Below are 69,557 nucleotides of genomic sequence, written 5' to 3' on the forward strand. Positions count from 1 at the left end.
CTGCTTGATAAAAGTAAATACGTGTGGACTGGGAAAAGGTATCCACGTGGAAAGGATTTTTTAATTAACCTTGTTGCGACCAACCGAGAGGGTTGGATAAAGAAGAGTTGCCAACTCATTCCTCCTCACCTAAGATCATACCAAAATTGGGGTCCTGTCACGGTTGTAACAGATTGGGGATCTTGTCTGGGAATTTAACAAATTGGGGACATCATTCGGAGACCGGTTGTAATACTGTTTCCAGCAAATTGAGGACACGTTATCACAAATCCAATGTAATCTTGCCAAACTAGATAAATAGCAGCCATCGGAAAGATCTGGTAAAAAGTGGGAACCAAAACTAATGCAAAAGTAGCTTCTGGTAATCTCAAACTGTGAATCGTGGCCCTGCGCATACCTCTGGTGTTGCAGACACAAATCTACCTCCAGTCAACTGCAGCTGGAGGATCATCAATTCGGTGAAAGATGCTCTCTGGTCTGCCCGAAACTTGCTGGCCTTCCAGAGCAAAGAGTTGTCCTTGACTGAGTATTGCAAACTGGCACATTCCAAGGTCCAGGACCAGCTGCTGAGGAACGCACTAAAGCTTGGGGCAGCAGCCACAGAGGCGCAATGGGGAAAGGTCGCTGTCTAAGGCCTTTCAACCATAATACACTGAGGGGCTGGAAAATTTGTGGAACCGCCTCGGGCTGTATGCCTGACATTGAATGTACTTTGCGAATACAGAAGTATTGAAAATGTATTGAGGTGCCTCAGAGAGGAACATACTGTATGAAGGAAAGTTGAATTCTGTTGCACTTTCTATAATTTTTGAATTTGAAATGTTTTGCCCAAGGCTGCGTGTCTGACATGGAATGTATATTGAAAATACCAAGAGAAATATAATTGTATAGAGGCACCTAGGAATGGAACATACTGTATTGAGACAAGTCGAATTTTATGGTACTTTCTGTAATTTTCAAGTTGAAATATTTTATCATTTACTCTCACAAATTTTATGAATAAAGTACATTTTCCTCCAAATCCGGTGGAAAGGCGATCCAAATCCTCTCGCAAGCCAAGTTCCCCAGTATCGAGGCACTAATCGCTCAAAACCAGCTCCGCTGACAGGCTGTCTTGCCTTCTATGTTGCTAGAATAGTCTAATTCTAGTATAACACAAACATCACGATATTACTGAGGCAGTCTGGGCTCCAGGTAACAGAATAATCACTCCTGTATGACTAGGGTAGTCTAGTACATGTTACAGATGCCAATGCTGTCTGGATAGTCTCATGTGTCTTATAGGCAAATACTGGGCAACCTTCTGCGTTACTAAGCAGCCCAGATGTCTCACAGATACAATGAATATTACTTTGTAATTGTCAGCACAGTAACAGGACAGCGCATGTGTTAGGTTTTCAGTTCCACTTAGGCATGTTTGGCCTAGCCGAAAACCAGTGTACCTCATCGGAATTAAGACTGTTGAATTCAAGTGCCACATTATCCCACAACTCCAATCCACAGCGAAATGTGCCATTACTGCAGTCTACTGAGTCACGCCATCATATATTACATTTGATTCATTTTGACATAAAACCTTATTTGTTGACTTGTACTGCACAGTGAACACTATTGCAACAAGCAGATGGTTTCCTATTGAGCCAGTTGTTGCACTACGCATTCAAATCAAGAACAATCAAGTGCAACCTTGTTCAGCCAAGTGGCATCCAGCTCCCATTAGATCTTAAAAATCTATTAACACCAGAAGTTGTCTATCATCACGACTTGTCCTTTGGCATCAGTGAGCTGTCATTAATGCCAAGAAATCTGTTTGCCATCACAGTGTAAATAAAAATGATAACAAGTGCATGTGACAGGCTGCTCCTGACAGAGGATCCCTGGAAGGTAACCCTATATTTATGATTCTGTTTTGTTGAAACCAAAAATCCATGACACACATCCTCTATCAACCAGCCTTTCAGAATGCAAAACATTGTTCAACACAGTCTTAACTATTCCTTTCAGACTTAATAACTAAATTAAGTATGAAGACACAAGCAAACCAGTAATTCAAGCTTTGTGGGTGGAAAATAATTGTGCAAATAGTCCATTAGGGTGAGCTGCAAAAGCCTCCAGAGGGGCAGGTCTAGTCTCTAAATGAGCTGCTTGTAGTTTGAACTTTGGAGCATGGGGACCGATCGTCTGTGCTAACACAGCCACCAGAAATGTCCAGTCTTTAGACAAGGAAAAGGTTTTTAAAGCTACAAGACACATCAGCTGTTTGTACAATGGGCATCTGTATAATGAAGGAGCGCCAAGTTCTTCCTCAGCAACCAGCAACCAGCAACAGCACACTTTGGAAGTATCAGAAGAGGAACATGTTGTTCCTGACAAAATGTCTGAGATTCATGGGGTGATAGATATGTTGGCAAATCTCCTAACAGTCAGAAGAACTGAGCAATTGAGGAATATTTTCTCTCCTTTCCTATTTTTCCACACCCTTGTAACGTCGGTACCAGTGTGGACATACAACATTCTAGACGTCTCTCCCCGCCCCCAAACCCACATGCAGAATTATTTAACTTGATGGTGGTCTTGACCATCAGTCAGCCTTCTGAGACTTATTCACATCAAAATGTAGGCAGGAATTCTTACAAAAAAAGGGAGCAGTCAAAGGTGCCGGGATGTGTTCAATGCAAGATTTGATTTGCTCTCCTGACCACATCCCAAACCTGGGCTAGAAAGGTTAAAGTGTGCATTAGTACTTTAAAAAATTAAAACTACTGTGAATGCACACACTTATTTTAAAAGTGTTATCATTGTACCAACAGCAGCCACAACATAATAAAGTTTCAGTAAGGTGACAAGTTCAAATTTCTGGCATGACTGATGATATCATTGGGGCCTCCCTTGAGATGAATTTGTCACTCTTGTGCATGTCACCTTTGGGATGACCATGAAATTGGGTCATAAAATACCCAGAGTGACACTCGGACAGGCTTACATGTTGTACGGGCTCCTCCAAAGTAACTGAGCAGTTTAATACATTTGGCAGACCATTACAGTACTGTTTGGACTATATGATATGTCTCACCGATTGGACCGTCTGGTACTTGTCACAGATATCGCCAGCATTACTGGGTTAGGTCAGTACATTACACTGAATCTCCATTGAGGTGCCATCTGATAACTCGCTCAGCTAACCCCAATGCAGCTAGCTGTGAACACAGAGTCTGTTTGCTCCAATAGGGTGTGAAATTAACAGAGTCTGTGTTAATGTCTGTGGGAAAAATAACACTACCTGTTTCAAGGAGGATCTTGGAATTGACAAGGTGGGGAGTAGGACAGAGAAATGAACCTGGAAGGAGAAATAGTGAAAAAAGTGTAAAAATGACACATTTTATGATCGATGTGAAACCAAATTCAACATCCAAAAACCAGATTCATATCATTAATTTGACCCTTCTTCATTGCAGCATTATTTATTGTAACGGAATCTTTCAGCAAAGAATGGACAGTGTGAGATTAAAACTAATGTGTAGCAAAAGCGGACAATTTATACAATACTAAAGCTCAACAATTCATGTTACAGTTACTTTTATTTTTCTAAATCTTGGTGTCAATGTCATGTATTTTAATTGAAATTTGTGAGCCACTATGAAGATTGTGGAGTTTAATTTGTTGTTATGATCAGCAGGCCAGCCAACCTCACATATAAAATTAAGCCAATGTTGTGTTATTAACGTAATAAATTTTTAGACTTATGAAGTAAGTCGTGTTTCCTTTTTGCACCACAGTTTGAAGTCTTAAGATAAAGCTTTGAAAGCTGGCTATATAAAGGCAAATTAAATCCACAGAGTGAGTAACCCAATAGTGTAGAGGCTGATGATTTGAAATTCTGTATCATTAGACAACTTGCCTGTCGTGTGTTTCTGCTTTAGAGAAATGTTTGTTCAGAAATATTGCGAAAATTAACTTAATTGGAAGATTATAACGACAGCCATTTCTTATTCGTCTATTCATATTAACTCGTATGTAGAATAACTGAAATTGAAAAGGAACTGAGTGGCTAGTGAGAAAATAGACTTGCCTTACCCTCCAAATACTGAAAGGCACTTCTAATAAAGTGTATGTTTTAAAAATCTTTGCTAGGCGATGTTTGCTATCCACCCAATTAAAGTTCATATTTTAGTAATACTATCCCCTCTTCACAAATGTCTGAACTTAAGACATTTAATAGACAATAGAACGGGCAATTGATTAAGTAGCTTAATCAACCTGTTTTTTTTTGTCCCTTTTTGTTGGGGTTGACTTCTGTTTCCCCATAGTGTGCGCTCTGCGCCATGTGTGGCTGCTTCATGTTCTGGTCTGCGTCCGTGGGGATAGCTCAAAATTTCCTCCTTTGTTAAACTCACACAGGCACCATGTGACATCGAGTAAAATACCAATGTTTCGATTTGACTGTGCAGCCGCGAAATCTCATCAAAATGGTCCAGCAAGCAGCCAAAAAAAAAAAGTCTCTTTTCGCGCTTGTAGCGAATATCAATCAATTGTGCAGAGGCAGTAATGTTCAGACCAGTGAATGCACTCGAGGTGGTCACTTCCTAAATCTACCCCTTCACCACTTATTTTAGTTGAAATTCGCAGCGGCAGGAATCTTGGCTCCTGGAAAGTTCTGGAGGGTGGCACACATATAGGGAGCTCACACAATGTCACTTTTGGTCCTGAGCAGCGTTCGGCGATGGCAGTCGTACAATATTGATATCACACTGCCAATGTGCTATTGAATACAATCTTGAGAAAACTAGCTCAATAACCACGTAACTTGAGAAAATCTATCGAGGGCCGTCCCGGGGGGCTATCTGTGTCTGATGAATGATCAAAGGGTGATGATTGGCAAGTTTCTACACCTTTCTAATCTCCCGGGCCGTTTCTAGGATTTAACGAACGGACAGAAAAGTTCTTTCTGAGTTGACATTAACCCGATAGCTGAAGGCTAACTTGTAGAATCATCATACACACAAAAAAAAAATCAAAAATTACAGTGCCGCGGAGTCCAAATAAAAGTCGTTCCCTGTTGCATATTTTTTAAGGTGGAAGTGTGCAGTGCTGACGTATATCTCAGTCTGATCGGCTTTCAATGTTTACCTGGATCCCAAAGCTGTTTTGGTACCGCGGCCGATTCGGGAACCGGGAGACAGCCGCTGCAGTCGAAGGGAAGGAAAATGTCCAGAATCTCAGTCAAACCAGAATTTCTTTCATGTGAACTTGAAAAAAGAATCTCATTGGGAACATTCGGGATGAGAGCAATGGATGGAAATGGGCAGAATCTCATGGACAAGTTAGGCTACATAGCTCAACGTGCATACACCTAAGTTTCTCAAATGTATAACAATATATTATAGTTTAAAATCACCAGGCGTGTTTCAAATATTCTCTGCATGTTAATCGATGGTATTTTCATTAAATAGTTTCCACTTTCTCTTGGGCAAAAATTAAATATTTGGAATCTTTACATTTATCTGTGGTATATAAATAAGACGTCGGTAACCATAGCCCTAACTATGAACAGAATAACTGTTAACTGTGCTCCCCTCCACAGATGCTGCCAGACCTGCTGAGTTTTTCCAGGTATTTTTGTTTTTATGATGAACGGAATGATGCTGACTCCTGTCACAGCCCAGGACCCAACAAACACAAGTAGGCGCAAAGTGTTACGATATGAGAACTTAATATTCACCTCCAGTATTATCCGCCTCCAACAGAACGAAAGCCAAATGGTTTGAAAGACGCAAACAAAAGCCGTTTACTGATGGTAAAAGGGTCTGGACAGAGTAGATAGAGAGAATCTGTTCCCGCTGGTAAACGGATGGAGAACCAGAGGGCACAGTTTTAAAGTTTTAAAGCAAAAGGAGCAAGTGTGAGGTGAGAAAAAAACTTTTTCACGCAGCGAGTAGTTAGGGTTTGGGAATGCACTGCCTGGAAGTGCGGTGGGGGCAGGTTAGATTGAGGTATTCAAGAGGGCATTGGATGAATATCTAAATAGAAACAGTGTGCAGGGTTACGGGGGTGGGGGGAAGGCAGGAGAATGGCACTAAAGTTAAAACGCTCGGAGAGCCGGTGCGGACACGATGGGCCGAATGGCCTCCTTCTACACCGTAACAACTCTGCGATTCTGTGCCAGCCAGTGATGGGGGACAAGCTGGCCGCTCGGCCCAGTGCAGGAATTCCTCCCCGGTTGAGTTTGAACGGAATTCGGGGAAGCTCAGCCCCTTACCTGTGTAACATTTCCCTGAGGCACGTCAGCTTCGTCCCCATCCGATAAAAAAGGATGAGATAACATGGACATTATTAAACCACACGGCTCCCATAGCACCTGGGGAAGTGCCCTTGGCATCAGTACCTCGACAATAAAACCACAATCATAATATTCATTCAATACAAATCCATGCAGCTCAATGAGCTGAATTGCACAAACTAAGAAACGCAGGTAGAAATACTGCTCGCTAGATTCTCAGGGGAAAAAAGTCAACAGTTTGTGTTTCTTTCACAAAATGGGAGTGTTTTTCGTTCGAAAAGGAACGTTTCATTTTTATTAACTTCGACCGGTGGCGCTGGAACTATATCAATTATTAAACGAATGTCTTTTTTATAATTACTTCAGTTCCTAAGCATTTAACATGTTTGACTGAAGTGTGAACACTTTCACTGTCGAATCCCCTTTACATAAAGCGGGGGTGGGAGGACAGCACATCCAAGTTACTTCTCTACAACATGACCAGGACTAGTGCCTCATGGGCTCTCGGTAGGTCATGTACATCGCATTGGACCACACACAACAACAACAACAACAACTCAGACTCTTCTTAACACACCTAAAGCTGATCTGGTCACTAACCCCTTTCAGCCGCCCGAATGAGCAGCAGCTGATTCTACACACTAACCCCAACAGAACGGGTAACTCGCCCCATCATCAGATTGGTAATAGATCCAGCAGTCTGAGTTAACTCTTTAACTTTTTTTTTTAAAAAAAAGCTGTTCCAAATTAAATACAAACAGCAGATCTGAAATGTCTTGGGGGGTTTCTGAGCAATCGCCCTTCAAATGTTCTCCTTGCCAAGGGTCGGGTTTGGAATTTGGAATTTCTCTCTCTCTCTCTCCAATTCAATCCATTATTTGCCCCTATCTGGCGCGATGTGGCTCTGTGTCCTGAGCTCTCTCCGGCCGTCTCTCTCTGGCACCTATCACCAGGGTGCCCTGGGCTACGTGCACACAGAAGCCCAGCAGCCGTGGGTGTCAGCCGATTCTGCAGAATGAGCCATTCGGATTGCAACCTGAGACCTGACTGGATTTGGAAACGGTCACAAATAAAAATAAAAACTTCGAAAACGCTCAAACCATAAAAACTGAGGTTTGGGCAGATATCAAAATGTGTGCATTAAAATTGTACGTTCCGCATGTAAAATTTCTCGCGTATACCGTAAGCACTGTATGTCGATGTGTAATAGTTTGCTGTTGGAGCTGCATAAATCAACTGTTGGAAGTTTAAAACGGGAAAATTTGCCTTGCCGTAACTGGCCAGTATTCCCAAATCTTAAAGGCAGAGGCTGAAACCGATGTGTCAACACTGGTATCTCCAGTTTAATACGGACAATTCCGAGGTTCACAATCATAATCAAGTCTGTGGAAGATACAGAAATCATTACACAGGCGTACGAAATGCTTTAATATTCACCGCGTGCCGACCAGATATTTTAACCATTTTCAACAACAATTGAAAAACCATGGGTCACGAAATGTTGCAAATGCACAGTTTAATTTTCCAAAATGTGAGTGTGCGGGAAGTTTTTTTTAAAAAATCATATTTAAACCAATGGGGGGGCGGGGAGGCGATTATATATCTTCAAATTCGTGGGAGTTCCTGTTTCAGCGCGTGGAACATTTTAAATATATGAAGGTTCACTAAAATGTTTACATTTTAGCCATCTTTCCAGTGCAGTATCTTAAAGTCACTTTCGAGAACACGGCCAGCCCGCGCCAATCTCGGCGGAGAGCAAGATTTAACCCTAGATGTACTTTCCAAAAGTTGGTCTCATTTTGCTCCTGGAAGTTGTCCTACAAAAGATCACATTATGTGGGAATTTCACTAAATCTGATCTATGCGTCGCGGTTGGGTGTAAATATTTTCTACACTGTAATCAGCTTCCAAGTTTTACTGGAAAAAAAACAATACATACATCGCGTTTCTATCTTGGTTTACTCGCTTTGGGAGAAATGGAAGTCCTTTGGATTTTCTCAATCAGCCTATGATTTTATTAATATTGAAATGTGACTTTTTCCGCCGGTTTGGTAGAAAGTATTCCATCTTCGGGAATCACCGTCACATTGGAACAGACAAGCCACGGAATAACATTCAGCGAGGGAGAGGGCTTCGCTTCTTGGGCTATTCTTTCGTGCGACTTTCAAAAACACCATGAAACTGTGAAGCTTATCTCTAAAAGGAAGTGAACGCAGGGCTTCGTGTTAAATGTTTTATTTGTATTGACAAACCCTTTGGCGTATAGACACAGAACAGTCAGCGGCAGGTTGTAGCTTGGCGCTACACTCAACTGTGGCAACATCATCGGCCTCAAAAAGATAAGACTTCTATTGTCTGAACTGAAAGCTTTGAGGGGTGGGGGTGGGGGTGCACTAAACTGATGTTCAGCCCGGCTTGTGTTAAATCTACGACACCTACAGGGCAAATAATGTCGGAGCAACATCCTGGAATATATTGTTTCACGTGAGGAACACAGGCGCCCTTTTAACCCATTGGCCAAAGCCGGCTCAAATATGCTCAAAGCTTCAAATCATATGGCTTTGTGTGCGATAGGGAACGGTCATGAAATAAATCTTTGCAGTGTCTTATCGATTTATTGGCTGGTTATGTTCTAATGTAAAAAAAAACTATCCGCACAGCGGTTAAAAAAAAGATTCACAAACGTTTATTTAAGTCCGTGTCTGTTACTCGGATATAAAATCAGAAAATGCTGGTTTTTATTTCAGATTTCCAGCATCCGCAGTATTTTTCTTTTATCTTTGTTGCTCGGATAGTTGGGGAGCCGGTGCGCTAATAAAAAAAATAAAGCTGAAGTGAGACACGTTGTCTGTAGATGCACATTGTGTGCGGGTATGAAATGTATGCGATGGGACCGGCCGCCTTACTAACGCGCATGGAAAGGGAAAAGTGTGCATTTGTAATTCAGAAAAATATATCATTTTGATAAATGGAAAATCCCAATACGTTATTTGGATGTGTGGGAAATTCATTAATTCACTTAAAGGGAAACTTGAGCAGAAATAATTGCGGATCTAATTGAGGAGATTAAAAAAAAATCAGTGTATCTAATTCAGAAAAATAGGCTCATGTACTACTGCTATAATATTGAGTATGGCTGAAAAGAAGACATACTTTGTCGAAGCTATTCATCTTGCACTCATCAGGGCAATTCACAAGAATACCAAATTGTATTGGTGGTTCTCTGTCTGTTATCAGTTAATTCTCCATGGCGTTGCCTCTACCAGAGCCCACTTGCCAACCAATCAGCACTCTCTTCTCAAGCAGTATAAATTGTTGTTTCCTTTACAATTTGGTATTCTTGCAAATTGTCCCGCTTCAACAGCATGTGTCTTTTTTCAGCAATACTCCAGTTCTGTACTACCAAATAATTATTTATTATAATATTACTATTGCCTGTGAGTGGTTGAGGTGAATAGTGCAAATGCATTTAAGGGAAAGCTGGATAAACATGTGTTGTGATCCAGCAGTTGGTAAAGCTGAGTTATTTAAAAATTCCAGAGGGAAACTTTAAACAACTGTCATAACCTATATTTTAAGTGGTATGTTTGAAATGCAGTTCTAAATTCAGGAATCAGACCACCAGTTCTCAAGAGGCTTTTATATCAAACTAAATGAAACATTTTATTAAGTTACAACACATTAAACACATACACGTGGCTACAAATTATGACTATAATAACTTTTAACAAATTCCCAAACTAATCTCCATTAAGGCAATAGCAACCCATAGACTTTCAGCAGACACCAGGCAAAGCATTTTCACCTTACACATTCAAAATGAGGTTCCTTTCACTTTGGTTCCTGTGGAGACAGTTGTAGGCTTACAGCTGCTTTGATCTTACATTGCCTCTGCCCTGCACACACATAACGGCTGTCTATTATACCCAACACAGCTCATTGAATGTAAATTCTCATTGTATAACCAGCCCCTTTGAACTCCACCTCGTCTAACAATAAAACCCCTTTCATAGTACCAATTTTATTAGCAATATAAACATATTGCTTGGTCTCTGCAAGCTAGGTGCCAGATTTCACCCAATTTCTTGAATGCTCTATTCAATGCACTCAATGCACTCTACCTCTCCTACATCTTAAAACTATTATACATCAAAGCATCCAGACTAGCTGACTTTAATCCAATTAAGACACACCCACAGACTAAACCTCCATTTTAAAAGAAAAGTATTTTTCAGTATTATTATATGCATTAAAAGCTTCATGACACATGAAAGAGAAATAAATAGAAGGATATTCTAGAAGGGTTAGATGAAGAGGGGTGGGAGGAGGCTCATGGGGGGCATAGACACCAGCATGGATTGTTGGGCTGAATGGCCTATTCCTGTGCTGTAAGTACTTTTATCATGTAACTACTTGGTATATATAGTTGAAGAAGTTGAACAAGATTTGTTGCCCATTTAGGTGAATGAAATGCAGTTTGGGTTGCTTTTCATATGCACATGTGGACATGTTGATCTTAATTAAAATATATACGTAATTTTAATTTGAGAAACCCATGTGAGAAATATGTGGTTGCTTAGAATTTGGAGCTATTGGAAATTCATATACATGAATGTTAACTTAATATAAGAAATCTATATGTGTAGTAGATGCATTAAAAATCAAGACAAGTTAATTAAGTGTACCCTTATATTACATATTTGCATTGATGCAGAACAGTCTCAGATACACAACAATGCGAATTAGGCAATATAACTTGGGAATACAAACAAAAATTGCTTGAAATAATCAGCAGGTCTGGCAGAATCAATGGGGAAACAAACAGAGTTAACATCTGAACTGTTCATAAGAACTGGAAAGAGTTGGACATGTAACAGTTTTTAAGCCAAGTACAGAGACACAGTAAAGGCAGAGAGAAGATTTTCTCTTTTTATTTCTGATTTTCCGCATCTGTAGCATTTTGCTTCTATATAAGTGTATTGTAACAAGAATTGTGATATCTCTAGTAGGCTGCCTCCCAGTAATTCTGAGCTTTACATGGTCGGTTCCTCCATCAGCGCAAATTTGATGTTAGACTTGAAAGTGTGCCCAATGTCAACATCCATTTTGCCAGTATCAAGTATCCTTCCAATTTTGTTAGAATATGCCTGACATTAAATAGGTGTAAATGAGCAGAAATTGACACAAACGGTTGGTGCCAAAGGAATGTGCTGAAATCACACTACATTTTTCTTCTTTAAGTAGAAAAAGTTTAAGTTTCGAATCTTGTAACAATCATTTATGCACAATAGGCACAGCATGTTCAGGAACCTGCAGTCTGGGAGGCTTCTCAATTTTTCAACATAACTTACACTTGTGCCATATAACTTAAAAGAAATAGCAAATACAGAGCAGGTTTCAGTGAGGAGCATTCCTTTATAAAAACATAAGAAATTGCAACAAAACAATTGGATCAGACCTTCAAACAACTGAAGGATGCTTGCATTTCAGACTTGAGGGCATAGCCACTTTTGTAGTGCACAGGGCCTTGATGTGCACAGATTGGGTGCTACATTTAAGTATTATTCTTCAAAAAGTCATTCATCAGCTGTGAAGAGCTTTGCAGTCTGAGCTGAGGATGTAAAAGACACCAGATAAATGAAAGTTCTTTCTTACCTGCCTAGTTTGCCCTTCATTGTGCTTCACTCCTATCACAGAAAGCAATGAAAATCCAGTACATAACATTGCAAGTGCTGCTCATGAACTGTACTGAAGAAGTTAGAGACAATGTTACAAATGATTTGTCCAATTTCACCATCAGCATATCTCCATAGGTTTAAACACTAACTTGGCTTATACCGCTTCATTGTCAAATTTAAAATAATACAGGAATTATTTTATCAGAACCCCAAAAAGTTGCACATCAGAGAATTTCATTAAGGGAACATAAAAGGTTCTATAGAATCTTTCAATAGAAATATGGTGAACAAGGTCATAAACATTGACCCAAGGAATGAAAAGTTTGAGGATCAGAAGCAAAAGATTTATTTGATAGGGAATTAGTTTTGAATAACACAAAAGGCATATTCGAACTTAAAGTAAAACCAGATGGATTGGAGTAGCTGTGATATCATCCCTTTCTGTTGCTATTTTTTAGTTACTTTAAGGGTGGCATGCCTATACTTCATGTTCAGATTTATAAAATCATACTGGCATATAGCTGAGCCTATTTCCTTCACTGTGCCCATCTCAATTTCCAATTCAACTCAGTGGGCTCATGGCATTCCAGTGTGAGTAGAAACAGTCATTCATAACGAGCCAAAAATATCTTGTACAAAAGCCATTTTAAGTATTAAATAGGGCAATCACATTCTAAAATATATCTGTAATCATAATTCTGAAATGCTTGACTAGTGATTGCAAAAAACTAACAGAAGAAGAAACCTATTCATCCTTTTAATGAGTTCCTGTCACTTTGAGGAAAAAAGCACAAGGGACAAATCAAAACAATATCAAGGCATCATGTCAAAACAATTTAGTGGAAATTTTGAATTTGACTATATGTACAGTGAAAGTATTGGAAACTCACTGGAACTATTACTGCCATTAAAACAAATTGAATCATTTGGAGTTTTAAAATTTTTATAATTTTCCAAATTCTTTCCTGCTCATTCAGAGTTGTATACTAAGTGTTTAATTTTCTGTTGATAGCTTAAAATATTAAACAGGAAAATGAAAAAAAATGGAAATTAAGAACCTTTTGTAACAAACATATAGGGAATTTGAATGTCTATGTTTAATTGTTATCAGGCTTTATACATTACTGAAACTTCTAACTTCCCGATACAGCAAGTTCAACAGCAAGGAAAGCATATTAAGCACCACCCTACCTTAAGCAGATGGAATATAGTGGCTGGTAGTCAGTAATATTCTGATTTCTTCTTGAGGAAATTTCTACATGATGCCTGACATTATGCTTATGTGCTTGCAAAGATGCAGCATCATTCCAAGTTTGGGAGAAAACCAGGGTGTCCGTTGTTTGCAGCCTGCTTCACTCAGCTACACACTGTACTGGTCAAAGTTCACCAATCCAAGGGGTGTCAGATTGACTCCAGTAAGTGAATTGGCCGCGTGATCTGCAATGATTTCTGGGACAATATGAGAGCTCCCTTTGTTAAAATAGTGACAAAAGAGTCCTCCAATTAGTTTTTCTGCAGTTTAGGTTGTCGAACTGTAAAATTCATGCCCATTTACACTGTTATAACCATCTCCCTGCTCTTTTGTGAGTCTATAATTTTGGTATTAAGAAAAGAATGAAGTTTTAAAAATGTGAACATGGAGAGTCGGTACATGGACATCATGCCCCTGCCATCTCAACTACAGAAGCAATAAATGTAAAAGTATTTTTAATGGCCTTAGTAGATGTGGATTACTATATTTGTGCTGTAATAGAGGTCTTTTATAAACTAGTGCTGAATTCAGTCATTATGAGCATCAATTTTAGCACAAAATCTTACCGTAAAGAGGGCATTAGCAATCTACACAGTGCATGTTTTTCCAATGAAAAATTTCAATACAGAAATGTACTTAATGCTTTTCCCTTTTACCATTCTAGTGTATCAATTTGCTTCCAAAGATAAGGTTCCCAAAATTCTAAACATTATTCCAAATGTAGCTACATGCGGTCAAATGAATCTGTTCCAATTTATAATCTGATGCCCTTGACATGTATTCAAGTACTTGATTAGCCTTTATGATATTAGCTTCTTATTGATTAGATGTTTTCAATTAATGGTAAACAATCTCTCCAAATGGATTTCCTTTGTCAGTTTGGTAAGGAATGTCCATGCATCCAACTCTGATTGTTTGCTGTTGCCTTCTGTGACCAGTGGGCATCAGGTAAAATTGTTGGTTGATTTTGCTGATTTTACTGTTCTGATTTAATTTGATATTTTAGTAAATTTTCTTTTTAAAGAAAAACAACCAGAGTTGGACATCTCAACCGGACAATATTTTAGTGCGATTGCCTCTGTAAGGAGAGGCACTTGATTTTGTTCGTGTGGGGCTAGGCTCAGTTGGTCCTCCACCCAAACTATCACAAAATAGAAACCACACAACCAACTGTTCATATATATCCCACTTCCGAGCAGGAGGTTTTACCATTTTTAACAAACAAGCGGCGCCAATGGAAGATCCTATATTAGAACTGTTCATCAGTACAGCTGGCTAATTCGGGGGGAAGATATTATACGGACTCCTTCCCAATGTTCCCATTTGTGTCAATGAGGCGTCCATGTTCTGTGGTAGAAGGGTCTGGCACATAAAGGGTTAACGTGGGACTGAGTACAGTACCACCCATACAGTGATGTAACAGAACATATCACCTGCACCTAGGAGTCAATGTAGTGTTGGATAGAGCCATGTGTGGAAACAAGCATGGAGACAGCTCCTGGTTTGGACCTTACTGTACCTAGATATATAGTTTCTAATAGTTAATAAATACTTATGCTTGAACTACCTAAGACTATGAATACCTTAATAAGACCTACTGAACTATGCACAACACCTTGCAACATGGAAAGATAACTTAAAACCTCGCAGAGGCAGCAGAAGAAAATTAAAATCCTGGAAAACTGAAGGAAAAATCAAAGAAACATTCTGACCTGAAGAAAAGCTCAAGAATCAAAGGCGCAGAAGGAAATCGCCAGAGACCAGCTCCAAAGAAAGGCTTGGAAGCTGAAGGCAGAAATTAAATTCTTCACTGCAGCAGAAGACTCCATTGTATCCTGTGGCAGTCCAGCTTCAATACTGAGAGTGTACAGAGTCAGCAGGCCTAGCAGGGTGAGCCAAAACATTAAAATTCCTGGGCAAGACAAGTCCTGAAAAAAGTTAAATATTGCAGCGGTCAGAAATTGCAGTCTGAGAAAACCGATTCCTGAGTCGACACTTGAACACATGGTGACCGAGCTCGCTCCAATCAAAGAGAAAAAGTTAATTAAAAATTATTCACGATTGAGCAGGCAGCTTTAAAAACCCAACCAAAGTCAGGATTAGAAGCTTCCAAGACCCAAGGACATTGCACTAAAACCAGGACAAAAACCAAACAATGGTCGACATACTTTCCAGGGACCTTCCGACAAAACAGGGTGTCGGTCTGATTGAGGAGCTTGATGCATGCTCCTAATTGAGAAGGAGATACCTGCCAGCGACTGCAAGTAAACTCCAACAGATTTGCCAGAAACAAATGCAAGGTGACATCCGCGTTACTGCCAACAAGGGTGGCCACAACAGAGACCAAGCAGTGGTACCATGAAAGCTTGGTTCGAGCAACAAAAGCACTTTACTGTCATTGGTGATCTCCTGGGATGAGTGGCTGGTCATCCCAGTTTCTCTTCAGCTGGAGATCCTCCAAAAAAAAAACACCAGGGCCACCTTGGCATCACCAAGTGCAGGGCACAGGCCCAATCTGCCATCTGGTGGCCAGGCAGTTCAAGCGCAATGAAGGACACGAAAGTGAACTGTCAGGTGTGTGCGCTACACCAACAGGACCAAAGGGAACCCTTAATCCCCATACAGTTCTCTACCATTTCATGGGAGAGGCTGGGCAATGATTTATTTGTTGATCATTGGTTAATGGCGTGGATTACTTTTCCAGATGGGTTGAAGTGAAGCAACTCTACATGACAACCACAGATGCAGTAGTTAAAGCACTGAAATTTTCAAATGTGTACTTCACCCAATTTGCCATCGCATCTAGCTTCCACCACCATACCAGCTACCCCAAGATACCCACAGTCAAATAGGGAGGCTGGTAAAAGGATCCGCACTATAAAAGCCCTCCTAAAATAGAACGAAGGCTTCCAAACAGCACTGTTAACCTACAGGTCCACCCCGTTATAATGTGGCCTAGACCCACCCAAACTCCTGATGGGCAAAAAACTCCTCACACCACTCCTTCCTGCCAAAGAAACTAATACCAGGGTCGGTAGCCAAGGATTACAAGGACATCCAAGACAGTCCTACAGGCAGAAGCAGGCTTCCGCCTACAACAAAAGATACCACACCAGGCACTCTCCAGAACTACAAAAGGACGACTTGGTCTGGATTAAAGACCTTGAGAAAAAGGGCACCAGCATCCAGGAAGACGACGACCAACCCTGGCCATACCTGGTTGGCACCCCAGAGGTTACAGTCAGAAGAAACAGGAGGAACCTCCTCCTCATTCCTCAAAAGTCCCTGGACTGTACAGTGGAGAAGCATGGAGGAAGAGATCCAGATGCCAGACCATCTCCAATTCACCTGCAGCGACTGAGCCTATCACTCCTCTGATGGTAGTGAAAACAAGATATGGAAGGGTTATAAGGCCTCCAGACCACCTGAACCTATGAACTCAGAGACCTGAGGAGTGGAGGGGCAGATGGAGTAGTAGTAATGATGTAAATACGTGGGGTAAACTGGGATAACTTGTAAATACATTGGATAAAATCTTGGCGGGAAGGTGTAATATAAGGGTCTGGTACATAAAGGGTTAACGTGGGACTGAGTACAATACTGCCCACACAATGATGTAATTGAAGAAATGACCTGCACCTAAGAGTCAGTATAGTGTTGGACAGAGCTGTGTGTAGAAGCAAGCATGGAGACAGCTCCTAGCTTGCACCTTAACTGTATCTATGTATAGCTTCTAGTGGTTAATAAGTACTTACTGTTGAACTACCTAAGACTACGAGTACCTGAATAAGACCTGCTGAGCTATGTCCAACATCTTACAACATTGTCCATCTTTATGTTCAGTGCCAGAGTCTGCAAACTTCCATCACTATGTGAGGGGGCTACTTTTATATCATTAGTTTAGCTTTTCCTACTTCTGTTTCTTTTCCTCGTTTGGTAGCAAGGTTAAGTAGTTCAGGAAGCGTGCTCATGGTTCTGGCCAACACTGCAATCCACAGATTCAGGAGTTCGGATGGGGCTAGATCGCATTAGGATTGCTAATTGGGAATTTTTTGACTCCTTCCCCATGTTTAAAGCTATAGTTTATGTCCAGCTGACCCTTGGGCACAACATTTATTATTGTCCAACAGCTTCTACATGCTTGGATTCCAGTCACTGGATGCTTTCTGTGACCAATGGGCACCGCGTGAAATTTCTGTTTAATTTTCCCCAGTTTTAATATTTTGGTCTGATACTGTTATTTTTGTTCAATTTTTTTCTAACTCTGTTTTTATCACTGTTGCCTTTTAAGGGGAGGCATTTGAAGTATTGTGATAGAGTTGGGCTATGACTAATCACAGCGTCCAATCGTTACATGTAAAATACATGTAACTACACATATTTTGCCATCATCTTCCAGTGTGACATTTCTCAGCATGGGATGTCAACATCTTTTGAGGGGAAGAGTTCCTCCCGATCTTTAGTTTTTCTTTCTAGAACTGCCAAGAAACTTCAGTTCATGTTCTCCTGACTGCTCATTTTGGTGCCTAGTGGAACCTATGCTTAATTCCAATGTAAATAACTATGATTTTATTTTCATTATTTCAATGGTTTTAAACTTTTCACAAAGCTTTCCTTCTCTTCGGTGAAATAGGGGACAGGGCATGGGGTCTTTTTGATTTTGGACCTGTTAAAATCTGGCATCCATAGGTCCAGGAGGTGTAATATCACTCTGCAACATTCTCCCAACTGCTTTGCAATGTTTACAATATTAGTTTGTGCCCAAGTAAACATTGAGCACTAATACTGAACATGGGCAAGAGAACCAGAGGCAGCATGAAGTGATATTATTTTATGCAGCGATCTGTGATCTTGAATGCACTGTTTGAAAGGGCAATGAAAGCAGGCACAACAATAGCTCTCAAAATGAAATTGGATAGATACTTGAAAGGAAAAGATGTGCAGGGCTATGGGGAAAGAGCAGGGGAGTGAGGCTTATTGAGTGAGAACCGATCTTTCAAAGAGCCGGCACAGGCACAATGGGCTGACTGCCTTGTGTACTGTCTGACTCTATGATGCTCCCTGACTACTACGTAATATGCTCTGTATAGATTCCCCTGGTCCTACCATTTGATTTAATTTTGGGTGTTTTGCTACTTAGAGTTATTTTTTTATAAAATATCAGTCCTTGACTTTTTAATAGCGTTTGCCTGATGATATCATGTCGGTGTCAATCCAATGGACTGCTCACACAGTGCAAAATGCAATGCATACGAGTGTTAGATTAATGTCTATGTTATTTTTACTCAATGTGTTTTGGAGTCATGAATAATTCTTAAGGGTTTTATCTTTCTATAAGATTTACCTACAGGTTTTTTTTTATTCATTCATGGGATGCAGGTGTCGCTGGCTAGGCCAGCATTTATTGTTCCTCCCTAATTGTCCTTGAGATGGTGGTGGTGAGCTGCCTTCTTGAACCGCTGCAGTACATGTGGTGTAGGAGGGAGTTCCAGGATTTTGACCCAGCGACAGTGAAGGAACGGCAATATATTTCCAAGTCAGGATGGTGAGTGTCTTGATGGGGAACTTCCAGGTGGTGGTCTTCCCATGAGTCTGCTGCCCTTGTCCCTCTAGATGGTAGCAGTTGTGGGTTTGGAAGATGCTGTCTAAGGAGCCTTGGTGAGTTCCTGCAGTGTATCTTGTAGATGGTACACACTGCTGCCAATGTGTGTTGGTAGTGGAGAAATGGGGTGCCAATCAAGCAGGCTGCTTTGTCCTGGATGGTGTCAAGCTTCTTGAATATTGTTGGAGCTGCACTCATCCAGGCAAGTGAAGAGAATTCCATCACACTCCTGACTTGTGCTTTGTAGACGGTGGACAGGCTTTGGGGAGTCAGGAGGTGAGTTATTTGCTGCAGGATTCCTAGCCTCTGACTTGCTCTTGTAGCCACAGTATTTATATGGCTAGCCCAGTTCAGTTTCTAGTCAATGGTAACCCCTAGGATGTTGATAATAGGGGATTCAGCAATGGTAATGCCATTGAATGTCAAGGGGTGATGGTTAGATTCTCTCTTGTTGGAGATGTTCATTGCCTACCACTTGTGTGGCATGAATGTTATTTACCACTTGTCAGCCCAAGCCTGAATATTTTCCAGTCTTGCTGCATTTGGACATTAACTGCTTCAGTCCCTGAGGAGTCGTGAATGGTGCTGAACATTGTGCAATCATCAGCAAACATCCCCACTTCTGACCTTATGATGGAAGGAAGTTCATTTGTGAAACAGTTGAAGATGGTTGGGCCGAGGACACTACCCTGAGGAACTCCTGCAGTGATGTCATACAACTGAGGTGATTGACCTCCAACAACCACAACCATCTTCCTTTGTTCTAGGTATGAACCAGCGGAGAATATTCCCTTGGTTCCCATTGACTCCAGTTTTGCTAAGGCTCCCTGATGCCACAATCAGTTAAACGCTGCCTTGGTGTCAAGGGCAGTGGCTCTCAACCCACCTAAACTCTGGAGTTTAGCTCTGTTGTCGATGTTTTAACCAAGGTTGTAATGAGGTCAGGAGCTGAATAACCCTGGCAGAAACCAAACTGAGCATCAGCGAGCAGGTTATTGCTAAACAAGTGCCGCTTGATAGCACTGTTGGTGACCCCTTCCATTGCTTTACTGATGATCGAAATTGGCCGGGTTGGATTAGTCCTGTTTTTTGTGTACAGGACACACCTGGGCAATTTTCCACATTGCCATGTAGGTGCCAGTGTTGTAGCTGTACTGGAACAACTTGGCTAGGGACGCGGCAAGTTCTGGAGCACAAGTCTTCAAGTACTATTGTAGGAATAGTATCAGGGTCCATCGTCTTTGCAGTACCCAGTGCCTTCAGCTATTTCTTGATATCACGTGGAGTGAATCGAATTGGCTGAAGACTGGCATCTGTGATGCTGGAACCTCGGGAGGAGGCCAAGATGAATGATCCACTTGGAACTTCTAGCTGAAGATTGTTGCAAATGCTTCCGCCTTATCTTTTGCACTGATGTGCTGGCCTCTCCCATCATTAACGATGGGGATATTTATGGAGCATCCTCTTCCAGTGAGTTGTTTAATTGTCTACCACCATTCACGACTGGATGTGTCAGGACTGCAGAGTTTAGATCTGATCCGTTGGTTGTGGAATCACTTGGCTCTGTCTATCTATCTGCAGTATTGTATGCAGTTTTGGTTTCCTTACCTAAGATAGGGTATACCTGCCATAGAGGGAGTGCAGCGAAGGTTCACCAGACTGATTCCTGGATGGCAGGATTGTTGTATGAAGAGAGATTTGGTCAACTAGGCCTGTATACACTGGAGTTCAGAAGAATGAGAGATCTCATTGAAACATATAAAATTCTGATATGGCTGGAGAGACTGGGTGCAAGGATGATGTTTCCTCTGGCTGGGGAGGTCTAAAACAAGGGGTCACAATCTCAGGGTATGGGGTAGGCCATTCAGGGCTGAGATTAGGAGAAATTTCTTCACTCAGAGGGTGGTGAAGCTGTGGAATTCTCTACACAGAAGGCTGTAGAGGCCAAGTCACTGAATATATTTAAGAAGGGTATAGATTTCTAGACTCTAAAGATGTCACGGGGTGTGGGGTGAGAGTGGGAGTACGGCATCGAGATAGAGGATCAGCCATGATCATATTGAATGGCAGAGCAAGCTTGAAGGGCCGAATAACCTACTCCTGCTCCTATTTTCTATGTTTCTATTGCTTGCTGCTTATGATGTTTGGCACGCAAATAGTCCTGTGTTGTAGCTTCACCAGGTTGAAACCTAATTTTTAGGTATGCCTGGTGCTGCTCCTGGCATTCCTTCCTGCACTCTTCGTTGAACCAGGGTTGATCTTCTGGCTTGGTGGCAATAGTATAGAGGGGGATATGCCGGGCCCTGAGTTTACTGATTGTGGCTGAGATTATGGTTGAGTACAATTCTGCAGCCAATAGCCCACAGTGCCTCATGGATGCCCAGTTTTGAGTTGCTAGATCTGTTCAAAATTTATCCCTTTTAGTTTGCTGGTAGTGCAACGCAACACGATGGAGGGTATCCTCAATGTGAAGATGGGACTTCGTCACCACAAGGACTGTGCGGCGGTCACTCCTACCGATACTGTCATGGATAAATGCATCTGCGGCAGGCAGGCTGGTGAGGATGAGGTCAAGTATGTTTTTCCCCCTTGTTGGTTCCCTTACCAGCTGCTGCAGACCCAGTCTTGCGACTATGTCATTTAGGACTCGGCCAGCTCGGTCAGTAGTAGTGCTACCGAGCCATTCTTGGTGATGGGCATTGAAATTCCCACCCAGAGTAAATTCTGCACCCTTGCCACCCTCAATGCTTCCTCCACGTGGTGTTCAACATGGAGGAGTACTCATTCATCAGCTGAGAGGGGAACAGTACGTGGCAATCAGCAGGAGGTTTCCTTGCCCATGTTTGACCTGGTGCTATGAGGCTTCATGGGGTCCAGACTTCCAGGGCAACTCCCTCCTGACTGTATACCGCTGTGCCTCCACCTCTGTTGGACAGGACAGGGATGATGATGGTGGTGCCTGGGACATTATCTGTAAGGTATGATTCCATGAGTATGACTATGTCAGGCTGTTGTGAGACAGCTCTCCCAATTTTGGCACAAGCCCCCAGGTGCATTTTTCAGAGGGCAGTTAAGAGTCAACCACACTGGAGTCACATGTAGGCCAGACCAGGTAAGGATGGCAGATTTCCTTCCTTAAAGGGCACTAGAGAACCAGATGGGTTTTTACAACAATCATTTCACGGTCATCATTTAGACTTTTAATTCCAGATATTTATTGAATTCAAATTCCATCATCTGCCATGCTATTCAACTCACTCAAGAAAAGTTAGGGAAAGTTCATTCCTGTGCAAATTGTACATGGTCTATTGATAGATGCAAGTTCAATGGGCTAAATGGCCTTTATTTGTTTCTTAAATTTTTATACAAATATGCTGGAGATGGTGGTACTTTTGCCCTTATTATTTTGCTGTGGGATGTTCTTGTGTGACAAGGAGAGATTTAGAAAAGCCAAGAACTGTAAAAGCAGAATGCAAGACAGAAAGGGAACATTTTAATTTCAGTATTGAATAAAACTAAGGGGGTCTGCAGAAACTCATATTGATCTACAACACTATATCGCACAAACCCATACTGATAACAACAGGATGCACTGCAACAAACCCATAATGAACTAACCAACTCCAATGCATGGTATCCTTTGCACTTTTATTTAAGTTAGAAGACAGCTATTCTTTATGCATGATGTCAACCGCAAACATTTTGCAAACATAATTGCTTTAACACTCAGGTGCATGTGCTGAGCTAAATTTTCACACACTATTTCAGCTTGTCCTAATGTTCAATATAAATTCATCAGGAGTTGGCAAGGCTCCCTATTTCTGAAAACCATATCAAATCCAAGATTTCAGTCTTGTTTTGTAACTGTATTCCTGATGACTGGAACAGCTTGTTTTCAACAAAATTATCCATTGAATGGCTGAAAAGAATAACGTTTTGAAAAACATGCACTCCCTGGACTATGAGTTAATAGTCTATTCCCTGCATCATTTATGGGTATATTGCAAACTACAGAAAATTACAACCTCCCTACCATTAATTCTTATCTGTTTTTGTTTACTGTCCCATTTGCAGGCTGCAGTTAGACTACAGATATAATGCTAGAATTGGCAATGTTAACCAACAAATACTTGGCATGTTTGCATAACACGAATCTACTATTTTAATGGGAGTTGTCATTCTGGTTGTTGTAAATGGATTAATGCTTTTGTTAAAATAACAGCGAGAGGCATGTTATTTGAATATTTTTAGTATTTGGCCACTTGTGCGAGCAATGATCATTCCTCACCTATGTTGTCAGATTAACATTTGTCAAGTGCTCCCCTCAGTGAGGCGGACACAAAATATACTTCCAGGATGTATTGTCCTATGTCAGTGTACTTCATTGCAAGGCCCTCGAGCCAGTGACGGCTCCCATCGACACTAAGTGCAGCTCCCCGACTCCATCCATCCATTCTCAATAACTGCTTTATCCTCAGAGGGCCACTGCGAGTCGGAGCCCAACCCAGCATTATATTCCTACTTATTTTATTTTTATCATTAAAAAATGTGTACCCAGCTTATCAAAAGTCAGCCTTCTTTACATGTCACATTGACCACATGGTACAATGTGCGCCAATAAGTATATCTAAGTATGTGCATTGTATAGTAACAGTTATATTACCATAGCAACCACCATAGAACTAGCAGAGTATTCAACTGTTGGTGTTGTGCATTTTTTTGGCCCAGGTGAATTACTGGAGTAGCAGGCAATGATAATTTAGTAGTCGATGTGGCTCTCACACTGCAGGTCTTTTTTGCTAAAGTGGTCCTTGCTTGAAAAATAGTGAAGACAACTGCTCTGTGCCATACTGAGGAGGAACGTGCATATACATTTGGATCCATGCACACTTCACCCCTCTGGCAGCTGCTTATTTTAATGTTAAGAGAGCACGGGCAGAAACATCTATGTGCTCCTAACAGTAAAAGCAAGTTTGTAAAGTTTCCAAGAGGCCAAATGAACCAACTGAACATCTTTAAAATTCAATTTAGCAACAGCCTACAAATGGGAACACATAGCAGTGTGTGATTACCATCTGGAGGTAGCATCACATCTTTCACTCTGGTGTACTTGAGAGTCCGATTATCAGCCTGAGTCCCAAGTCCAACGATTGCTTTCACTTTAATACATACCTAATGCCACTTTTTGTCCACTCACAAGTGAGAGTATAACTTGCAAGTCAGTTTTTTGCTTAATTTACTTCAAAATTATATGCAGTTACCTGCTTAACTTAATTTGGGGTGTACATATCTTTGTAAACATATGATGGTTTGTCCATAATGCTCGCCTGTAAATGACTGAGTTTGGCAAGTATGCTCTCTTGTGGACTAAACTGGGCCTTGCAGCCTGGTCTTTAGCACATCAGTGAGTATTTTGTAAAATATTGTAGCATTCAGTTTATATTTTGCACTAAATTATCATGCATTCTATAGCATGTTCTGTCATGGATCGGTGAGGGTATTTAGTGAACAATACTGTGGTATCTGCATTAGCTCAGTGTGGATTCATACTATGTGCTGTGTTACAGATCAGTATGTGTTTGTGCAGTTTGCTGTGTTGTAAATCAGATTGGGTTTTGCAGTGTGCTGTTTACAATAGTAGTGTGGCCTTATTTTTCTCTCAGGGCTTCATTTAACACAGATGTTCCTCAGGTTTGACCCGTTGCACCAACATTTGGAGTGAGTGTTTCTTTTTCACCACATGAGTATCTGAGTCTTTCTTCATTCATCTCTCCTTAGGGAAAGATTAGAAGAGAGAGGAAACCTCCCTTGCCAAGGGACAGCCTAAATAAACCCACAGTCCTGCGGGTCAGCATATTAGGCCTCATGAAACACATAAATCAGGCATGTACCAAACGGCCAAGCTCTCATGCAATTCTAAGAGATAGCATTTCAACTTTTATGCCAATCATAGTACTACTATCCCCGATCTGCTGAAGTTTATTGATGTAAATAACACAAAAATATTATTTCAGAATTCCAACATCGTGTCACAATATTATTTCTGAGTCCTCACTTCAAACTGGTGAGGCTGTAGATCCAAGTTAATTAGTCTGAGCGTGGAGTTGCTGGAAAAATAAACAAAATTACTTGGAAATCACAGACTACTGATTTGTAGTATCTATGTAGTTGAGGAAGTAGTGGCTTTAAATGTTTTCTGCTACTTCTAATGGTCGAAATTAGTCTGAATTGTGATTACTTAAAACGCAAATTTAGTCAAACATAGCAGCAACCTTCATACAATGTTGAATAAACACCAGAAATAATTCATCGGTCAAAATATGTCTGCAAAATCTAGGAAAAATAAACAGAAACTGCTCAAAGTTCCAAACAATCTGAGCAATATTTGAATGATCCTCATTCATTTAATTATGAAGTCAGGTGGAGGAATTACTTTTAAGACATGCTGAGGATTGTTGCCTCAAATGACCGCAAATGTTTAACCTAGGGTTATTTTCTTGAGTTCTGATTTGAAAAGTTATATTCAACTAGTCACTGATGTTGGTTCTTGATAAAAAAGATTTACTGATGACTCCAGTGTTCAGGTTTATTCACCCTGAGGGCTCAGAAGCTTCTATGAAACCCAAGTCTCAATAAAGCTTTAAAGCCATTAAGAACCAATGCACACGTATACCAGCACTAAACCATCAAAGTAACAGATATATACACCAATGCATACGATCATTGCCACTGGAGTGCCAGAGAACCTAAAGCTCTTTCTCCATTGGAGATTGGATGCCATATCCACAGACTGACACGGAACCAGATACAGAGGCTCCAGGTGGCTGGACTGCCAAGGGTTATATACAGCCCCAGCATATTACTGACTGGCTTTTCCTTGGGTTCTAATTCAAGCGATGTTTGGAGGTTTTTTTTGCTTGAACTGTGCAAAAAAAAATGAACAGTTTATTTACCAGGGACAAACAGCATATATATATATATATATACACACACACTGAGAGGGTAATGGGACAGATCCAATAGTAATTTTCAAACATGAATTGGATAAATGCTCAAAAAAGGAAAAATTACAGGTCTATGGTAAAAGAGAGATTAATTAGATAGCTTTCAAAGAGCTGGCACATGCACAATGGGTCGAATGCCCTCCTTCTGTGCTCAGTGGTGAGAATGATGCTGGATCCCTGGAAATGTCATGCATAGAAAGCAACTGTTCAAGGATGATTAATGTAGGATGCACGTAGATAATTATATTCTAAGGTTTCACGTGATTTCCCTTTTGGGGACAGGGAACCATTGCAAAGCTATGGTGACGGGACTAAATAGGTTGGGATAAAGTATATTATGAAGGGTTTATGGGATCAGTAGGTTTACTGGCTTTTCCTCATTCAATTTCTTATTTGACATCATGCATTTGACATGGTAAAATATCATAAGCTGCTTCACAGGACATCATTGAACAAAATTTGTCACCAAGCCACTCAAGGAGTTATTCGCACAGTGACAAAAATCTAAACAGTAGGTTATAGGGAGTGTCAAGGAGAGAGGCAGAGAGATGTAGGGAGCAAATTCCAGAGCTTAGGGTATAGGCACAGCTGCCAATGGTGGAGTCAGTAAACTAGGAGATGCTCAAGTGGCCAGAATTGGAGGAGTGCAGAGATCACATAGAATTACATATTTAACACAGACATAGGCTGTCAGTTCAAGACGGCGTTAATGTTCCACTCAAGCCACCTCTCATCTTTCTCCTTTGCAGGACAAGAGGAGGTTAAAGAGATAGGGAGGGGCATTGAAAAGCAAGGCAGGACTTCAACCAAAGTGGATAAATTACATCAGGTGATATTCTAGAATAACGGGGGGTAGGCAACACCAAAACAAAGAAAAATTAACCTTTTTGGATAACTAAATATGCTTTTAGAAAAACAACTATCATTTATCGCAATTTAATTGCAGCAAGTGGTGAATATTTTTGGAATAGATAAGAGGGGAATTGCAGAAGAAAGGCAAGCCAGCCAAAAAAGAAACTGAAAAAGGATCTCTAAATCAAATCGAGACACCTTCTATTCTTCACAGCTGAAGATCAGAAACTTGAGTCGATTTTATATATCTTTTATAAAAGAACACATTAGAACTCAGATTTTCATTCTTTTATTACATAGAAAATACACATTTGGAAAATAAATTCATCAATCCCTTTATAATACGAAGTTGCAGTGTTGGCATAGTGGCCTTTTATGTCCCTCGCCTCCCCTTCCCTCTCCAATTCCCCTCCCCCATCAAGGGAGACCACCCATAAGAAATCATTGAAAATATGCAGCCAACTGCTTTGAACAGATGTTCCAATTAAACATAATCTGAAACTAATGGAGGTGCCATCTGTCAAGCAGGACATGATGCATTTAAAAATGTAGTGGTGGGCCATGCCTGATCCCACTCAAGCTACCCCGCTTCTTAATTTTGATAAAACTGCTCCACCACACTACACTGACGCTCAGCAGTTTGTAGGCCGAACCTACAGAACAGTAAGATTGTTCAGTTAGTGCAATGTTCAGCATGTGTATGCACATGTCTGGGTCCCCTGTACTGGAATGTGGGATCCCTGGAAGCTTCCTGAAATATAAAAAGTCATCTAAATTTTAAGTCAAACCCAGACAGGACTTGAATTAATGCAGGACATCAACTTCCGGTACTCTGTAAAATATTTATTTATAAGGCATTTTTGAACTGAAGCTGCTCTTATTTCAAATTGCCAATAGAAATTCAGCGAAATTATTAGGGGATTTTAAAACACTTCGCATCTCTTGCTAACACACACACACACACACACACACACAGCTAAATGGCAGGTTGGGTGAATTGCAAAGAATAGCTGCAGATTCCTTAACCATTTACTAACTTAGACAGATTGTACATAGCATATTTGGCTAAAAGGAAAACTGTGAATAAGGAAAACCTGAGGTAAGATAAGAAATGCTGGAAATGCCCAGCAGCTTGGTCAACATCTAAAGTGAAACAGTTAAAATTTCAGCTATTGCCCTTCATCAGAACTCTGGGTTCTGATGAAAGCTTACACCCAAAGCAATAATTGATCTTTTTCTTATGCTGTTCTACCAGCTGTGCTTTTTCATCATCTTTTTATTTTTCTACTCTTGCTTGTGGACAGTATTCACAAGGCCATAATAAAAGTGTTCATTTGGACTTGTGTGCCCAAACCTGTAAAGTATCCGTAAGGTATGAATATCAGGCGAGACTAGCAGCAGACCTGGGTATGCTGCTTGTCCATAAGCAACGCCCAACACCTGGGCAGCATTCGCCATTTATAGTTGCACATGAAGAGTTAGAGTAGGTGACCAGGACCGAAGGAGCCATAACCCTGCTATAACTCAGTGCCTTCAGGAAATTTACATAAAGGCATTGGTAAGAGCACTACTAAATGCAATGAAATCCCTGTCCATTAGCTTGAGCAATGTGTTTTTGATGAATTCCTGTGGTGTAAATTAACCTTTTCCAGTCGCGGTTCTGATTATCAATTTCCCATGTGGAGCAGGGACTGCCTGGGTAACATACTTGTTCCTAAATGGAAACCCTGATTATGTGAAGTGAAAAGCTGAGACATCTCAAACCCCGCCATAAGAGAAGCAAGGGTTAAATTTACAGAAACATAATCTTATGTAAAATTATGTCGGTTACAAATAATTGGATTTTTTTGAGCCCAACAAATGAATGCTGCCTTGAGGCAATACAACAACAACTTGCATTTACATAATGTCTTTAAGGTAGTAAGATGTCCTAAGACTCTTCACAGGAGGTGTGTAATGCAGAATTTGACACTGAACCACATAAGGAGATATTAGGCCAAGTGACCAAAAGCTTGGTCAAAGAGGTAGATTTTAAAGGAGTGCATTACAAGAGGAAGGTGAGGTCAAGATGTAGAGAGGTGGAGAAGTTTAGGGAGGGAATTCCAGAATTTAGGACCGTGGCTGCTGAAGGCATGGCCACCAATGGTGGAGCAATTAAAATCATAGTTGATCAAGGACCAGAATTAGAGGGGTGCAAATATCTTGGAGAGTTGTGGATGTCGGCAATTACTGGGTTAGGGAGGGGCAAGTTCATGGAGGGATTTGAAAACAAGGATGAGAATTTATAATCAGGAGGCCATGCAGGTCAGCCAGGACAGGGTTGATAGGAGGACAGGGTTTGTTGCGAGTGATAACATGGGCAGCAGAGTTTTGGATGGCCTCAAGTTTACAGAGGCTAGAATGTAGAAAGCTGTCCAAGAGTGAATTGGAATAGTCAAGTCTAGGAGGTAACAAAAGCATGGATGAGGGTTTCAGAAACAGATGAGTTGAGGCAGGGATGGAATTGGGTAATGTTATGGAGGTGGAAATAAGCAGTTTTCATGATAGCATGGCCATGCGCTTGGAAACTCAGAGGTCAAGTATGACACCACGGTTGCAAGCAGTCTGGTTCAGCCTCAAGTTGTGAGGGAGAGGGATGGAGTTAGTGGCTGGGGTGCAAAGATTGTGGTGGGGACCAAAATATACAAACAAGAATGTACCAAAAACAAAAACGTAAAATTTACCAGAGCACACATAGGTGTAACTTGCACAGATCAATCTAAAACATTAAAGTATAAACCACTCACTCATCCTGGTAAAACCAAAATAAATAGCTATTATTGCACAATATTAAATTCTGTCTACCCTCTCTCATTTGAGAGTACTAGCTTAGTTGTCAAAAAAGTGGTTGAATTATCCATGGGTCCAACGTCATACCCATTTGTTGCTCCGTGCAACGCCCAAAGTGCCAGGATTCAATACCTGCTCCTTGTTAATTTTTATATTGTTTCAAAATTTCAGAGCCATGTTTGAATGCAGCTACCCGGAGGCATAGCATTTACTGTTTGCAGCACCAACATTTACTGTGCCATTCAGCACCAGGTTGCAGGCTCACAATTGCAATTCCCCTCAGGATGAGCTCCAAGTGCTGGCCTGACTGTCACATGGTAGCCGTAAATGGTAGCCATATGTTCCTAACCACAATCATTTTGAGGTTACTCGTTCACACCACAAACACTAACTTGGGAGAGGCCCGAAAGCTGTGTGATACATGTCCTCTCAGCTTTTGAGTCTTGCTGCATGAGGAAAGGGGCTTAAAGAAAATAATGCAGTAATAGATCAAAATACATCTTCCATAATTCACAGCTGTCAAACTTTAGCTGGCACTGAAAACAATAGTCTCCAGAAACCCTGAAGGAAATTAAAGGTCATATCTCCCTAAAGATAAAAATTAATAATCTTAAAGAAAAGCCACAGAAAGGTCTTGTTTAATCTCCTTTAAACACTTTGTTAGGTCTCCCTGTGACAGAATGCTGCCTTAATCAGAGAACACATAAAACAGCAATACTAAATCACAGCCATTGCTAGCCTCTGCTAATGTTGCTCATGACTTGACATTTAGGAAGTTCATGCACAACAGACGTGCCTCAGAGTATTCCATCCTTCCAACATTTCTCCCTTTCTGTCAGGAAATACTTGCACTCTGCTACTTTCCAGGTGATTCAAATCAGAGTCTGTTCGTATGTCAGTGAAATGCTGTCCATGATGGAATGCCTTGCGAACAATGAAGAATGAAGACAATTGACATAAATGATCAGGACACGCTCCTTCAAACGCTTCTGGGATATTGCTTTCAATGCATCATTAAAGTTCTGACACCAAGTCTCGATTTCAGAGAATCATTTAAATTAATGATATCAGATTTGAATCTGTAACAAAACAATCTGTAGTCTAAAATAAGAAACTGTCAACTCGTTTGTAATGACCGACTGATGCTCCTCTTCTGCTGGTACTCAGGCAGCAGCACCTCACTTCTGAGACTCTAGAAAATAAGTACAGCTAAGATGAGAAATGCAACTTCTGTGAAAGAATTCAGTGTTTATTGGAGGTTAATGTTTTAAGTTCCAACCTCTCGTGTATAATTAACAACATTACAGACCAGGAACTGAGAGTGTTAAAGTCTCTGAACATTAATAACCCTATGCATCAAACTTCAAATATACCTTGAAGGTTGCTGAACCAATTTTTCTCCTTTCTCTCTCAAAGATACTAATTTGTGTTGGTACAATGGGCGCCAGCTGAAGCCTGGCACTTCACCCAATGACCCAACCATCAGGGATGAGCAGAGGAAAAGGGGTATTTTTTTCTTCATTTATGGAATGAGCTTCACTGGCTGGGCCAGCGTTTATTGCCCATCCCTAGTTGTTCTTGAGAAGGTGGTGGTGAGCTGCCTTCTTGAACCGCTGAGTGTAGGTACACCCACAGCGCTGTTAGGAAGGGAGTTCCAGGATTTTGACCCAGCGACATTGAAGGAACTGCAATATATTTCCAAGTCAGGATGGTGAGTGACTTGGAGGGGAACTTCCAAGTGGTAGTGTTCCCATCTATCTGCTGCCCTTGTCCTTCTAGACGGTAGTGGTCATAGGTTTGGAAGGTGCTGTCTAAGGAGCTTTGGTGAATCCCTGCAGTGCATCTTGTAAATAGTACATACTGCTGCTACCGTGCGTTGGTGGTGGAGGGAGTGAATGTTTGTGGATGTGGTGCCAATCAAGCAAACTGCTTTGTCCTGGATGGGGTCAAGCTTCTTGAGTGTTTTGGGAGCTTCACTCTTCCAGGCAAGAGGAGAATATTCCATCACATTCCTGACTTGTGACTTGTAGATGGTGGACAGGTTTTGGGGAGTCAGGAGGTGAGTCACCGTCACAGGGTGCCTAGCCTCTGACCTGCTCTTGTAGCCACAGTATTTATATGGCTAGTCCAGTTCAGTTGCTGATCAATGGTAATGCCCAGGATATTGATAATGGGGAATTCAGTAATGGTAATGCCATTGAATATCAAGGACCGATGGTTAGATTCTCTCTTGTTGGAGATGGTCATTGCCTGGCCACTTGTGTGGCCCGGAAGTCACTTGTCATTTGTCAGCCCAAGCCTCGATATTGTCCAGGTTTTACTGCATTTGGACACGGACTGCTTCAGTAACTGAGGAGTCGTGAATGGTGCTGAACATTGCACAGTGAACATCCCCACTTCTGACCTTTTGATGGAAGGAAGGTCATTGGTGAAGCAGCTGAAGATGGTTGGGCCGAGGGCACTACCCTGAGGAACTTAAGCAGTGATTTCCTGGAGCTGAGATGACTGACCTCCAACATCCACAACCATCTTCCTTTGTCCTAGGCATGACTCCAACCAGTGGAGAGTTTTCTCCCCAATTCCATTAATTCCAGTTTTGCTAGGGCTCCTTGAGGCTACAGTCAGTCAAACGCGGCCTGAATGTCAAGAGCAGTCACTCTCACCTCGGGAGTTCAGCTCTTTTGTCCATGTTTGAACTAAGGCTGTAATAAGGTCAGGAGCTGAGTGGCCCTGGCGGAACATAAACTGGGCATCAGTGAGCAGGTTATTGCTAAGCAAGTGCCACTTGACAGCACTTTACAATTTTCCACGTAGTGAGGTAGATGCCAGTGTTGTAGTTGTACTGGAACAGCTTGGCTAGGGGTGCAGCAATTCTGGAGCACAAGTCTTCAGTACTATTGCTGGAATATTGTCAAGGTCCATAGACTTTGCACTATCCAGTGCCTTCAGCCATTTCTCGGTATCACGTGGAGTGAATCGAATTGGCTGAAGACTGGCAACTGATGCTGGGGACCTCCGGAGGAGGCCGAGATGGATCATCCACTCGGCACTTCTGCTTGAAGATTGTAGCAAATGCTTCAGCCTTATCTTTTGCACTGATGTGATGGGCACTCCCATTATTAAAGGATGGGGATATTTGTGGAGATTCCTCCTCCAGTGTGTTGTTTAATTGTCCACCACCATTCATGACTGGATGTGGCAGGACTGCAGAGCTTAGATCTGATCCATTGGTTGTGGGATCGCTTAGCTCTATCACTTGCTGCTTATGATGTTTGGCTTGCAAGTAGTCCTGTGTTACAGCTTCACCAAATTGACACCTCATCATTAGGTATGCCTGGTGCTGCTCCTGGCATGCACTTCTGCACTCTTCATTGAACCAGGGCTGATGGTAATGGTAGAGTGGGGGATACGCTGGGCCATGAAGTTACAGATTGTGTTCGAATACAGTTCTGCTGCTGCTGATGGCCCACAGCACCTCATGGATGCCCAGTCTTGAGTTGCTAGACCTGTTCGAAATCTATCCCATTTAGCACGGTGGTAGTGCCACACAACACGATGGAGGGAATCCTCAATGTGAAGGCGGGGCTTCATCTCCAAAACAACAGTGCGGTGGTCACTCCTACTGATACTGTCATGGACAGATGCATCTGCGGCAGGCAGGTCGGTGAGGATGAGGTCAAGTATGTTTTCCCCTCATTGGTTCCCTCACCACCTGCCACAGATCCAGTCTAGCAGCTATGTCATTTAGGACTCGGCCAGCTCAGTCAGTCGTGGTGCTATCGAGCCACTCTTGGTGATGGACATAGAAGTCCCCCACCGAATGTGCATTCTGCTCCCTTCCAACCCTCAGTGCTTCCTCCAACTGGTGTTCAACATGGAGGAGCACAGATTCATCAGCTGTAGGAGGGCAGTATGTGGTAATCAGCAGGGAGTTTTCTTGCCCATGTTTGACCTGATGCCATGAGACTTCATGGGGCCCGGAATCGATGTTGAGGATTCCCAGGGCAACTCCTTCCAACTATATACCACGGTGCTGCCACATCTGCTGGGTCTGTCCTGCCGATGGGACAGGACATACCCAGGGATGGTGATGGTGGTGTCTAGGACATTATGTGTAAAATATGATTCTATTAGGATGATTATGTCAGGCCGTTGCTTGACTAGTCTGTGAGCCAGCTCTCCCAATTTTGGCACTAGCCCCCACATGTTCGTAAGGAGGAGTTTGCAGGGTCAACAGGGCTGAGTTTGCAGTTGTCGTTTCTGGTGCCTGGGTGGTCGGTGCCGGGTGGTCCATCTGGTTTCATTCCTTTTTTGAGACTTTGTAGCGGTTTGATACAACTGAGTGGATTGCTAGGCCATTTCAGGCGGTACTTAAGAGTCAACCACATTGCTGTGGGTCTGGAGCCACATGTAGGCCAGAGCAGGTAGGGATGGCAGATTTCCTTCCCTAAAGGACATTCCCTTCCCTAAAAAAGGACATTAGTGAACTAGGTGGGTTTTTACAAAAATCGACCATGATTTCATGGTCATCATCATTAGACTTTTATTTCCAGGTTTTTATTGAATTCAAATTCCACCATCTGGCGTGGCGGGATTCAAACCTGGATCCCCAGAGTATTACCCTGGGTCTCTGGATTACTCTTCCAGTGACAATACCACTATACAATTGAGGGTGTCCACGGGCTACTTCTTTACAAAATGGCACCACAGCCAAACTTGAGCTTGCTCTCACCCGAATTCCACACATTGTACTTTCAAATCACGCTCACTAGATAGTGATCTGGTGCGAGAACCCTATTTGATTCATCTTCTCTCTAACCCAGGGGCATTGGGATTAATTGCTACACCCACACTGCCATCAGCTAACTCTGCACAGTCCAAAAATCAAAAGTGGGACCATCTGTAGTACACAGTTTAGTACAAAACTAGGTATTGCCTTAACTCCAGTGGGTCACTGAAAACTTTTAAGTTTTCATTAGTACTAAAAGATGTTATGTTATTTAAAAGCGCCCTGTAATGATTCAGTTATACGCAGAATTTTAAGTCACAGTTCACAATAATAATATTTCAAGCAAAAGTAATTTTATCAGTGGCAATATTTTGTTATCAAGCAAACAGGCACCAGATAGATAAGCCCGTTGTCTTATTTTGAACTTCCAGGTAATGCCTTTCAGAAGCAGCACTGCAAAATCCTATCAGCTATATGATAGGCCTCCGCCTATGAAGAGCCTTCATAGGACCCTTTGCAATCTGCCAGCCATCTTGATGTTCCACATGTTGAGGCCCAGCCCTAAGCTTAGACACCACCTACCATTTCATTCAGGTCCTTATGTGAGACACTCTAGCAAAGAGACAAGCTAGTCACGACGCCGACTTCCTCTTCAGGATGTTGAGCAACTGATTGGTGTAGAAAAATACCCTCACCCCTCACTGCAACTGTTTTGCCTTTGTCACACTTCACTTCTGTACCTCACATTTGGCCTGCAGGGATCCTTTCTGTTCCATACCTACAAGGTACAAGTCTTGAAGGGGAACATTTCAATCTGCCCTACCATTGGACTTCCCTGTTACTTTGCAGCTTCGTCCTGAAAATCTGTATCCAAAACTAAGTTGAGACTGTCCAGATACCAATACAAACCAATATTTTGGACAGGATCAGCAGTGATCCATTTTTGGATTTCTCCATGAGACAATGTGGTAAGGTTTTAATCTATCCTGCATAGAGAATACCATGTAATAGGATTGTAATGTTCCACCCCAGCTTCGTTCCATCTGTGGACGACCAAATATAATAAGATTATAGAGCTTTGGATATAGTGCAATTTAACCCAGTCTACAGTCTAGTGCATCCAGACCGAATGTCATGGAGTTATATGACATTAACTCAGACTGCTGCGTCCTATATGAGTAATACAATGTAATAGGATTATACAGAATTTCCCAGGTGTCGACCCACTGTATAGGGACATAGTCTAAAGAGGTGATACAGCAGTAATCCAGGCAGTCTGCGGGCATATGGAATAGAATTGCAAGCCTTCCGCCCCTGTACATCCATTGCATAAATCTCATGCGGACAGCTATATCCACAAGTAAACATGCTGTGATTTACTGTGGCCAGGGGCCAAGAAAACTTGGATCTTCCCCTGCAATACTCTCAGAAAAATTTACTTTAGGCTCGCGGCCAGTTTTGTAAGACCTATGCATTGGGAGCTGTAGTGATGCTCTGAGGGATATTAGCACATTTATAAACGTTGTTTAATGGGAAAGTAAAAATGTACCTCAGGTTCAGTCTCTATATGGGGCACAGAGTGTAATGGGATTAAAAAGGCTATAAACCAAGCGCCTTATATGAGAACCATTGTGGAATTTAAGCCTCCAGCCTCATGACTGAATGTAATTGGATATTACAGCTTTAACCCAGACTGAAGGGCCACATGGGGCTCGGTTAGCTCAGTTGGCTAGATGCTGGGCTGTACTGCAGAATAATGTCAACAACGCGAGTTCAATCTCTATATTGGCTGATGTTGGCTGTCCCACATAGGCATGAGCCATGATTTGCAACCCTTGGACAATGAGGATGCTACATAGAGAGAGAAGGCCCTTGTAGGAGCTGGTGAGTGATTCAGGAAAGCCTGACTTCACAGTAAGCAGGTATTCTGCAGTAATGTATTATGTACCAGCGAATACACTAACAAGACATGCTTAATGCTTGTTCTTGAAACACATATCCTCTCCTAGTTGCAACCCAATTCCATTAATATAACAACTTCATGCAGCATTTTTTTAAACCCTTGCCTTTTTTTAAAGTTGAAGAATAGATTTACCTTTTAGCAGAGAACTGTCTGTCGATCTCTTCCAATGATTGTCCCTTGGTCTCAGGCAGGTAAAGACATATAAAACCAATTGAAGCAAATCCCACCACTCCATAGAATAGGAATGTCCCAGAGAGTCCAATTGTATCTGAACAAAGAATAAGATAATGTTCATTTATCAGGTGTGGAGTCTTAGTATTTTTCAATGTTAATATTGGCCTCCGTTCAGCAATAATAGCTTTCTCCACTATCATACAAAACAAAACATTTAGACACTTCGCCAGCTAGTAATGCTTCTTCTTTTCTTTACACACACAAGGCAACTCTTGTCTTGAGCAGATTGGGACACCAGCCACATCAATTCTACGCCATCAGTGGATACTTATGACTCTATCTGAAAATAAGAAACATCTGCCTATATTTGCCTCCCATTCCCAATCTGATTTGGTTCTCTGTCTTACAGCTATATTTGAGGAATTTAAACCTTTGAATACTAAAATATATAGAAAATATGCATATTCTCAATGGATGAAACTTCTGATCTTAGTGGGACAATACGATCATTTCATAGAATGGGACTATACCTAGGGTCCAACATTCCTCCATCAATCAAAATGACCTGCCATCTGTGGGAATTTGCTGCTGCAGAATGTTTCATGTATTTGCCTAGGCAGTAGCAGTCACTGCACTCCAAAAGCAGTTATTTACCCTGTGTAAAATCTTTGGAGATATTCTGACATAAAGCCAAAGGCAAACCCAAGTATTCTTCTCTTACTCACCAATTACATCCAGGAATGTGACAGTGACAATTATATTCGCCGCCCAGTTGAAGCTGCTGGAGAATGCAAATGCTCGCCCTCTAATTCCAGCAGGGAAGATCTCGCTCAGAACCAACCAAGTCACTGAAAAATTGGAGCAATTTCTGTCAAGTTTGTGGTACTGTTGCAGCTCTGGTGGCCTTTTTTTATAGGTTCTATCATAATAATCAGGCCCTGAGGAAACTCCAAAGACAAATTTAAACAAATATATCTATAGTTTGGGGTGTTATGGCACAGCTGATGGCAAATGCTGAGCTGTTCTAATTGCAAAGGGAAACTTGAAACAACCGCCACAACTTGTTTTGCAATTTGTATAAATTTTGAGATGCGTGCCTTGAATTCAGTAGTAATAAGACCACCAAGTCTTATAGGTTTTTACAAAACTAGATTAAACATTTATTAATAGAAGAAATGACTTTAAATACATACATAGATCTACAAATTACTACTATGATAACTTCTAAATCCCCTACTTAATCTGACTCCCAGTTACACTTTCATTAAGGCAACAGTAAGACACATTTTTAAAAGACCCAGGCAAAGAAACAGGATACCCTGAACCAGTTGAATTCAAAGTGAGTTTTTTAACTTCAGTTCTTTGTAAACTGCAGCTCGAGGCATAGATGCTGAAGGCTTTTCACACTTGTTAGTTCTTAAAATGCCTACCCTTACACACAGCCTTCACTCCTTTATACATATTTTCCCCTTTGAAAGCAAATTCCCATTGTTTCATTATGTCTTTGGACTTTACTCTCTGATAATAAAAACTCTCATAGTACTAAGTTTTACCAGTAACCTTTGGGAAAAATAAACACATTGTTGTCTGAACTCCACCTGGCGAGGTATAATATTTCAGTCCTTCTTTTCAAAACAATCAAGTCTTGTTTATTTAAAATACAGATGTTCTTTTACTTTTACACCTATGTTTACCTACTTAACATTTCAAACCTAGCTCGTCTCCTAAAGCAAAGCATTCAGACCAGCTGCCTTTAATCCAATTAGCATGCACGTGCACACTATTTTACAATAAATTCCAATAACGTTATTAGAATTATTATATCTTCCTGACAGGGGTCCCAAACGTTATTCTCCTTCCCGATTCCCTCTGCTGGTACATGGGCTTTTCTGAGAAGCTTTAAGAATTGTTGTTCAACAGTTGTAATTTATAGTTGCTAACAACCAATAGGGGCCTTGCCTACCTCACCCAACATCCACCTGCCCCCACCCTTCCCCAACTCACGTCCACTCCCCCTTTCCCATCCACAAGAGCCACACCAGCCACAGGTGGCATTGCAGTGACCTTTATAAAATGGACTAGCTATCTTTTGTTTTTGTTTTGTAACACTTGCTCATACACAGTTTCCTATCTGTGAGGCACCTTAGTGTCGCCGACTTGGAGAAGGACGTAAAGACAACTAAGGAGGAACAGTCTGAGGATTGCTGATCTCTGATGTTTTGCATCAAAACCTAGCCATGGCTCAGTTGGTACACTTTTACCCCACTCATTAGCAGGATTTACCAGTGCCGAAGTCAATGGACATTTGGTAAGCTTGCTGCATTTTCTGGACCTGTAGCAGCGGGGCCAGAAAGTCCTGGCCCAAGTCTTTCAAAAAAGCTTCATTATGTAGAGTAAAGAGTTAAAACATCTGGAGTGCCTGATACAGGTGCAACTAATGATGCAATGACGATGTAATGTCGCATGACTAAGAGACAGAGATCTGGTGGGAAGCAGAAATACAACCTCGTGTAGCATACTGAGATGTACATTGATCTGTAAAAAAAACAAGAATGGTTTTTACAAATAACAGCCTATGGTAGCATTCTTAGGGTAACCCCATCTAGACCGTGAACTGAAGGTGAAACATGGTGGCAGCGGACAGAGTGTAAAGAACCAGAAAAACTCCAAGAAAAGACTGCAGGCTTGAAAGACCTACAAATCCTTGGGGAAAGGACAAGAAGAAAAAAGATCGAAGATCCACCTGAGAACAGAGCATCATGGGTGCTGCAAATGCAAACAGACGCACAGACCTGGGAGTCCAGACAGCAAGGAGTACAGACCACAGTCAAACAGCCTGTGAATCTTTGAAGCATCAACAGACCCAGAGCTTAGGGAAAGCATGGAGTCTACATTGCCAGTCCCAGAACAATTCTGAAGCACTGAAGGCTCAACACTGGGACAATTGATGCAAAACAGCTTCAGGTTTGGATAAGAAGGACCAGAGGGATCAGGTCAGTACTTTATTCTACTCAGTAGGGGCCATAGCAGATGACGTTATTGCAAGGAGGCTTGGAGCTCAGATGAGGAAGTCCTCCAGGCACTCAATTCACACTTCAGTTCAAAGAAATTTGATCATTAAGTAAGCAAAATTTAATAAGAGGAGGCAAAAACTGGATGAATTCATAGACTCATTTATAAATAACCTGTACAGACTCAGAACTGCGACTATGGGATCCTTGGGAATCAATTAATACACAATCGTATAGTAGCTGGGGTCTTAGATGAAACCCTATCAGATCTTGTGCAAGCCAGGGACGATTTAACTCTCACAAAGACAGTACAAATAGCGTGGCAGACCGAGCTTAGGAAGCTAAACAAAATAGTTGTTTGTGGGGAAAATGATGTCCCTTAGAAAAAAATAAGTGAAGCGATTCAATATGTTGGGCAGAAAAAAGAAAGTGCAATGAAGTTAAAAACCTGCAAAAATCGGAAAAAGTGCACCAACCGCCATCTTGAGATGCTCTTGGTGTGGTGGGAAAACCCTTTGCAAGCAGGAAGAATGCCCAGCAGGAGGAGCGGAGTACCACAACTGTGGGAAGTTAGGACATTTTAAAATAGTCTACAGATCCAAAGATCCTATAGCTCATAGGGAGAAAGAGATAACAACAAAACCAAGTAAAATCCAAGATGTGGAAGAACCACAGAAAAAAAAGCAAATAACCTTCTTAGAAGTTAACGAAACAGAAAATAATAATTATTGGAGCATTGAATTAGAAGTTGATGGTCACCCCAGAATTCAAGCTAGATACTCAATAGCGCAGGTATTTCTGTATTATCTGATGAAGTAAAATAGCGTAAAAATCTCACATAACAGGAACCTCCATCCAGTTGCAAGGTCCAGGATGGACAACACCAGAAGTAATACGCCAACACTTGGCAAGATTATGATAAAGGATTAAAAAATTATTGAGCCCCTGTATGTTATACAGGACCAGGAGTCATTATTACTGAGCAGAAAAGTATGTTTGCATCTAAGGCTCATTAACAAGGTTGATAAAATTGTTGATGAGCAGTCTAGTGAGGTATTCAGGTAGGAAATTCCAACCCTATTTTCAGGCTTGGAAAAGCTGGAAACAGATTAACGTATAACCCTGTAAGGGCGGATACTAAGCCTATATGTTTCCTCACAGAAAGGAAAGTCCCTCACCTACTATTAGACAAAGTCAAGAACGAGACTGAATACATGTTACAAGAGGTCATCTCTACACTAACCATACCAACAAAGTGGTGTTCTGGAATAGTCATTAGTACCAAAGTCTAATGGTTGAATTAGAATCTGTGTAGACTTGACTCAATTAAACAAGTCAGTAGAGTGTGAAATCCACCCGATGACATCAGTGGAAGAAAGTCTTACCAAATTATCAAAAAGCACCCTCTTCACAAAATTAGATGCTAACAGCAGCTTTTGGCAGTTGCCTCTAGGCAAAGAATCTAGATTGTTAACTACTTACCATCCCATTTGTTTTAACAGGTTACCATTTGGAATTGCTTCTGCACCTGAGATATTCCAAAGATTGATGCCTCAGTCTCTGGAAGGCATGGAACGGATGATTTGCCATATGGATGACATTCCCGTCTTCTCACACATGATTCATTGAGGGAAGAACATGACCATTGAGTGAGAGCAGGTTTGCCATTAAATGACAAAAGTGAATTTTCAAAGCCAATGATAAAACTCTTAGGCCATATTGTGCAAGAAAACCAAGTCGATTAGAGAGTTCCCACTGCCTAAAAACAGCACAGAATTAAAAGATTCCTTGGGATGATCAATCAAGTTCCTACCAAACCTGGCAGAAATCAAAAACTACTACCACAGCCACTGAGAGAAGGCCAACAGTGGTGCTGCAACATGAACCAGAAAATGCATTTGACAAGATCAAATATCTCCTAATTTCACCAGAAATTCCAAAGCACTACGATCCAGAATTACCAGCAATTATAGCAGCGGATGCATCAACTACAGGCCTTGGGCGCAATGCTGTTTCAGATCAATAAGATGGACAAAGAAGACCAGTTAATTACGCCTCAGGTTCTCTCAGGCACAGAAGAGGTATGCAACCATTGAGAAAGAAGTATTATCATCGACTCTGGACCCAATGAAGTCTCATGGCATCAAGTCAAACATGGACAAGGAAACCTCCTGCTGATTACCATGTACCGCCCTCACTCAGCTGATGAATCAGTGCTCCTCCATGTTGAGCACCATTTGGAGGAAGCACTGAGGGTGGCAAGGGCGCAGAATGTACTTTGGGTGGGGGACTTCCATGTCCATCACCAAGAGTGGCTCGGTAGCACCACTACTGACCGAGCCCTAGAGGTCATAGCTGCTAGGCTGTGTCTGTGGCAGGTGGTGAGAGAACCAACAAGAGGGATAAACATACTTGACCTCACCCTCACCAACCTGCCTGTCCCATCTATCCATGACACTATTGGAAGCAATGGCCACCGCACACAGTTGTTGTGGAGACGAAGTCCTGCCTTCACATTGAGGATACCCTCCTTTGTGTTGTGTGGCACTACAGTGTGCTAAATAGGATAGATTTCAAACAGATCTAGCAACTCAAGACTGGGCATCCATGTGGCACTTTGGGCCATCAGCAGCAGCAGAACTGTACTCGAACACAATCTGTAACCTCACGGCCTAGCATATCTCCCACTCTACCATTGCCATCAAGTCAGGGGACCAAAGAAGAGTGCAGGAGGGCATGCCAGGAGCAGCACCAAACATACCTAAAAATGAAGGGTCAACCTGGTGAAGCTGTAACGTAGGACTACTTGTGTGCCAAACAGTATAAGTAGCGAGTGATAGACAGGGCTAAGCGATTCCACAACCAACGAATCAGATCTCAGCTCTGCAGTCCTACACATCCAGGCATGAATGGTGGTGGACAATTAAACAACTCACTGGAGGAGGAGGCTTCACAAATATCCCCGTCCTCAATGATGGAGGAGCTCAGCACATCAGTGTGAAAGATAAGACTGAAGCATTTGCTACAATCTTCAGCCAAAAGTGCTGATGGATGATCCACCTCGGCTTCCTCCAGAGGTCCCCAGCATCACAGGGGCTAATCTTCAGCCAATTCAATTCACTCCACATGATAGCAAGAAATGGCTGAATGCACTGGATACTGCAAAGGCTATGGGCTCTGACAATATTCCAGCAATACTACTGAAGACTTATGCTCCAGAACTTCCCGCGCCCCTAGCCAAGCTGTTCCAGTATAGCTACAACACCGGCATTTCCCCGGCTATGTGGAAAATTGCCCAGGTATGTCCTGTACACAAAAAGCAGGACAAATCCAACCCAGCCAATTACCGCCCCATCAGTCTACTCTCAATCATTAGTAAAGTAACAAAAGGGGTCATCAACAGTGCAATCAAAAGGCACTTGCTTAGCAATAACCTGCTCACTGATGCCCAGTTTGGGTTCCACCAGGGCCACTCAGCTCCTGACCTCAATGCAGCCTTGGTTCAAACATGGACAAAAAGAGTATGGTGTGCAGTTCTGGTCACCACATTACAAGAAGGATGTAATAGCTCTGGAGAGAGTGCAGAGGAGGTTTACAAGAATGTTGCCAGGGTTAGAAAAGTGTAGCTACGAGGAGAGATTGGAGGTTGCAATTATTTTCCTTAGAACAAAGGCTGAGAGGTGACTTGATTGAGGTGTACAAAATTATGAGGGGAATAGATAGAGTGCACATAATAAAATTGTTTCCCTTGGTGGAGAATTCTAGAACCAGGGGACATAGATTCAAGATAAGTGGCAGAAGGTGTAGGGGGGGACATGAGGAAGAACTTTTTTACGCAGAGGGTAGTGAGTGTCTGGAATTCGCTGCCCAAGTTGGTGGTAGAGGCAGAAACTCTAAACTCTTTTAAAAAGTACCTGGATCTGCACCTTAAGTGCTGTAAGCTGCAGGGCTATGGGCCGGGTGCAGGAAGGTAGGATTAGAAGAGGCACCTGGGTGTCCTCGGGCTGGCATGGACAAGATGGGCCAAATGGCCTCCTTCTGTGCTTTAACTTTTCTATGGTTCTATGGTTCTAAGAGCTGAACTCCCAAGGTGAGGTGAGAGTTACTGCCCTTGACATCAAGGCTGCATTTGGCTGAGTATGGCATCCCTCCACCAACCATACACAGTGTGTACCATCTACAAGATGCACTGCAGGAATTCACCAAGGCTCCTTCAGCAGCACCTTCCAAACCCATGACCACTACCATCTAGAAGGACAAGGGCAGCAGATAGATTGGAACACCACTGCCTGCAAGTTCCCCTCCAAGTCACTCACCATCCTGACTTGGAAATATATCGCTGTTCCTTCACTGTCGCTGGGTCAAATCCTGGATCTCCCTTCCTAACAGCACTGTGGGTGTACCTACACCACATGGACTGCAGCGGTTCAAGAATGCAGTTCACCACCACCTTCTCAAGGGCAACTAGGGATGGGCAATAAATGCTGGCCCAGCCAGCAAAGCCCACAACCTGTGAATGAATTAAAAAACAATTAGCAACCACGTGGGCCTGCGAGAAGTTCTCTGATTATGTCATAGGATTAAGGTTTAAAGTTGAAACCAACCACAAACCTTTAGTTATTCCTCTTAACATAAAGGAAGTTGAAAAAATGCCACCTATATTTCAACATTTTAGATTGATACTCATGAGATACGATTCAGTCACTGAGTGTGTTCAAGGGAAGTACCAGACAACAGCAGATGCATTGTCGATAATACCAGTGGAAGGAGTCAGACTGGAAGATTTAAATTTTATTGGAAAGCTCATTACTAAACACTTATCAGTCATGGAAAAGAGATTATAAGAAATCAATCAAGCACAACAGCAGGATGACGATTGGAGCAAAATAAAAGAGTATTGCTGGAATGGATGGGGCGGATTATAATACTAACAATCAGTACTTCACCAATACTTCAAACAGAAAAAAACATCTCACACTCATCGGTGATTTCTTAGTTCTTACCGACAGAATAGTCGTCCCTAAAATACTTTGGCTCTACATTCTCCAGAAAGGTCACTAGGGCATAGTGAAATGCCAAGCAAGAGCCCAGCAGTCAGTCTGATGGCCAGGCATCAGTCATTGAGGAGTTAACACAAATTGCCTTACATGTGCAGTGAATAGCCAACAACAGAGTGAACTACTGGCACCCTCCAACTTTCCTTCAAGGCCATGGCAACACCTGGAAATTGATTTATTTGACTTTAAAGGCAACATTTTCATTATCAATATTAAGTACTGCTCCAAATGGTTTGAAGTGAATAGACTGCACAGAACCACAGCGGAGGCAGTCATTACATAACTTAAGAAGAATCTTCATGACACATGGCATCCTGGATGTGTTGTCAGACAATGGACCTCAGTTTGCTAATGAGTTGTTCGACAACTTTGAGCAGGAGAATGGTTTCATCCATGTGATTTGTTCACCTAGATATCCTCAAACAAATGGAGAAGCAGAAAGAGGAGTTCAAACAATCAAAGAACAGATGAAAAAGAACAAAGTTATTAACTTAGCCCTTCTTAATTACAGAACCTCACCACCAATTAAACTGGTTCTCGCCATCAGAACTATTAATGGGAAGACGGCTGCAAACACAACTTCCAGCTCTACAACAAACACTACAACCTAACATTACAGCAGATGATCATGAGAGAGTTAGGGAGAGAATGAGGAACATCACAGACAGTCAAGCTTATAATTTCAACTTCAGACACAGAGCACGAGACCTGAAAGTGCTACAGCCCGGGGAGAGGGTGTGGATACGAGATCACCACAAAGAAGGCATTGTAATGGAAAGAGCTCCACAACCGAGATCTTATAGAATTGAGATGGACCAGAGAAATATCAGAAGGAATTGAAGAGCCTTGATATCATTGGGAAGGAAACCAATGGAAACTTGAACATGCCAATTAGATCCAGATGGAGACAAGGAACTAGAAACAAGTAGAAACTCTACAACCACCCAGGTGGAAGACACTCCTATTGAATGACGAGAGATTGCACTTCATCATCAACCATGAGATGAAACCCGGACCAGATCAGGGAAATTGGTCAAGGCACCTCAGAGGCCAGCCCTGTAAAGGCTAAGATTTGGGGGAAGATGCTGGAGGATGTGTATAGTTGGGATAAGGACTTGGGGGGAGATGTAGAGTAAAGGGATAACATCAGGCACACCTGATACTGATATAACTATGATGTAATGTCACAAGACTAAGAGACTGATCTGGTGGGAAGCAAAAGTACAACCTCGTGTGGAGTGCTGAGATGTACATTGATCTGTAAATAAACAAGAATGGTTTTTATAGATAACAGTCTATGGCTTCATTATTAGGATAACAAAAAAACCTCAAAAGAAACCCCATCTAGACCGCAAACTCAAGATGAAACACATTACTGAAGGGAAAAGGAACAGGGTTAACTAATATGACGTTAAGCTGTTATTTTAGTTTCTGATAACAGATATTTCAATAATGTCGTGCAGCACTGATACTATGAGGCTGCAATTTGTTTAAGTTCATCTCAGCTAATGTCCTTTTTAAACATTTTCAATAGTACGGGATTCTACCATCTCTGGTGTGTATTACAGCCAAACCCCTCTCTGCTCCATCACTTTCAACAAGTTATACATTTTTTATTCAACAACTTAGCAACACCAGCTTATAACTATAGAAACAGTAGAAATAGCAATACACTTACTTGGACCAAACCCAATAGAATAAGCACTGACAAAGGCCATCATGCTAAGCAGTGTAATCCAATTTAAAGCCAAATGTTTGGAGGTTTGAGTAGGGCTTACTGAAGTTTGTATCGAGGGATTCCTTGTTTTCTTTGAGTGGAAGCCTTCATCTGATGTGTTTACGTTATTTAAAGAGTCCATGGCACTGAGGGAATGAACGGTATGCTCACTGAGCAAACTGTTGTTCACTCCCTCTTCAAAGGTTAGATAGTGTTTGTCCTGAGCAGATAAAGCCAAAGTTCGATTCACATTCAGTGAACTTTCATTCCTGAATCTTGAATTTGATTTCCAAAGAATGGGGTTGAAGGAAGTTATACTGGAATTTAACATGTGATTTGATCCATTAACCTGGGCTATGGCTCTGCAACTCGTGTGGAATTCCATTGTAACACTCTGGCTTGAGAAAGCGATCACAGTGACTGACACAGACATTACAACACAGCCGCCAATTAGCAGTGTTCGCCTTCCAACTTTATCAGTACATACCATGGCAACTACAGTCGTAATGACTTTGACTATTCCCAGTCCTACTGAAGCCAACACTGCTGAAGCATTGCTTTGAAATCCTACCGATCTAAAAATGGTCGAGGCATAGTACAGCACATTGGGCTGGCCCGTGAGCTGCTGAGAGACCACTAAACCCAGTGCCACCAGAAATCTGGCTCTCATGTTGTCTCTGGAACGAAATAAATCAAGGAAACTGTACTGTCGGTTGATTCCTTCAAGTGAATTAACATCCTCCAAGTCAGGATTGCCCTGCTCTCCATTCTGTAACTGCAACAGTTCTTTCTGTGAATCATCACCTTGGCTTTGGACTCTCTGTGTCGCTGAGGGGAGGAGGAGAACGCTGATGCCCTGGAAAGCCGCTGGGCCAATGACCAAACCAAACATGTACTTCCATCCATATCTTATATCCGACCAAGCATAATTTAGTGCGTAGGCGCTCAAGATGCCAACTGTGATCCCAACTTCATAAAGGGACACCAACTTGCCTCTGTGACGGGGGCTGACTGTTTCCGAAACATATATGCAACAGGCTGTGGAGGAAATAGACATGGCAAATCCAATAGTCATCCGGCCACTCACTAGCATCGTGAATGAGGAGGACAGTAAGAGAATGCTACATCCAACACAAATCAAGGCGGCACTAAAAATGATCGCGTTTCTTCGCCCATGGTAGTCGATGGCTATCCCTCCGACCAATGAAGCAAAGAAAGCCCCGATCAGAAGGGCGCTGACCAATATTTCCTGCTGCAAGCAGCTAAGGCTGAAGACTTCCTTGAGCTGCAGTAAAGCGCCCGAGATGATTCCCAATTCATATCCAAAAATCAGTCCTCCAAGAAGGGTCACCGTCGATGACAGCAGGAGGACATGCGAAAGCTGACCTGAAATATAATGCAAACATTTACAAAATGTCGGTTATCAGATCTCACCTAAAGCAGTATATGGATAGCCACTGAAAATCAGTGTTTAAGCTTTGTGTTCGACTCCAGGAAGCGAAGGATAGAACTGGAGCCAATCTTTACACACTTTTATCAACAGAAATACACATTACAAACATAGATTTCCAAACCCAACCACCACCGTTTCAGTCTGTTCCTACTTATATTCTTTTGAGTAAAACAAATTAACAGAAAATAAAACAAATTAATAAACCAGGGACAAATTAACAAATTAAAAGGGAGACTGCAACAAAAAAAAAGACAAAATCACAAAGGAAACTTACAAAATTTCAAATTGAATTGTGAATTTTGGGGTCAATAATGCATCCCAGCCCCTACAGTGTGCCAGTGGACACCACATGCTCTCTCTCCATTGTTCCCAGTTAATGGCCACCACCTGTATATAATTAAACACCTTGAATTGGGTCACATGGTTCTTTTAGCAAGATTAAAGTACTATTGGATAACACGAACAATAATTTGTATCTATATTGCATATTTAACACAATAAAACATCCCATACAGGAGCATTATAAAACAAAATTGAACACTGAGCTGCGTAAGGAGATAATAGGTCAGATGACCAAAAGCTTAGTCAAAGAGAGCTGTGCTTTTGGAGGAGAGAGAGGTAGAGAGGCAGCAAGGCTTAGGGAGGAAATCTCAGAGTTTGAGGCCTTGTCAGCTGAAGGCACAGCCATCAATGGTGAAGCGACTGGAAATCAGGGATGCTCAAGATATCTCAGAGAGCTGTGGAGTTGCAGGAGGGACGAGGCCATGGGGGGACTTGAAAACAAGGATCAGAATTTTAAAATCAAAGAGTTGCTTACAACTGTGAGCAGAGTGAGGGAAGTGACTGAGCAATGTCATTTATATTGAGAGATATTTCATGGACTGAGCAATACATAAATATGAGAAGGTCAAATACAAAGGGATTTGAAGGATAAACACAAGAAGGTGGTTAGCCAGCAATACTGTGCACCTACATGCTACTTTCAACAAGATGGAAAAACTAACCCACAAACTGGCAGAGATTTTTCATTGTGCTCATTAAAGGTACAGGTCAAAGCTGGATGTCTGAGCACAGTTTAGGTCATGTTGTGTTTAGATGCTGAATTCGCTATTCCCTTGTGATGTTGGACTCTTATTTCAGTCCACTGGAACTGAGAGATTCCCTCTTCCCCTGGTAAACTATTAAAAACACAATCATATCTGGAGATGAATATGAATTAGAATAAATTGGAAGTCAGAAACTTGAATTGTTGGTGAACTTAAACTGCAGTCAGAACTGGGATCTGAAATTCCAACTGGTCTAAATGTTTGTCTCTAATCATTGACACCAATATAGCAAATTGGTGACTCCTTTGGGGTGTTTTTCTTCCATTGTTAGGGCCCACAGGGATTTGTGTTAAAGAAATGGCAAAAAAGCACCAGCAACATTCTCTGCCCTGTGGAGAAATAATTTATTAGCATCAAGATTTATTTGCAAATTAACTAATAACCACTGCTTAATAAATACAGATTAAGAGCCTGCTATTGACCCTTAATGGCAAATTGCCATAATTTTCCATTTGGTCCTGTAAGTGTTCTTTTAGCACCCGAGGCCAACTGTGTCACTGGGGCAGGCAACCATGCGTGTACCCATCACAACTGTGCTTGCTGCAGGAGATAGGGGAAGGAGCAAAACTGAATGAATTTATAAAGCACTTAAAACCACAAAGGCAACTACCCCCCTGAGCAGTGTATGCAAGCCACAAAAACGACTTACCTACCCTTATCAGACCAAAAATTGAGATGGACTGAAGAGATACTTTCGCCACCTCATGAACAATGAGTTACAGACTTTAGACACACATAGCATTCAAGATTTCTAAGCCAATTCCAGGAACATCACTGGGGAGAGCTGCAAAGCCAGATAACTAGTAACTAGAGCACTGCCTTGCCGGACCCATCAATCAATCATCTTTATCACATCGGTGCCACAGACAACATAAATCAAAAGCACTTTCATTGCTTTAAAGTGCAGATCACATGCAACCATTGATTTAGGATTCTGCATGTTAATGCTTGTTCCCCCAAGAGCACCGTGACTCATGCATCCTAAATCAATTTACCATTACGAGGTTTTTCCAAGCCCAGGAATGATACAATAGCTGTCTGCTGGACGATTATGGACTATGCTTTGCAACCGTGGCTCATTGTACTGATACACAATCCATACAGGGGGGCTAGAGTCTATGCCTAGACTAGGTCACTGATCTTGTGTCAAGGTCAAACAGGGCAGCATGTAGCTGGGCTGCTCAGGTGCTGCTTCGTGTCTACCTCGGGGGAGTTGATCAAAACAATGAGAGCATCATGCACAACACTAATGCAGAAATCAGCAAGGAGCTAGTTGCTGATAAGCAGTTAACTGTGTAACTAGAAGTCAAGGGGAAGTAAGATAGAAAACCTGGGGAAGACAGATCCTTGACAGCAATTGACTACCTTCCACACTGGGATATGTTTTTTGTGTTGGATGCAAGATGTCTACACAACCTGCCAGTCCACAGTTACCCTGTATTTTAACAACACAATCTGATGATCTCCTATTCTACTTACAGCACAGCTACAGGTGGACGGTCGGGTGGATGGATGGAACTGGAATTGGCTGCCGCTGATTGAATAAGGGAGATGAATTTATTATATGCGTGTGAACTGTATTGTGATCTTGCTGTGCTGCTGCTGCTGTCTTTCAAACCTGCGGGCCCTAATCCAGCTCCGTGTGCTGCTGTGCCTTAGTGGATCATAAGCGGGGAAATCTCCTATCTACTTCTGTAGAACCAGAGAGCCCTCATTCTCAGGGCTCATGAGGCACCAGCGTCTAGGGTTCCTTGAGATGCTGTCATCTCCGTACATCCAAAATGTGCTCCATTATCACTTTTGGCAGGCTTCATGCTGGCATCAAACTGCCAGAAAAGGATGGCCGCTGTCTCAACTCACATTTCAGGAGTGCGCGTATTCACAAGGTGTAGCGGCCCCAGACAGCAGGGGATGACAGAACCCTACCAGCTGTTGTGATATCAGATATTTTTAGTAAAACTTTTCAAAACCAAGTATGAGCATCCATCAAGTGGCGCATTCTGCATTCATGGTACCGTTTATTGCGGACTACCAGCCACATACGCTTTTCCACTCTTTACATCTCAGGCAAAAGCCGTACTCTTTGTCCGAGCCACTTGAGCTGCTGGGGCTGGTACTCACAGGTGGTTCTGGAACACCTGAGCTTAGGACAGAGATCCAAACAAAACAATTGTATCACCCACCTGTGCCCTTCACCCTCAACTCAAAAAGGTCCTCTGAAACATCTACTTCCTCCGGTATGTCTGCTGGATTGGCTAGACCATTGCTCAGCACATCTGCCACATTCCAATGGCCCCTCCAGGGACACTCTCTCAGCAATGGTGCTCTAACCTACACCCGTGCATTGTGTTGCACCTCCCTATCGTGTGAAGTAAGGGACTGCTAGAGTTGCATGGAGTGCAAACACCCCACCCTGCCTGCCATTGCTGGCCTCGCATCAGGGATTTCTGGAACACCCACCTGTAAAAAGAACACATGGGATACTGGAAAGCACAACCTGTTCAATCATTGCAATATCTGCAGCACAAATGTCTTTCTTTACTGCTGCCATACTTGCCAGAAAGGCACATTATTCGGTGTACGCTAAATATAGCACACCCAGTGTTGCAGCTCCCACATTTCAGGGGTCAGAAGGGATTGACTACTCCTAGATCGACAACCTCCACTAGGCAAATCTCACAGGGCAGGTAAAATTGATGCGTTTTAACAATGTTTCAGGTGTCCTTTCCATAGGTGTGTGGCCCAATAATCACGAGCACTTCCCAGGAGCAAGAGAAAGTGGAGCAGGAGAGGGGCACTTCCCCTCATCACTAAAACATTAACATCACAACAGAATCTTCTCCAGAGGCAGCCTCCCTCCAGTGCTACATCTGGCTCTGGCAGTGAAGGCAGAATAGGCTAACGTTCCATTTTAACACTTGGTCCAGTTGAATGTGAGTGTGCAGATGCACCTGCCTTACCGACGTGAGTTACAGGCAGCACCTTTGAACATCTGGACATTATTCAAAACTTATTATGCTAGCTCAGAAATACACAGAGCATCAACTCATTCACCTCTTTGCAGATATTGCTGAAAAAAGAGAATTTGTTTGTTGAAGCTTTTCATCTTGCACTCATCAGGGCAATTCACAAGAAAATACCAATGTCAGGGGAACCAACAAATTTATACTGCATGAGAAGAGAGTGCTGATTGGTTGGCAAGTGGACTCTGATTGGTAGAGATGCTGCCATGGAGAATGCACCAGTGATGGTGAGTGACAGTTAACTGCCAAGCATTGTTTGAAATTTAAACCAGGCAGCTTGACTCTGATTGGTCAAGACATTGCCTGGGGAATGAACCAGCAAATGGCTGTCTCTTACTTTGTTTAGCTGAAACAGGCACAATGTTTGTACACATTCTTTCTGTCTGCAAAGAACAGGGCCCTGTGTATTAATATACGTAGCTTCCAGTACACGCAGATGCATCACAATGCGAGCCCGACTGACAATCTTAAATTAGTTGTCAACGTAATTCTTAGTACGCTGAGGATTATTTCACAAATGTTGTCCAATCGTGGAATCACATCGAAAGTTGGACACTGTGTTTTGAGTTTGGCGAGAACAGGCTGGTTGGTACAGTCTGTACCTTGCCTGTTGCAAACAGCGAAAGGGGCATGCTGTTTGATTGGATCCGCCAGTCTTTGAGATGTACGGCCTACGTGCCTAACATTGCACTGGCATTGAAATTCATATACCACATTACTCAGTTGTGTAACAGGCAGAACGTCTTTTTGGCTTGAAGCCAGCATCCTGTTGGTGGCGAATACCACTCGTGTTGAAACAGCCACTACTGATGCTAACTTTTTAATTCCTGATTTATCTTAAGTAACTGAATTAAAAATTTCCCAGCTATTGCGATGGGAGTTGAGTTCATGTCTCCAGGTCATTAGCCCAGGTCTCTGAATTACTAGTCCAGTAATCGAACCACTATGTTACTATACCCTGTGTCAGCATTAATAAACCCCAAAAATAATTACACTGACACTCCTGAGAATCAAAAACAAAAATGCGACAGTTCACCTTCTGTGATAAAGCTCCCAATAAGGCTTGTAGGAAAATAAGAGTATAATTCTACTGTTATAGGCAGTTATAGACCACGTGGTGAAATTTAACAAAATCAAACACAATGAAAGAAGCTCAAGAGATGTTCAAATTCACAACTCACCCATCTGCCCACGACAGCAAGGCCACATTATTCTTAAAATATATCAGCTGCCTGGTGTCCAGTACAGTGTGCGCTCTTTCTCTGGGAACAGATCAACAGTACACATCATTAATACTTAGAATCAGTGTGTAATTTCCTATTGTATATCAGCTTCAACCAAGCTGCATTGCCGTGACTTATTGCTCTTTACCTCCAGCTGCTCCATGCTGACAGGAATTGAACACAAGGGAAAGTGAAGGTTAGTAAGTGATGTATTAGGAACCGCTTGAAGCCTCTTGAGGAACATCAAAGAGATTTGTAGCCAAGGCAACTAGTGGATGCAAGAGCAGAGTTTCATCAAAACATACAGGGGACAAAAACAGAGAGACGGAGCGAGTTATTAAAATAGGCAAATTCATCGTGATATACACTGATCACATTATTGACAATGAGGTCGGTGTGTATTGTTATGACCTAAAGCCCATCGTCCCCTGCTATTGCTGGGTAGCAAGATTATACTTTCCGGAGAAGGCCATGCGAGCACATAAGTTGGCATGGTAATACAAGGATCAATCGAGCGTTAAGGATTGATTTATTTGGTCACTTCATTTGGACGATTAATGATCGGTAATTATTACCGAACATCATTCATGGTGAAAGGTGGAATGGCTGCAAACATCTGGCTGCTGAGGGTGCAAGTTGTCATTTTTAAAGAGTACATCCAAATGTCATTTCTTGAATAAAATGAGAGCAGCAAACCAAAAATAGTGCATTACATCATAAATACACAAGCATTTCATAAATAACAAGGTGAATATCAGATGGCTGGTACATCTCACCCTCACACACTGGGAGGCAGAGAGGCTGGTGCACCTCACCCTCACATACTGGGATTCAGAGAGGCTGGTACATCTCACCCTCACACACTGGGATGCAGACAGACTGGTACATCTCACCCACACACTGGGATGCAGACAGACTGGTACATCTCACTCACACATACTGGGAGGCAGAGAGGCTGGTACATCTCACTCCCACACACTGGGATGCAGAGAGACTGGTACATCTCACCCTCACACACTGGGATGCAGAGAGGCTGGTACATCTCACCCACACACTGGGATGCAGAGAGACTGGTACATCTCACCCACACACTGGGATGCAGACAGACTGGTACATCTCACTCACACATACTGGGAGGCAGAGAGGCTGGTACATCTCACTCCCACACACTGGGATGCAGAGAGACTGGTACATCTCACCCACACACACTGGGAGGCAGAGAGACTGGTACATCGCCACCATCAGAAATCAAGTATTTGTATATCTCTAACTTATTCCCTTAATGAGTTTCTGGTTTCCACAGTAACACGGTTTACAGTAAACTGTAAAACAAGGTGGGCAAAGAAACAGCTAAAACAATTTGAATGAAAAGTGTGACTGAACTAATTGATTTGGTGGTGATGGGTTTGATATATTGCGGTGTTTAAGAATGTCGTAAAAATAAATAATATTGCATAATGCTACAAATAAGACAAATAAGGCTACTAATAATGGTACAAAAGAATTCCACAGATTCTTTTCTTCTCTCAGAGGGAGAGGCTGGGTTGTTAAGTATATTCAAGGTTGAGATAGATTTTTAATCAGTAAGGGAACCAAGGGTTATGGGGAAAAGGCAGGAAAGTGGAGTTGAGGATTATCAGATCAGCCATAATCTCATTGAATGGCGAAGCAGACCGAATGGCCTACTTCTGCTCCTATGTCTTATGGCCTTAAATAATAGCAAAGGGATATTCAAACTGAACCTCTAGAAGAAAGGAACTTGTCCTGAAGGAGAAAGGTTGGGGATTAAACAATGAAATATTTACTCTGAAAAATGGCAAACTATCACAGGAGCTGCTGCTCTGTTATAGGCAGTTAAGACACCACAAGGCTCAGCAGGGATAACCCTAATTGTTTTAATCTCCCAACCATTTGTCTCACCCCCAGTCACCATGGTCATGTTCCTGGTAAGAGGAACTATTAGAGAATTCCGAGTCGATGGATATTTCATTGGCAAACAGTAGGACAGCCCATAGGCTAGCCCATCTAAAAATCTTCCACAACTTTTGACCATAATATCAGCTAGTCTTCCCTTCCTCTTTTCAAAAAAACCATTAAACCATAGGGACATGGTGGTTTATCCTACAGGAGAGGCAGTGAAGCAATCATGTAACTTTGATCTTGGAACATTACACTATGGATGGGCCCAGGCATCAAACACCATCTTTAAGTGACAATGGAGGGTGCAACCATTTGTCTCATTCCCCACACTGTGTCAGCCTTTTTTTAGTGGTAGCACCATACTGTCCAAGGGGCAGTGCCAAAGGAGCACCCCACTGAGGGAGTGCCACAATGTCTGAGGGACAGTGCCAAGAGAACGCTGCACTGAGGGAGTGCCACACTGTCCAAGGGGCAGTGCCAACAGAGCACTGTGCCATGTCAGGGCAATGCCATGGGAGCGCTGCACTGACTGAGGGGCAGTGCCAAGAGAGTGCTGCACTGAGGCAGTGCCAAACTGCCTGGGGGGTAGTGCAAAGCGAGTGCCCCACTGTACAAGGAGCAGTGCCTAGGGAGCACAGCACTGAGGGGCTGCAACACTCTGAGGAGCAGTGCCAAGGGAGCACCACACCGAGTGAGGGCAATACCAAAGGAGCGCTGCACTGTCCAAGGGGCAGTTCTAAGCGAACGCTGCACTAAGGGACAGTACTGAGGGAGCGCTGCACTGTCCAAGGGGCAGTTCTAAGCGAATGCTGCACTATCTGAGGGACAGTACTGAGGGAGTGCTGCACTGTCCAAGGGGCAGTTCTAAGCGAACGCAGCACTAAGGGACAGTACTGAGGGAGCGCTGCACTGTCCAAGGGGCAATTCTAAGTGAATGCAGCACTAAGGGACAGTACTGAGGGAGCGCTGCATTGTCCAAGGGGCAGTTCTAAGCGAACGCTGCACTAAGGGACAGTACTGAGGGAGTGCTGCACTGTCAAGATGCCATTATATGGGTGAGAAACTTTGTAAAACGGAGGCCCAAGTGCCTCTAAGGTGGCTGTAAAAGATCCCAACGGCAGTATTCCGAAGAGCAGCGGAGTTCTCCTCTGTGTCCTGGCCAATAATTAACTCTCAACCAACATCACTAAAATGGGCCATCAGGTTGTTGTATTGTTGTTGCTGGGGGGGAGGGGAGGGAACAAATAATTACAACAGTAACTAAACTTCAAGAAGGGTTTAATTGGCCATTTAGAACTTTGGCAAGTTCTGAGGTTATGAAGGACGCTATATAAATGCAAACCCTTCCTTCTTACACAAAAAAGGCACAAAAGGTCTGGTTCAATTAGAATCTATTGAACACTGCACAAGGATTATTTTGATTATTATTATTTGATTATTTCTGGTTTAATTAAGATCTATTGACCAAGGATTATTTTCCCCTCATTTATATAAAGAGTCCTGTGACATTCCCGTTCTCAGACACCCACCATATCCAGTTCTGAAACTGGACAATGAGCCACTCAGCTGGTGTGAGAGGCAGTGATCTGACTCGACAGGGTTACCTCGCATCGACATCCACCTCAATGACTGGACGCCCCTGTCTGGAGGGGAGGGGAGGGGAGGGGAGGGGGGCAGCAACCTAAAAGATTTTGGCCCCGGAACAAGGAACGGACTCAGGTGTGATGCCCTCCATGATCGACCAGCCTTGCAAACGCTTAACTGCCCAGGGTCACATATGATGAAAGGCATTGAGCCAAGATACCATGTAAAGTGCTGGCATCCGTGCAACCTCGCCCTGTCAAGGACTAACCACCCTCAAGCAGAGGAGGAAGAAGTAAGAGCATCGCCGTTTTGTTTTTAAATGCTTATCAGCGCAAAACAAATTCAAATTTCCAAACAGCAGCGTTGGTGGCGAAGAGCAAAAGCTAGATTGTGCTTTGTAAAAGAGTATAGAGAGAGAGAGGAATGGGCACAAAAAGGCACCATTCAAAAAAACCTTGATCTTTTAACACATTGTTTTAAACCGCAGGCTATTTTTATAAAGTAAATATTTATAATAAATATGTTTTATGTTTTAAAAAAAAACATTTAACATTCCGTCCTTCCACGGTTTAACCCGCACGTATCAAAGTAAAAACACTCCTATAGATGCGCTTGTTTGCTACAGTTAATTTGTTACACAGATTTTCAGAATCATTGCTTCAAAATTATTGTCTTGTTGCATCAAATTAGACAGAAATCTCACTCTGGCCGAATCTTGTAAGACGCCATATATTTATAGAAGACAAAAATATCTTTGCTGAACGTATTCGGCTCTTTAAAAATCATGGCCTAATTGTATTTTCTTTAAGCATTGTTTCTTTCCGTTACATTTCGGTCACTTGCATGGACTTGGCTTTCTCCCAAAGTTGTCCATTTTTGCCTGCCTTTAAAGCAAACAAAGCCGAGAGAATATTTTCGAATGAATTACAGGAAAAGCGATACCGTTACATTTTCCTGAGTTTGAGCCTCTTGGAATGTGGTTTCTGTATCGCGAAGTCGACGTGGCAAAAGAATTTAAACTGGAAGGCCGAAGTTACTTTGCGAGATGTTGGTGTCACTACACCGAGTGACCACCAGAGAGCGACAGACACCACCTTTACTGCTAAGAGTCAGCTGAAATGGCCCAAAAACCAGTTAAATGGTGCGGATGCTGGAAATCTGAAATCAAAACAGAAAGTGCTGCAAAAACACAGCAGGTCTGGCAGCATCTGTGGAGAGAGAAACAGAGTTAATGTTTCAAGTCCAAAATGACTCTGCTTCAGAACTGATTGGTTTGGACCCCATGACTAAAGTGCAAAATAAGTTGCCTCACTCCCATGGAAATGAAATGTTGTGCTGGAATTCACTAAAAAATGATGACACATGCTCTTATTAAAGTGCAAATAAACCAGCAACTTGTGGCAAGAAAGTGTATTTATGCAATTAACGGAATTATTTGTGCCACTCCACCTTTGTGGAACCTCAATCTCACCCTTTTACCCTCCCTGCGTAGTTCATGAAGTTGCTGCATTTGTGCATAAATTGCCTACTAAACTCTCCACTGAAGTTAAGTTTAACAATTAAGTCTCAGAACCTCCCAAAGCAGTTTACAGACGATTAAATACTTTCTTGAAGTGTAGCCACTGTTGTAACACAGAAAAACGTAGCAGCTGATTTGCACACTGCAAGCAGTAATATGCTAATCACCAAATTATCTGTTTTTGTGATATTGGCTAAGGTTACACCGGGAGTAACCCTCCTGCATTTCTTCATACTAGTGCCACGGGATCTTGTACATCCACATGAGAGGATAGAGGCAGTTTAACATCTCGCCTGGAAGACAGTGCCTCTGACAGTGCAGCATTCCCTCAGTACTAGCACTGGGAGTGGCAGCTTATGTAATATGCTCAATTCACTGGAATGGAGCCCACAATCTTCTGACTCAGAGAAAGAAATTGAAGAAGGTGTTTACTTTTGATCTAAACATTAGCACCTAGAAATTATTTCATCTAAGGATGAAGCTATGTTTAAATACTTTGGTCTTCCAAGAGTAACCTGGAATTATATTTTAAGCAGCTTTGGATCTGATCTTTGCAATGTCTGGAGGTAAAAGCGTACCTCCCTTAAGTTCAATGCGATGGATTGACTTAGATCTACAATCTTATTCCCTTTCCAATTTTTTTCTTTTTACTTCACTGTCTAAAAGCCAGAGAAAATCAAAGACATTCTCTGTTCAGCAACAGAGAAAAGGATTTCTAAAGTACTTTTGTAAAAGAAATAACAATACTAAGCAGGCGGTGATAAAATGAAAGCCTTACATTGATATGGCTGCAGTTGCTCTTGGAGATGTAGACTGGGTGAAAGTGTAGCATCCCCTCACATCCTGACGTGTTCCCCTTATCCTGCTCCTTCACCTACAGATGCTCACTGTACGTCTAGCTTTGCATTCTTATGCACAGACGTATGGATGGGTGTTTCCTCATCTGGCAGAGCAAAAAGGGTGGACTCTGCCACCTACAGAGTCAGAATTGTAACTGCAGCATGCTGCATTTACTGCAAGATACAAGAACAAAAACTTGCATTTATTTGGTGCCGTTAATGTCTTAAAACATCCCAAGATGTAATCCTTCTTTTGTAACGAAAGCCTGTCTTCTGGGTGGAATTAACCCTTAATGTACTGCCTGTATGCAATTGCACAGAGCTACTGCTCCTTCTTCATGGTAAAGTTCATTCACTGTGTATGGCACAGATTTGTCCCTTGTACAATGGAAAGGAATCTCAGGAAAGGTGTATCATGACCGACCTCTGCTATTGCCCATCTCCACCCTTACCTGCCCCTCAGTCCCATCCCTGTTAAAAAATATCATGGCAGACTTTCAGGTGAGCCTTTAAACTGAAGTGGTGTCTATCTATTATGTTAGTTTTGATGAATATTTAAGATTTCATGACTTTATTCAAAGAACACGGGGTTCTCCTTGGGTTCCTTGGGCAACCAATCGCGCCTCAACAAAACACAGACTAACTGACCACTCCTAGCTATTTATGTGACATTGCATCGCACACAATGATAGGCTGCTTGCCTACATAATAACAGTGATTGCATTTCACTGTGATTCATTTCCTGGAAAGTGCTTTGTGATATTTCTGAGAGCAAGCTTAGTATGAAACTGACGCATATCACAGGCACATGGCAAAAGTATCAGCGTGTGTGGAGAGCAGGGAGATGGTGGATCTGAGAGCAGCATTAACAGACTGCTAAAGTCAGGAGCCTGGTGCAAGTGGGATTTCTCTGGTAACTATCCCTCAAGCTGAAATTTAGTTTAACATGTAAAATTTGACTTAGTTCTTAAAAACTGTAAAAGAAACTTCAAGCTAGTTAAGCTATCTGGTTATCAGAAACTGCCTGTGAGTGGCAGCTAACTGTTAATCAACTGAAAGTAATTTAGCCCCAATAGGTGTTAATTACTGTGAGCAGGAGGCTGAGTTAGCGATTGTAACTTGAGTGTCTGTCATTGAGCTCTGTGTAAGTAAACAGTACTTTGCTGGAAAGAGAGACATGTTACTGTAGCTTTTCATCCTGCACTCATCAGGACAAATGCAAGAATGCCAAATTTCAAACAATCACGACAATTTATACTAAAGAAGAAAAGGGGTGCTGATTGGTTGGCAAGATGCAAAGCTTCAGCAACATATCTCTCTTTTCAGCAATATTCAACTTCTACATCACTAAGTCTGCAAACAGTATTCGCTACCGCACAGAGTGAAAAAACACAAGAGTGAAAGCAGAGTTAAGAGAGTGATAAAGTCGGGAATCTGGTGCAAAGGGGGGAGGACGTCCTGCCTTTTGGTCATTTTTTTATCCTCCAGTTACTTGTAGCGGAAGCTGAGGCGGTAAGTGGTAGTTTAGTACAAGTCAGTCTGGAGAACAAGAAAAAAAATTACAACAGGCTAAAAATAGATATAAATAATATGCATAATTAAAAATATGGTGGAACAAGTTGTATGACTGGACTCCAGTATGTGGGCGTTTGCAGAAAGTGAGACTCTCCCAGGTGAACACATCTGCAGTAGGTATCTCCATCTCAAATCATTGCGCTGGACTGTGAGTTGCAGACACTGAGATATAAGGAAGGGGAAATATTATCTGAACAGTTTGTTTCAGACTCCGTTTGATCACACCTCTCGGAGAGGTACAGGTTCAGAATGGTGTTGGTGTGATCAATAGTACCCAGGGTAAGGAGAACCTGGGTTGAAGCAGGGAATGAAGAATCACAGAAATTTACCCTATCCAACAGCTGCAATGCACTCACTACCTGTGAGGATAAGGATAAAGAGAGTTGGAAGCACGGCTAGAATGTGGACCAGGGCACCTTGGAGCAGGACGGTGCCCAAAGGGAGGAGGAAGGGAAGCATCTTGTGGTAGTTGTAGGGGATTCAATAATTTGGGGACCTGGTTTATTGCACCAGGTGCCAGGGTGAGGGACATCTTGAACAGGCTTGGGAGGATATTGGAGAGGGAGGGGAAAGATCCAGTCATTGTCATCCCTGTTGGGACCCAACAACATACAGTTGACAAGAGGCCCTGTTTGAAGAGAACCTCGGAGCTAAATTAAAGGTCAAGACCTCAAGGGTTGTAACCTTTGGATTATTACCTGAGCCACGTGCAAATTGACATAGGGATAAGAAGATTAGGGATATGGACGCTTGGCTGAAGGAGTGGTGTGGGAAAGAGAGAATCCATTTCGTGGGACACTGTCATTAGCACTGGGACAGGAAGGAAATGTACCTTTTCCACCTGAACTGGACTGGGACCAGAGTCCTAGAGGAAAGGATAAATAGAGCAATCACAAGGACTTTAAACCAGTAATGGGGGGGGTGGGGGGAGGAAGGCTCAGGTGGAAAAGATAAAAGTATGCATTATGCAAATGCACAGAGTACAAAGAATAAACTGGATGGTACTTGTGTGGCACAAAAGTTACTTCCCACTTATCAGCCTTGACTTCCCTTCAATCATAAGGTCAGCAGTGGGGGATGTTCGCTGATGAGTGCACAATGTTCAGCACCATTTGCAACTCCTCAATTACTGAAGTAGTCCGTGTCCAGACTGGACAATATCCAGACTTAGGCTGACAAGTGACAAGTAACATTCACGCCACACAAGTGCTAGGCAATGATCTTCTCCAACAAGAGAGAATCTAACTATCGCCCCTTGACATTCAATAGCATTATCATTGCTGAATCCCCCACTCTCAACATCCTGGGGGTTACCACTGACCAGAAACTGAACTGGACTAGCCATGAGACTAGGAGACTAGGAATCCTGCAGCGAGTAACTTACCTCCTGACTCCCCAAAGCCTGTCCGCCATCTACAAGGCACAAGTCAGGAGCATGATGGAATATGCTCCACTTGCCTGGATGAGTGCAGCTCCCAAAACACTCAAGAAGCTTGACCCCGCCCAGGACAAAGCAGCCCCACTTGATTTGCACCACATCCACAAACATTCATACCCTCCTCCACTGACGAACAGTGGCAGCAGTGTGTACCATCTACAAGATGCACTGCAGAAACTCACCAAGGCTCCCTAGGCAGCACCTTCCAAACCCATGGCCACTACCATCTAGAAGGACAAGGGCAGCAGACACATGGAAACACCACCAAGTTCCCCTCCAAGCCACTCACCATCCTGACTTGGAAATATATCACCATTCCTTCACTGTCACTGGGTCAAAATCCTGGAACAGGTTTGAGGCTTGGAGAAGGCAGTGCATGGTGGTATTGTCACTAGACTAGTATTCCAGAGACCCAGGGTAATGCTCTGGGGATCCAGGTCGAATCCCACCACGGCAGATGGTGACATTTGAATTCATTTTAAAATCTGGAATTAAAAGTCTGATGACAACCATAAAACCATTGTCGATTCTTTTTAAAAAAACACCCATCTGGTTCACTAATGCCCTTTAGGGAAGGAAATCTGCCAGCCTTACCTGATCTGGCCAACATGTGACTCCAGGCCCACAGCAATGTGGTTGACTCTTAAAATGCCCTCTGAACAAGAGCAATTAAGGATGGGCAATAAATCCTGGCCTAGCCAGTGACACCCACATCCCATGAACGAATAAAAAGAAACAGCACTGTGGGAGTACCTACACCACATGGACTGCAGCAGTTCAAGAAGGCAGCTCACCACCACCTTCTCAAGGGCAATTAGGGATGGGCAGTAAATGATGACCTAGCCAGGGATGCCCATATCCCGTAAATGCTGCAGTATTTACAATAGAGGAAGTGGTGGGCGTGCCAGACTTCCCAGGAAAATTATTATTGAATAAAGGACCGAATGAAATTAACATAAGCAATATTAATAATGAAGAAAGTAATGGGACGAAGGAGTCACAAATCCTTAAGACCAGGTGGTTTCCACCCCAGCGTTTTAAAAGAAGTAGGTGGGCACATTTCCGATGCCCTATTCATAATTTTCCAAAGCTCTCTCGATTCGGGAACCATTTATTTAGAATGGAAAATCGAACGTGACACTTCGCTATTTAAGAGATGTGATTCTTATGGGTTACGGGGAAAAGGCAGGAGATTGGTGCTAAGTTAAATTGCTCAGAGACCCGGTGCAGACATGATGGGCCGAATGGCCTCCTTCTGCACTGTAACAATTCTGTGATTCTGTGACAGAGGGAATTCAGGGAATCCTAGATTAGTTAACTTAACATCTGTTGTTGGGAAATTGCTAGAATCTAAAATTAAGCATAGAGTGACTAACTTGAAAATTCTCAGTTGACCTGAGAGCGAAAGCCTGGATTTGTAAAGGCTGGTGATGCCCAACGACCCTGGATGAATTTTTCGATGAGCTGACTGAAGTTGCGGACAAGGGAATGTCTACGAACGTTATTTACCGGGTATTTGATAAATTTCCTCATAAGAGACTGTTAACTGAAGTGTCGACTCGTGGAATTGAAAGTGAATGATTGACCAGGTTAGGAAACCAGCTGACCAGCTGAGTCAGAGTAGGGATAACAGGCAGGTACTCTCATTGAAAGGATGCGGCCAGTGATGTCCCACAAGTATCCGCGTTGAGGCTTAAGGCCGGGATTTTCCGTTCCCGCTCTGGTGGGACCCACCATGGGGGATGCAGTGGCCCAACCAAAAGTCTTTCGACAGGACTGGACAATCCTGATGGTGGGCGGGGCCAGGGAATCTTGCTCTTAAGTTTCCATGCACATAGGTCATTAAAATGCTGTAAACAAGTATTAAAAAAAAAATCAAAAAGGCAAATGGAAGGCTGGCTTTTAAATCTAAAGGACTAAAATACAAAGGGTTAGGAATCACGTTGCAACTGGACAAAGCCATCAGACCACACCTGGAATACGGTGAGCAGTTCCGGGCACCATACCTCAGGGAGGGTTTTTGGCCTTGAAAGAAGTACCGTGTAGATTTACTAAAACAAGGCCTGAGATTCAAGGGTTAAATTACAAGGAGAGATGACACAAACTAGGGTTGTACTCCCTGGAAGTTAGAAAATCAAGAGGTGAGTCGAGAAAAGATATTAGATGGAAACTATTTCTGCTGGTCGGGGAATCTAGAATGGAGGGATGTCGTCTTAAAATTAGAGCCAGGCCTCGCAGGCCTGAAATTAGGAAAGGCTGCAAAGGGTGGTAAACGTTGGATACTCTCTCCTCCAAATGCCAGTTAAGGCCAGATCAACGGTTAATTTTAAGTTTGAAATGGATAGATTTCTGTTAACCTGAGGTATTAAAGAATATGGGACAAAGGCAGTTATGTGGAGTTGAGTCATAGATCAGCCATGATCTCACTGAATGGTCGAACAGGCTCAAGGAGCCAAATGGCCTCCTCCTGTTCCTATGTTCCTATTAAAACAGAGACCAGCTTGAACGATTATTGTCTGGATGTAGCTGGCTGTAACACGTGATTACCAACACATTCTGATTATTATGTTGAAGTCAGTTATAGTAACATGCATTAATAAGACAATAATACACATACAGGTCATATGAGAATGCTTAATATCCTTAGAACAGGCAGGAACAAGCAGAAACTTGAGCTTCTGAACATTTTGGTTCAGAAGCAGATTTGATCTTTGAAGACTTGCACAGACAACATATTGTTTTGATGCTTTGTACAAGGAGAAACTGTCTGAAAGCCTTGTCTGCTCTTTCCATGCGTGTATCTTAATTGCCAATCTGGGTGGCATCTGTTACAACATGCATAACTTGGATATTTTTATCTGGTGAGGTATTGGTTGCTTCAGCTGTTACTATTAAAAACAAACAAGATCTGAAAGTGTAACTGCAGCCAAAGTGAAGAGATGAATTTTATACTTAAATCGTAGGAACTTAGGAACAGGAGTAGGCCATTCAGCGCCTCGAGCCTGTCCTGTCATGCATTGAGATCTGATCCACGATCTAACTCCACATATCCACCTTTGCCCTATATTCCTTAATACCTTTGGTTAACAACAATTTATTAATCTCAGATTTAAAATTAACACATAATCCAGTGTGTTAATTGGATTCCTATTTGCAGAAGAGAGTTGCAAGCATTTACTATTCTTTGCATGCAGAAATATTTTCCAGTTTCACTCCAGAAAGATTTGACTCTAGTCCAAGACTCCCAAACCAGGGGAGTTAGTTTCTCTGCGTTTCCCCTGTCTATGCCCCTTGACATCTTGAAAGCTTAATTGAATCACCCCTTAATCTTCTAAATTCCTAGGAATACAGCCCTCATTTGTGTAATCTCTCTTTGTACCTTAGCCCTTTCAGTCCAGGCATCATTCTAGTAAATCTATGCTGCACTTCCTCCAGAGCTGATCTATTCCTCCAGTGTGGTGTCCAGAACTGCTCTCAGTGTGACCTAGTCAGGGCTTTGAGCAGCTGAATCATCAATTCCACCCCCTTGTATTCTAAGTCTGGTTTATAAAGTTTCTAAGTGACCAATGCACTCCTTAACATTTTAATATTAGTAATGATCCAATGGAGCAATTAGCTTTTTGCCAATATTAATATTCAGCAAGGTTTGGATGTCATTCAACAAAGCATTGTGCATGCACGGTTTTTTACTTTTGCTCAATTTAAGAGTGGGCAGAGCCTGCAGTATAACTTGATGCTACCTATTCATTGTATTCTCAAAGTAGAGGAGGGACAGCATTAGATGCACAAGGAAAAACTATAATTACCACAAGGAAATGATATTGTGACTCCACATGTGTCCTGTGAAAGTCTTGCTTGAAACATTTATTGGTGGGTCTGAGTGTGATTTCATCTCTGAGTGGGAACCAAGTTGGGGGCGGACGAGACAAGAGCAATGAGCTCTATAAATATCTAAATAGGAAAAGTGGGCATTCTAATCAGTACAGGGGTAATGTTTATTGTAGGGATCAGCTGAATATACCTGCTTTACTCAAAACAGCAGGAACAGTAAGAACAGCAAAGATGCGAATGAAGTTGGTCTTATCCAGACAGTACCAGTTTCAGTTTGTCCAAGTGGGCTGAATGTGAAATTCAGAAAAGAGGTCATTTCATCCCACAGCTGATGAGGAATGGGCCACACTGCCTATCTCACGCTATAATTTATGACTTGAAATGCAGGATTTCTTGAATGGTCCTAAGCAAAACATAAACAGGGCTTGCATGTTTGCCACAAATGCTGTACATTGCACCATTATTCTCATTTTTAATTGCTGCAGGCTTTATTTGATATGTGTAAGTGTATGGCACACACAAAATTACCAGGCGTAACACAGTGCAGCTTGAAGAAGACGTTTCCTCAAATACATATTCACCCTGATATGGAAAACGTCTACAAACTGCTGATTTGTATTAATTGCAAGGATGAAATAGTTATTTAATATTTAAGAAAAGAGGGAGATGCAGCGTCTCACCCATTTATAAAGATTGAATCATGCCCAAGAGCTAGGTTTGATTTGATTCAGTGCTTTCCGTTTTGGTCAATTTTCTTGTAGAGAATACGGTGTCTTCTTTAACAATTAAATGTGGATAACATAATTAAAGGTATTGCCTGGAAGAAATTAATTAACCGCAAAGGTGTAAGGATGCCAAGAAAATATATGAGGGTTGATTTTTCTGAAGGCCCACTCGTCGAGGAGAACATCATACTGGGAGAACACGGCGGGAAGCCACGGATCTGGTCCCCACGATTTCCTCTCTGGCGTCAGTAGATTCTGAAAGATTGTCTCTGTTACTGAAGCAGTCTCAGGGTGGTGACTCCAGACTATTCGACTGAGCTTCCTCACACTGCCCAGCATAATAATTCCTCCCAGCCTCAGTGCCCGCAACCCTTACTAACAAAAAAAGACTTTTTTTTTAAAAATGCAATAGAAACAGGTTAACGTTCATCATGATTCCTTCAACGAGTCCCGATAGTTTCTCCTTATATGTAAAATTATTAGAATGGTTAAATGTATGTTTCTAATCTGCTGCCTTACGAGAGGTGAATATAGGACAGTTGAAGGTTATAGGTATGCCCTTTACATGCCAGGTGAGCAGAAACAGTGTTTTTTCCCGTTTTTTGTTTAGTAAATAGGTTCCTGTCCTTTTCAGTCTTGTTTTAACTCTTTCGAGTTATCAACAGTCACAGAATGTAACTCTTTTGAGTACATTCACAGTTCTTGGTTTCCGGGAGTGGGACATGAACCCACAACCCTCTGATTCAAAGGCGAGGGTGCTATGAACTGAGCCACAGCTAACACCTCCCTCAGTCTTGTTTTACATGCAGGTCACTCACATTCTTCACTGGTAGCGCCTCGATTAGCTGCAGCTTTTATTGTTACCAATCAGAGACTAGTGGTTTCCTGTTTTCAAGGTTTTCCCACTAAAGGTATATCTTTTTAAGTCATATACTTCAAGTGCTCAATCACCTTCAATCTTAAATCTAACAAGTTGCAGACGGCTCGGTGTCAAAGCCTGATTACACTTCTGTGGAAGCACCGTGAGACATTTTACTATGCTAAAGGCACTAGGTTTTGTCTGATGAATGAGATTTGGTGCCGACCACACTGCAGCTGTGGCAAAGCGAAAAGTCAAGTGGACAGAATCGACTGAATTTTCACTTCCTCAACGACTTCACGTATGGCTGCTCACAGGTGTGTGGAGTTGGCAAGATATAGCAGTAACTGCCCACACTGAACTGCCTAAACTTCACATCGGGATAGAGCTGGTCTCCTGTTTCACAGCGAAAATACTGTTTGAATTGTATAGGATGGAGAGAAACCACAGCAACTCAGGTTTGGCTCTGATGATAAGTTAATTGTTAATTACATTACTGCGTCGTCATTGTGTCTGAATACCTAATCCCAAATATTGTCAATAAATTAGCACAACATAAGTGACACATATATAGAGGAATAGTTAGAACTAGTAGTATTTTCACAAAGTGAAATCACTAACTGAAGAATCCATTGGGAAAATATATATTCATTGTTAAATAAATTGAATTTTTAGTATTTTAAAGACAAGTAGGATTGTGGTCTGAAAAATACGTATACAAGTTAATTGAAATTACAATTGTTTGATATGTGTATGTTTCTCTGTTTTAATACATGTGCTTCATTATGACACTAATACCATATTTAAGAATGAGCTTCATTCAGATCAGGGGCATGGTAATGAAAAGTTGTTCTTTTATATATGTGGATTTACACTGCATCTTTAGTGTCAGAGCAAAGCAGTGTCTAAAGCTGTAGTATAACGCCAGGTTCAAGTTGCTACGATTCAAATAGCCAGGGTGTGAAGGATATAACTGGAACCTAGTCATCATACAGTTACATGATTTTACTGGCAGATCCACACATAACAAAAAAGTCACCTCCAATCCAACAACCACAAATTCAGTCTGCTCACACGAGCACAGGTGAATCCCCAGTTAATGCCCTTCCATGTAATTTAATGTTACTTTAGAATTATTAACAGTTTAATAAGACAAAATAGAGACCATTTCCTTTGCTTATCTGATTAGACAGCGTTGTCTGCTTAATTCTGAATTTCTAATTTAGTTTTGCTATTGTTGCTCACTTGTTGAAAGATGCTGATATTTTCATTGCTTTCCAACTTTGCTTTAGAAAAGAGCATGTTTGATGATGAAATCCGGTTACTAAATCATCTGACAAGACTATTTTAAAAATAAAGGTTTCATTAATACAGGAACAACTCAAGTTCAAAATCAGTCAACCAGAAACTTGTGACCCAGTCATTTATAAAGCACTATTATTGGCCTCCATTAAGCAGTGAGCAATAAAAGGAGCTAAAATGCAGATTAGTAGTTATAGCTTCATTTAAATATTTCATCTGTGAAAGAGGATTGAATTAAATTTCCACTTAAGTGTGATCCACACCTCTAAACGACTTCCACAAAATTGATGAAAGATGTTTTAATAAAGAGATAGAATATGACAATATTTAAACGCTATGGGAAATACTTTAACACTGCCTCTTTCTAGCCGTGATCCATGCATTAAAATCTGGACTGAATAGCACTGTCAAGGGGGAAACTTGTTTCGACCAACGTAGATTGAAACCAATTGGATGGGACGTCAAGCAAAGGCAAAATACCGCAGACGCTGGAAATCCGAAATAAAAACAGGAAATGCTGGAACTACTCAGCAGATCTGGCAGCGTCTGTGGAGAATGAAACAAGGGCCAGGGTTTTCCAGCCCCATCATGATGGGACCCGCCGTGGGAAATTCGGCGGCCCAGCCAAAAGCCCATTGACTTGCGGCAAGACTGGAAGATCCCGGCAGCGGGCAGGGCCAGAAGATCCCACCCGGAGTTAACGTTTCAGATTGTTGACGCTTCATCAGAACTGGAAACATTTAGAGAGGTAACAGGTTTTAAGTAAGTACAGCAATAGGGAAAGGGGTAGGAGGAAGGAACAAAGGGAAAGATCTGTGATGGGGTGGAAGGCAGGAATGGTTAAAAAGGAAAGGAAAAAGAAAGACGGGCATTGTTATAGTGCTTTTCATGACACCCAGACGTCCCCTCAAGGCGTTTTACAGCAAATGAAATACTTTTGAAGTGTAGTCACTGTTGTAATGTAGGAAATACAGCAACAAATTTGTACACAGCAAACTCCCACAACAGCAATGTG

At 42.1% G+C, this 69,557-nt stretch overlaps 1 protein-coding gene and 1 long non-coding RNA gene across 5 annotated transcripts; both read right to left on the bottom strand.

Moving 5' to 3' along the window:
* Positions 1–987: 987 nt before the first annotated feature.
* On the bottom strand, positions 988–8,623 carry LOC144689146 (uncharacterized). Its single transcript, XR_013578570.1, has 4 exons — positions 8,217–8,623; positions 7,555–7,660; positions 3,281–3,337; positions 988–1,145 (listed from the first exon to the last, which is right to left on the bottom strand). It is a non-coding gene; the product is annotated as an uncharacterized LOC144689146 (long non-coding RNA).
* An 18,870-nt stretch (positions 8,624–27,493) lies between these two features.
* On the bottom strand, positions 27,494–57,490 carry slc2a10 (solute carrier family 2 member 10). Of its 4 annotated transcripts, none has more exons than XM_078555019.1 (7): positions 57,403–57,481; positions 53,526–53,621; positions 52,909–52,989; positions 46,107–47,531; positions 37,086–37,208; positions 36,319–36,454; positions 27,494–30,686 (listed from the first exon to the last, which is right to left on the bottom strand). In XM_078555019.1, exons 3-7 carry the CDS (start codon positions 52,934–52,936, stop codon positions 30,596–30,598), a joined length of 1,803 nt encoding a protein of 600 aa, XP_078411145.1. In that variant the 5' UTR covers positions 52,937–52,989; positions 53,526–53,621; positions 57,403–57,481; the 3' UTR covers positions 27,494–30,595. The 4 variants fall into 4 exon arrangements, with proteins under 4 accessions (XP_078411145.1, XP_078411144.1, XP_078411146.1 ...); XM_078555018.1 differs by having other exon boundaries at positions 57,397–57,455; XM_078555020.1 differs by lacking the exon at positions 53,526–53,621 and having other exon boundaries at positions 57,403–57,490.
* Between the last annotated feature and the right edge of the window lie 12,067 nt (positions 57,491–69,557).

This window comes from Cetorhinus maximus, chromosome 13, assembly GCF_964194155.1.
Source record: "Cetorhinus maximus chromosome 13, sCetMax3.hap1.1, whole genome shotgun sequence".
Lineage (NCBI taxonomy): Eukaryota > Metazoa > Chordata > Chondrichthyes > Lamniformes > Cetorhinidae > Cetorhinus > Cetorhinus maximus.

Excerpts from the sequence above, each read along its gene's own strand:
- slc2a10 (XM_078555020.1), bottom strand. The coding sequence starts at position 52,936 with ATGTGGCCTTGCTGTCGTGGGCAGATGG. Across the intron at positions 36,455-37,085 it reads CACATTCCTGGATGTAATTG|ATACAATTGGACTCTCTGGG; the intron begins GTGAGTAAGAGA and ends TTCTTTGTTCAG. Across the intron at positions 30,687-36,318 it reads AGACAGTTCTCTGCTAAAAG|AGTCTCAGAAGTGAGGTGCT; the intron begins GTAAATCTATTC and ends CTTATTTTCTAG.